Source organism: Mobula hypostoma, chromosome 4, assembly GCF_963921235.1.
Source record: "Mobula hypostoma chromosome 4, sMobHyp1.1, whole genome shotgun sequence".
Classification (NCBI taxonomy): domain Eukaryota; kingdom Metazoa; phylum Chordata; class Chondrichthyes; order Myliobatiformes; family Myliobatidae; genus Mobula; species Mobula hypostoma.
This window is the reverse complement of record NC_086100.1, coordinates 140,292,241-140,364,329: the sequence shown is the minus strand read 5'-3', so window position 1 is coordinate 140,364,329 and position 72,089 is coordinate 140,292,241.

The window sequence follows — 72,089 nt, the reverse complement described above, 5'->3', positions numbered from 1 at the left end:
AGGGGAAGACGAGGGAACACAAACCAATCCTTGGAGGGATTAGAAGTGGAAAGAGTGAGCAGTTTCAAGTTCCTGGGTGTCAAAATGAACCTGGCCCCAACATATCAAGGCAAGAGAGGGCCTACATTTCATTAGGAGTTTGGAGAGATTTGATTTGTTACCTAAAACACTCAAAAACCTCTATAGATGAACCTCAGAGAGCATTCTGAGGGGCTGCATCACTCTCTGGTATGGGTGGGGGGAGGGGACTACTGCACAGGACCAAAAGAAGCTACAGAAAGTTGTAAAATTAGTCAGCTCCTTTTGGGTTATAGCCTCTGTAGTATCCAAGACATCTTCAAGGAACAGTGCCACAGAAAAGCAGTGTCCATTATTAAGGACCCTCTTCTCCCAGCATATGGCCTCTTCTCATTGTTACCATCAGGAAGGAGGTACAGAAGCCTGAAGGCACACATTCAGCGATTCAAGAACAGCTTCATCCCCTTTGCCATCCGATTCCGAAATGGACTTTGAACCCATGAACACTAACTTTGTTTTAATGTATATTATTTCTGGTTTTGCACTATTGTAATCTAACATACATATATATACTTGCTGTAATTGATCTACTTATTTTTTCTTTTTATATCATGTATTGCACTGTACTGCTGCTAAGTTAAAAAAATTTCACGACACATGCCAGTGATAATAAACCTGATTCTGATGTGACAATTCTGTATTGAGTTTAATTCATATTTTACTTAACTTTCTGCAGTTTCACAAGTAAGATATTATTAGAAGCCCTGAAGGAAGCTTCCATCTTGGGTGAATTTTGTGAAGGTGTTTGACTCACTGTATTTTTTTGTATATATACACTGCGAGTAGTAGGCTATCACCAAAGACTTTTTTTTAAACTAAATTTTTTTTTAAAAGAGAGCTTGGCTTCTTCCAGCGACATTGAGTCATAGTAGTTGTATTTTGAGCAATTAGTGAAATAATGTTATGATCAGCAGGAACTATGCAGACCACCATTTGTGCTGCTATAAAGATGCTTTTGCAACCATGTTAGCACAGAATTGTTCTGCTCAGTGGGTATAAACCAATGATTGTTTTATACAAATCCATGGTGGTGGAGAATCATGTCTGTCATAGATAGAACAACAGGAGTTTCCTTCTACTGATTATAACTTAACATTTTATTTAATGGATCATCATATTACCCAGCTTCCAAAATTAAGAAACTCCTCCAATCCAGAGACAGGAGGAAGAGTTAGGGTGGACGGGGAAATTAACACTGCAAAGTGTTTAAAAGGCAACAAAATGTGCTGAAAAGGTAAGCATGTAGGGGTTATGAGGCATTTATACTGGCTGACTCCAAGAATATGAGACTGAAGAAGCTTTGTACATGACTATGTTTAAATTTTGATAAGGTTTCCTTCACGTTTCAAGAACATAGAGCATAACATGTCAATAATGCAACTGCAGATTTTTCAACGCAATCCCTGTAATTGAAGCAGCCCTGCATCACAGATCTAATTGCAAGTCATTTTTTTTGTAAATAATAAATGGCACATATTAGAGTGTTATAATTATTGCATTTCACAGTTTGCTGCAAATGATCACAAATTCATTGGCAACTGACAAGCCACCATCTATCTGCCAAAACATTACAAACTGGGGCCAGAAGAATAAAGCAAGGCAATATACCCAAGAACGCCTCAGGAGTGACAGCACTTCATGGAGTGTGAAGGAAACTAACTCTTTGCCTTTTTGATGATTTATTTAGACTTCATAATTGACTACACTTCTGGAGAGAAACTGTCAGAGGAGGTGGTGGAAGTAGATGCATTCATGAAAACAGACACTTGAATAGGCATAATATAGAAGACGACTGACCTAATGCAGGCAAATGGGGTTAGTACAGATAGATATAATAGTCCACATGGATGTGGTGTGTGAAGGGTATACTCCTCTGCTTGAAAAGTTAAAGAGTGAATGATTCTTCCTTGAGAATCATGCTACGTCCATTAGACATAAAATTACCAATATGAAGAAATCGCAGATGCTGGAAATCCGAAACAATACACACTCAAAATGCTGGAGGAATTCAGCAGGCCAGGCAGCATCTATGGAAGAGTAAACAGTCAATGGTTTGGGCTGAGACCCTTCATTAGCATTTGTGTGTGTTGCATCCTTCCAATGAGATGAGAAACAATATAAAAGTGTATGAGATTATAGGAAAATTTAGGGGAATGCAGTATTCTGTTCACCCAGCCCTTTATTGCACATTAAGGTAGTAATTGAGCTGTTGACTAATCATAGCAAACAATTACCAGTAAATGGTTTACAGTGGGGGCAGACACATAATAAAACATCCAGCGATGGAGTGCTGTAGCTACTATTTATTTTTTTTCCTTCCAGCCAGGCTACACTTATCACATTATACTTATGTCATAACCAAAAGTTAATATCTGAAAGCAATAATTCAAATCTGCGTTTAAATCTATCAGCATAGCTTTGCCTCCACAATTTAATTGGTTTCCAATGCTAACGGAAAGTTTCCAGTGATAAGGGACTTCAGATATGTGGAGACGCTGAAGAAGCAAAAGACTGGCCTCCTTAGAATACCAAAAGGTTAAGGTTTAATGTAAGTAAGGTATTCAGCATTTGATGAAGTACAGTAAGTACGGAGAATCTGTTCCACAAAGCTGGTTCAATAACCAAAGGTCACAGATTTAAAATAATTTGCAAAAGAACTTTAGGGAAATGGGGATGCTCTTTCCACACAGTACTTTTACAGTTGGAAGAGAATGTCAGATGTGAGCATAGGAACTTAAAGAAAGTAGCTGGGCTTTGTAGTGTCTGTGGGCTCTTTTGTTTTGCTGATTTCAAAGGCAACTAGCAGAAAAGCTATCAACAGAAAATCTCTTATTGAAGGCAATAACTCTCGACAAACCCGAGGTGTCTGCTACCACAATTTATCAAAGTCATGCTTGTGAGCTAAACTTATTTCAGTTAAAAGATGCTGTTAAACACACAACAGACATTTATTTGAAGACTAACCTTCAGAGTCATGGAGAGTAAACTAAGATTAAATGGAACAGCTCCTTCAAAAATCCACATGTGACCCATTTCTGTACTGTAAACCTCGATTATTCTATAAACAGAATTAAGGACGTCAAAACCAGCACAGAATCCAGCTGACAAAAAGTTTCTAAAATCTTGCAGGAGCAATTCACTGAGACATCATAATTTCACAGCTCTCTTTCTGGGCCTTCAAAACTATGACTGAAACATTAATCACACTATCAACAGTTTCTTTATGATATGAATAACCAGCCTTAAATGGTAGCAGCGAGATTAATTTGCATTAATGGTATACATCAAGCAATCTCACAATATCCATTTCATTTCAGTGGGAGGCTTCTGCTGAAGTTGCATTTTCTAAAAAAATTTTGCCGCAATAATGGTACACCCAATTATTGAATAATTGTAACCCATCAAAATTCATAACACATTTCTTTGCCATAAGCAAATGGCCTATTTACAATCTAATTTTAATAAGTGCTATTAACTCACTATTATTTCTCCTACAGTTTTTTTCCACTCAGTGATGATGCTTTTGAAACATGATCAGCATCGTCATCATCAAGCACCCATAACCAACTAAATATAAGTGCCAGAGAGAGACGTTAATATTACTGAAAGGCCTCCTCTATCAATTAACACAGAATGTTTCAGAATCTTACCCAGATTAGTCTTTCCTTCAATCCCCATTTCACCAAGCTGTCTTCAATTTGCACCATTTTAGCTCTGCCACAGTCCAAGACATAAATTTCTTGCTGGATCTCATTCAGTTAAGAGCTCTTTTATAGTGTCATTATAAGAGTAACTTCTCTCAAAATCTGTGCCAAGAATTTGCACAGAATGAGCTTCAGATAAAAATATTGCTTTGGCTATTGAGATTTCAAAGCTTGTCTCATTAACTCCCAGATGACAGGCTATTTGACAATTTCCAACTATTTTCAACTGCAACTAAAATTAAACAACTTCTGTGCTTCTGTCCAGCCCCTGGAATTAACATTGAGTTTTCCCAGATACACAAGATACTGAAGAGAGGCTGGAGTCTGAAGCAACTGACAAGATGCTGGAGGAACTCGAGAGGTCAGGTAGTATATGTGGATGGAAGATGGACAGCCAACAACTTGGGTCAAGACCATTTGTCTGAACTAAAAGCTAGGGGGGAGATAGCCAGTATAAAGAGGTGAAGAAAAGGGGAGCAAGAGTTAGCAAGCAATAGGTGGATCCAGGTGAGGTAGGGGTGATAGGCAGATGGAGGAGGGAATAATGGGAAAAGCAACAGAAGCTGGGAGGTGATAGGTGAAGATGACAAAGGATGGCAGATAATGAAATCTGAGAGGAGAGGACACTGAAGAGTGGAACTGAATAAGGAAGGTGGAATGGGCAAATGGGGAAAGTGGACCCAGTGAAAGCTTATTGCTCATTGAATTTTCCTACTTCAGGTATCTTGCTCTTTTGATGTTTTCCATTAACATAGATATGTCCCTTTATTTATTTTTCCGTAGCAAGTCTCCCTATCAGGCAATTCATTTACTCCTATCACCTACTCTGTCTTAACTAATCTCCACACAGTCTTGTCTTACACCTTACTCACAACCTCTGCGCTGTTTTGAAAACTGTAACCCTTCCACGCTTCCCCCAGTTCTGAGGAAGGATCCCTCACCCAAAACACTTCTCTTTCCACAGATGCTGCTTGACTGGCTGAGCTGTTTCACCACTTCTGTTTTTGTTTTATATTCCAGCCTCTGTAGTTTTGTTTGTTTTCCAGGTCCCATGATAGACACTTCACTAGCTTTTCCACTCTATTGATGAAGGTGAGAACTGTCTCCGTATCTTCAGTACTAATTCGTAACTGGTTCATGGCTACAGTGATATATTCTGTACCAACTCATGTTGTCTGATATGGTGAAGTTCAATCATTATCAGCTAACAACTGTGGCTGATGTGTCTATTTCATGTTATGTAATCTTCTGCCAACTAGTTTTGTGAAGGGTCTGAACTGATGTGACAAGTCTCCAGTCTTTGGTCCCATTTGAGGTTTGCCCTACAGCTGCTGGTTGTTTTGGGTTGTCAGATTACATTATCTCCAAATCATCCAAGTTGTCCTCCTATTTGCCTCAACATACATATTGAATTTATTTTCATGACATGCTTGCTTTTGTGAACGGTAAATGACATACTAGAAGATAACCGAATCAGGATCCTACAGACCAGTCTCCATTCTCCAAAAGAAATACAGGGATATTGTGATTTACATAATCCTTATAAATACAACCTAGGATAACTTTGCAGGATGTCCGAAGAGAGTATATTGTTAATGTGTAAATGTGAAGACACACATACATTTGATATGTGTGTGCTTGTTAACTGTTGTATTGATTTAAAATATCTGTCAACTGATGCTCCAAATTGCTTAAAACAATTGTTTTATTCCTTCAAGCTATATTCATGAATGGCTTTTCAGTTTTAGTTTTAAAATTATATATCATACGACTGCGCAATGAAGAGGAAGGAGGAAGTTGCAAAGTCCAAATCAATCCTACAACTGTAAGTCTACAGATTCAGGTCTCACAAAGAACATTTCAGGCTATGTAGTCAGTCACATCTTTAGCTTTCACAACTCAATTATGTTGATGCAAATTACCAGTTCAGCAGGAGAGCACTTTCTTTTCACCTCCATTTCCGATAAGATTAAACTGAGCAAGACAAATTCCAACATTTTTATTACTGTGACATGTATCACTGTTTTAGTATCACAATATAGAACTTCAACACAAAAGAAAGTGCTTGGCTAAATAAATCATTCATCCTGTTATCTGCCTGCTTATTCCTCTCCCCTTTATACTGGCCATCTGCCATCCACTTTTTCAATCCAATCTGAAATGTTGACTGCCCATTTCTTTATTCTGATGTTGGCTGACCCACTGACTTCCTCCATCAGATCTTGTTAGAATTGTACTCCAGATTCCAGCATCTGCATCCTCTTATGCCCCCAAATCGTTCACCTTATTGTCTCACACTGTTTGCTGGCCAAGATATACTTCAAGAATGTAAAAGCTTTCAAGATGACACATAAAAGATTTACCAAAATAATTCCAGGGATGACAGACTTCACTTATATGGACAGACCATTGTAACTGTACAATCTGGAAGAATTGATCTCTTTGGATTGAGGACATCCCAACCATCTCACATGGGATTCTTATCCAGTTTAACCTGCTAATGTCCTCATTCTACAATGAAGTCAGAGAATTTAATAAAGATATACAAAGTCAATACTCAACAAAGTTAATACATACACAGAAAGATTGGCTTACATGGTTCCTGCTTTCAAGTCTCTTGGAGCATGACCTTTGTTCATATGTTGCAGCATTCTGCTAACTTTAGTCTGTCTTCCTTCTCTACATTTAGGATTTCCTGCATTCCTCTCTTTAACCCAATTTTAGGAGGTCAGAGTCCTGCCATACAAAATCTGAATGGCTGAAAATGATTAGCAAGTAGCTGGATGTGTTATTTTGAAAGACAGGTAATATACTGATATATCTGACCCGAGGCCTCCGTCCATCAGAGTTGACCATGGACATTGCGTCCTAGCTGTATAATACACAAGCCTGGGCAGTATGATATGGAGAGCAAGCTGTTGCCCAGGTAGCAAGCTTCCCCTCTCCAATCCTCTCTGAACCCAAAGGAATGGCAGAAACTGATACAGTTTGGTATCAGCAGCACCACAGGAATTGCCAGTCAACATTGAACTCAATGTAGGACTGCCACAGGGACTCCAGCTCTGGATTTTTCCCTTGAGGTTTACTCTCCTAAGTAGATAGAGCCACAAGACAGTGAAGGTTTGAGATCAGAGTTTTCCTTCTCCTAGACGAGCTGCCAACCACAGATGACTAGCCCCATCTGTGAATATAGTATATAATAGAAGAGGATGTGCTGAACGTTCAGGAAGCTGCAGGTAAGCAAAGAAAGAGGCCTTTTAAATTAGCATATCAATATACAGGCCACTTCAAGTGAATTTCAAATTAGCATATCCATACATTGACCATTTTAGTGAAACTTTTCCATTAGGCCTTGCATCTAGTTTGAATTTTAACATAATTTGTAAGAACACAAACAACATATCTGAATTTAATTGAAGAAGTTGGGATTGTTCTGTTTCGAACAGAAGAAACTGCATTGGAATGCAACAGAGGTATCAAAATATTAAAAATAGCACTGGCAGAGCAGACAGAAAGGAACAGTCCATTGGTGAAGTAGTCAAGAGCAAAGGGACATAGAATGAAGAAAAATGGCAAAAGAACCAAAGGCAATAGAGGGGTTTTTGATTTCGTCTGGGAGTGGTTAGGGACTCAAATGCATTGCCAGTAGTGGTAGTGGAGGATAATTGAAAAGGCAGCAGGATAAGTATTTGAAAGGGTAAAAAGTTGCAGGACTATTGAACAAGGGCAGAGTATAACAATATTTGTATTCCTCTTACATAAGCTCAAAGGGCTGAATGTTCCCCTTCCATCTTGTAATCATTCCATGATTTTATATTTATACCAAAATTTAATTCCACTATTCAGCACAATACATATTCCCCTTCAAAAGAAGAAAAAGCACAGCAACTCACTAATCAGCCACCTTTGCTGATAAAGCAGATTAGTATTTTGCCAGCATGCTAAAGATATTTTCACATATATATTTACATTAACAGTGCAAAAGGAATCAAGCACCCATAGCTAAAAGAACAACTACACATTGAAACTGGCAAAATAACAAATATGAACAGACCATATGTACACATATAATTTGTTTATTTCCATGTACCTCATCTCAATTTTTTTCAGACATATAGAAATGCCAACAAATGATAATACCTTCATTGTCTCTTACATCAATGTAAAATATTAAAGTCTTCGGTTATTGAACTATATTATCACAATCCCTTCACTCTGGATTCTGCAGTATCAGCTGGGAAATCTGGCAGAGAGCCTACATTTTCATCAGGCATTTACATCTTCTTAAAGCTGCCTTAGTACTAGTATCACTTCTCCAACTATGACTGAAAGTAGTTCCAAAATCACCTGTGTTGATAACATTACTAACCACTGCTGTGAATACATTCAGATTTATAAATGACTTATTATTTGGGTTTGGGTGTCAGATACAGCATCCTCCTGTCCTCAGTATTCTGGAGTACATCAGTCCTCGAGTGATAGTGGGACAGAGAGGTCATAGAAACACTTGCTTTCTATATTAATTAAATGGCAATTTACATTTTTGCAATTAATTTTCTTCTCCACAAAAACTGGACTTGAAAGTCAAGCAGATGAATAGAAAAATATCAATTAAATTTTTTCAATGTTACATTCACATTTCTCAAAAAATATTTTATCTTCATACTTTCTTCACTTAGCATTGCATAAGTGATTTTCCTCAAATGCTGAAAAATAATTATTTAGAGATTCACTGCATGGGAAAAGGTGATTGATTGATGAATTGCTATGTACTCGTTTCTTTTGAAGAGATTTGTTAATTCACTGAACAAATGAATTGTGTTTTTATAAACATATTTGACTTGTAAACATTCACGTGACAAGACAGATAAATGATCAGCCCAGAACAAGAATTTTGCTTTTTCATCTTTTGTCTGCAGATTACCATGAGATAAAGTGAACTGCCACATTACATGCGTTATAATCCTTTGATAAGATCTCTCCCTGAGGACCATATCCAGTCAGTGACCGTCTCCCAACTCAAAAACTTCAGGACAATTTTCAGAAAAATGTTTTTGAAATTCATATCCAGTGGGTTGGGACTGATATTGAAGAAAAGCTAAAACAAAGGTTGGGTTTCCTGAACATTTCTAAATACAGTGTTAATCACTGACAGTGGCAAAGTTGCCTTTTTGCATATCCACTCTACCTGCGGTATCTGAACTTGTCTGTCTATGCCTACCCTGCATTAATGTGCAAAAATATATTTGTTTCAATGAGACCAATACCCAATACACATAAATTTGCCTTAGGTTGTTGCATGCGACATGCTGATCTTAGCTATGAGCTGCTCCCCAGCATTAAAGCAGAATCAGACTCAGGTTTATTATCACTGTCTTTTTATGATGTGAAATTTGTTATTCTGCAGCAGTAGTACAATGCACAACAAATTAAACATTCAACAGACAAAATGTTTAGTATTGCTCTTAGTACTTGAACCAAGGTGAAAGAGAACACCTGGTTAACAGCAAAGTGTATTGTGATGGATCTGTAGTGACAAGAACTGCATCATGAAGGGTTTAAATCAGAGGCAGACTTATGAAAATGCGAATGGATTGCACAGGACCTTGACAAAAGGGGTTAAAGGCACTTGGGCTTCATTCACTTGTCTGTCCTATCAATCTCAGGAAACTTGCTAGACCCTCCACTCTCAACACTGCCAGATCCTGGCAAGCACCATTGATACAGCGCAAATCCTACAATCTTCTCCCAGTAACAGTAATTCTTAGGCTTTAACCAATAATGCCAGATTTCCTCTCAACAGCATTGTTCTCCTACTGCTCCCAGACCTCAGGATCCCATGAAAATACCAGTGGGCCCATGACACCTCATCCCACTTCCTCTAGATGTCAGGTCAATATGGCAATGATCGAAGATAGAAGGTCAGACCTTGAAACTGAATGACAAGAGATATTTAATGAAGTTGATCAATTATTTTCTTGATCTCTTCCAACCGGAGCATTTCTTCTCATGCACTGTGAATATTGAAAAGCTACTTCACCCCATTAGCATTTTCCTCCATTTCATATTTTGTGTTCTATTGCTGGATAGTTTAATTTGAAAATTATTTAGGTATAAATAGAAAATCATATTTTCATAAAGGAAACTATTCCCAGATTGCATGTGTCAAACTACTTCTAAATTAAAAAATAAAGACTAATAATAAAAAATCAAAAACTGCATATTGTTTATATTAACTGGGAAAATCAATGTCCAGACCTTAAGGTTCATTTCACCATATGCCTGAGAGATGCCAGATTTCATTGGAATTACAACAGTGCCATCTAGTGGACATAATAAATTGATAAATTCCTAGGAAACAAGCAACACACAAAATGCTGGAGGAACTCAGTGGGTCAGGCAGTATCTATGGGAAGGAACAAACAGTCGACACTTTTGGACAAGACCCTTCATAAAGACAGGTCTCATCCCAAACTATTGACTGGTTACTCCTTCCCATACAAGACAAATCATGCGATCTTCTCCCAGTCACGCTTATTCTTGGATCAATAATGCCAATAATTCCTTCCTGCAATATTGTCTACAAATACCTGAGGAAACTTTGGCAGCAAAGTCCCATAGACATTACCAAGACCAATCTTATGTCACAGCTGTTTCTCTTCAAGGTATTTCTGTGATCACCACAAGGATTCTTCATCCTTTGCGTTAGCATGGTCAATGTCAAACTTGGACCCAATAAATTGAGATCATGTTATTGTTAATGATGAAGCACCCTTTTCTTTCCAAGTAAGAAATATTCAAGAATTGCTGTGGTTTGGTTATCTGTAAATATAAAATTAGACAGCCCCTACAAGAACTACCTCCTTTCTTTCTTCCAATAAATTACTCTTGTGTCTCCATTCCTCACCGGAACTCTCATTCTCTCTCAGGAGTAACATCACTATTCTGTCTTCTCACCTCAGAATGCTCAACAGAAGGAAAAGACGAGAAGAACAAAGGCCCCAACACTGAGTAAATGTGTGTTCTGAGAGAGATAACTATTGTTTCTTTAAAAAAGTCTGTCAAAATGTCTGTTTTCAATTTGCATTTGTCATACGGGGGGGGGGTGCAGGGAGCAGACCCAAATGCAAGACACAGACACTGAAGTACTAGGAACAGGACTTGACTAGAGAGCTGGGATAAGAACACAGACTTGGGCTAGGACACTGGCTAGGCAAACGGGACCAGGACAAGGAACTGGGAACTAGGAGCCTGGGCTTGGACTCCGAGCCAGAGACTGGGCAAGGACCCAGAACCTAGGTCTTGACTCTGGCTCGGACCCCGGTACTAGGCGAGGACATGATGTGGCTACAGGACTGGAAATGGCTTGGGTTCTTTGAGGGGAGGACATGAGGAGGCTTGGGTTCTTCGAGGCGAAGACATGACAAGGCTTGAGTTCTGACTCCAAGCCAGAGACTGAACAAAGACCCAGAACCTGGATCTTGACTCAGGCTCGGACTCCGGAACTAGGCAAAGACATGACGTGGTCTTGGGAGACAGGTCTAGGCGAGGCTACAGGACAAAACGAGAGACTCCTGGGCAAGACAAGGGAACTCCAGCCCAGGATGAGGAATCTCCAGCACTGGGCTGGGCGAGGCACATGGACAGGATGAGAACAGGAACACAGAGCCTTGGTCAAGGGAGAACAGGAACACAGACATGGAACATGGAGCCGGGACCCCTGCTTGGGAACAGGACTTGGGGCTGGGGCTCTACACAGAGTCAGGACCCCTCCTAGGGAGTAGGACGTAGGGCCGGGAATCATACACAGAACACAGAGAGACAGTTCTCAACACTAGGTAGCAGCAAACAGCCAGACCTACCTAGCGAAGGCATGACACAGAGATAGTTCAAAACAACAATAGATAGTTCCTTATCTTGCCTCGGCAGCTGAACTTGACAGCAATGCAGGCGAGGCTGCAGGAGGAAGGGGTAGAAAAGGGATTCAGACAGGGGGTATGGACAGGAACAATCCAGCAACTGAAGCGTCTTCTTCTATTTCCGGCAGTTTAGACGCATCTAGGCATATTACTGCCCTCCGCAGGATGTATAATTAATTATAATTTCACTTGCAAATGCTGTATGTGCTCATTAAATAGCAATGCCACAGATTGTTTTCCTTCTCAAATTTTGTCACGTGGTCTCCAAATAATTGCATTGCCTCAAATTACATTAATTTCATTTGAATCACTTGTAAAACTAAAAGCTTCTTGCTTGAGAATATTCATTATCACATGCTTAATATTTAAAATTGTTGTTTTCCAAGTCTATCTGCTATTTCCAAGTTTTCCTTTTATTGAATAAAAGCCTGTAGTTGTTTATTGAGATCTTGAAATTCTTCCTCAGTTGTTTCCATGTTCTCATTTTATCATCTGAATGTAGATAATTCACTTTGCAACAAATTCCTTTTTCTTTTTGTAACTTTGGAATAAGTTCCTCCATTTTTAATCTGTTTTCCATGTCACTGAATTTTTGATAACAAGCATCTTTTTCAGAAACCGTCTCCTTTAAATGCAGTACCATTTCGTCCAATCTCATTCCAACTCACAGTTGTTCTTATTGAGTACTTCTATTTATTGATGGAGTTCTGCACATTTACCCTGGGTTTCAACCATGTTTCTTGTAACATAAAATCTGAGGTTTTTTCCCTTAAATTCTGGTATATATTTCGTAAATTCTTGATCATTTGTGATAAGACTCCTTGCATTCCTTTGAGAGACATACCGTTTGTATATATACAGCCATTAATTTCCCACCTCTCCTGTTTGTGGACGGTTTGATCCTCCATTCACCGTATCTTTGACTGCTTCCCACCCAAGCCCTGCAATACCAAGATAGTTTTCTGCAGACTTGACTATAATTTTAATTTTTTTTCGGTTCTTTTGTCTGTTTGCGCTGAACAGTTAATTACATCTACCATAAACAGTACGAAATCCTTCTTATTCATAATTAGTGTATCCTTATTTATCATATTACAACCCTCATAGTTCACTGGTTTATTCCCCGTATTTGTTTGCTTGATAGCCTTCTCCTTTCCAGCAAATGCTTTCACTGCCTCTACGTAACTGATCCCTTGAGTTACTTTTACATATTGTATCTCAGCTTCTTTCTTGCTAATAATGCACCCTTGATAAGCTGCACTGTGTTCCTCACAACAATTGCAGCATTTCAGCCTAGCTCCCGCCTCTCATTTCCCATATTCATGTTCTCCAGCACATCTTTGTTTCCCTCTGCAGACTACCGCAATATGCTAGAATTTCTGACATTTAAAGCACCTTAAAGGCAGTGGTATATATATTCTGACCTCATAACACATATACCCTAAATAAACTTTAGTCGGCAATCTCTCTTCATCAAAGTTGATCATAACCGATAAACTATCACACTTTTTCCCGTTTCTTGTAACTTTCAGACGTTTGGCAATAATTTTTGCTCCCTTTATATTCTGTTTAATCTCATCCATAGTAACTTCTGTTGGCATCCCCAAAATAACACCTCTAGTCCACTTTCTATTGTTGGGTATTGAGCACTGTACTTTTTTGCATCTGAGCACTATCCCGACAAATCACTAATAGCGATCCATTTCATAAAATCTTTGCTGTTTTGACTTCATCTATAAGGTTGTTGATTACCTTCGTCAAATGAATTGGGTTCCATTCCCCAAAAGATGCTCCGTCTTCGCTCGGTGTTGTAATTGCTTTAATCTCATCTTCTTTCCGTTGTTTTGCTATCCTATTTTGTTTGTCCCCTGACTCCTTAGAGTTTGACATCTCATACCTCTGTTTCCATTCCTCACTCTCTTCACTCCATTCCTCCATCTCAAACTCACTTTCACTATCCATCAACCTGTTCATCCTACAGGATACTTTCTTCATTAACTCAGCAGTTGCAGCCTCCATGCTCTTTTCCAACTCTACAGTTCCTTCAGCAGCGTTAACCATCTTGTTGCTCGGCCCCTGGCAGGGACCTGCAAGGCACCTTGGGAATCATAGTCTCTAGCACACTTCATCTCAACACAATCCAACTCCAGCCAACTCAACTTAGGAATCAGCCTTCATTTGTCCCATACAAATAAGTCACCTTCATTATACTCAGGCACCAGCAACTGAAGCTGTCTGTCTATATCTTGTTTTACGGCGGTTGGCATCCAGCTTAATGGTGCATTATCGCCACCCTCTGCTCCAGAATGTGCACTAGACATACATTCTAAATCCCTTCACCCAATCATGCGCGCACACGCACACATATATACAAACCTACACTTCACCCTCCCATCTTTGACAATCCTAGTATCCTATTCCTGTTTATTCATCATATTCTATAAAAAAACCCCTGTACCCCTTAAAAACGCTAAAAATACCCGGACTTATGCTCTCACCCATGCCCAGCAACCCTTTTAATGTGAATTCCTGCATCCCTAACTCCCTTAATTTATTTCTCATCATCTCTCTCTGTATCCCATACTTCCTGCAACACAAAACTACATGTTCTACTGACTCCTCTTCCTGACATTCCTCACACAATCCTGTCTGGTGTTTCCCTATCATTTTCAATGTTTTGTTTAATGCACAATGCCCCAGCCTTAACCTAGTCCACATAATTTCCTCTCTTCTGTTTCCATTACCTACCCTAGTAACTGCAACACTCTTTTGTATTTGATACAAATGTCTCCCTTTCCCCTCCCTGTCCCATCTTTCTTGCCACATTCGGTTGACTTTTTCCCAGATTACACACTTAACCTCTGCTTTACTGATACTAATGTGCATTTCCACATTTTCTTTCTTTAACGCCCTCTTTGCCAACTCATCCACCCTCTCATTCCCCTTCACCCCTACATGTGCTGGAACCCATAGAAATTTTACCTGACCTCCCTGATTTGCAATTCTTGTAAGTAACTGAAGGACTTCATAAAGTACATCTTGCCGACTGTTTGTGTGAAAAGACCTTAAACTTGCTAGAACTGAGGATGAATCTGAACATATCAATGCTTTGGCTTGTCTGGCTTTCTGCACCCATTGCAACGCAACCAACACTGCCAGCATCTCCACTGTAAACACCCCTAACTTATTAGATGTTCTTCTGCTGATTCCAATTTCTTTTGCTGGTATTACCACCCCAAACCCTGTCACTCCTGTTTCAGGTTCCTTCGCACCATCCGTATAAATGTGAGTATAATCTCTATACTTTTCCATCACATGACAGTTAAATGCATTTACCAAATCTGTTTTATATCTTTCTTTCCTTTTTACCTCTAACAAATGCCAGTCTATGTCAGGCCATACAAGCTTCCATGGAGCTACAACTGGATAAACTACTGAAGGACTTATCCTCAGATCAAATACTCCACATTCTTTCCCAATATCATTCCCTACCCGACTAAAGGTATCCCTCTGAAACCCATTTTCCCAACACTCCTGCAACACTCCTTTAGTAGGGTGAGAATCATTATGCCCCTGCGAATTAGCCCAGTAGTTTGCCATTAGTTGCATCCTTCTTAGTTCCAAAGGCATTATTCCCATTTCTACCTGTAGGGCTGACACTGGTGACGTTTTAAAAGCTCCACTGCACACTCTCAAGGCCTGAGCCTGAATCACATCCAGTTTCCTTATAAGAGACCTAGCTGCTGATCCATATACTATATTTCCATAATCCAATACAGATCTTACTAAAGCCACATACATTCTCTTCAAAGCTGAACAACTTGCTCCCCATTCCCTACCAGTCAAACATCTCATCACATTTATTACTTTTTTTACATTTCTCCTCAACTTTCCTGATATGGTCTGCCCATGTTAATCGTGAATCAAATACAACTCCCAGAAATTTAAATGATGCAACCCTTTCTAATTCAACCCCATACATCCTTAACCTCTTCCCTACCTCAACCTTTTTCCTGGTAAAAAAATACAGTTTGAGTTTTATCTACTGAAGATCTACATCCCCAATCATAACCCCACTCCACCACTTCATCAATTGCTTCTTGTAGTTTCCTGATTATATGGTCCATGTTCCTGCCTCTTTTCCACAAGGCCCCATCATCCGCAAACAGTGACCTACCCATATCCACTGGTACCTTTGTGAAGACATCATTGATCATAATGATGAAAAGTAACGGGCTAATCACACCACCTTCAGGTGTGCCATTTTCCACTATGTACTGTTTTGATAATTCTGATCCAATCCAAACTTGAATTTTTCTACCAAACAAAAAATCTTTAATCCAATTAAAAACTCTCCCACCAACCCTCATCTTGTGCAGTTTAATTAATAATCCTTCCTTCCACATCATATCATAGGCTTTTTCAATGTCAAAGAACACTGCCACTACTGACTCTCTATTTGCCTGGGCCTTCCTTATATCAGTCTCTAACATAATCACTGAGTCCATGGAATTCCTTCCCTTTCTAAAACCACTCTGATAACTTGCCAGCATTCCCCTTTTCTCAAGCTCATATGATAACCTTTCTGTTATCATCCTTTCCATTATCTTACATATACTTGATGTTAATGCAATTGGTCTATAGCTAGTGGGTTTTGACAGATCCTTGCCAGGCTTCCTTATTGGAATTACCACTGCTTCTTTCCATGCACTTGGTAATCTTCCCTCCTCCCACACTATGTTATAAAAATGCAGCAACTTCAAGAGCGCTCCTTCTCCTAGATTTTTTAGCATCACAGAGCATATCAGATCTTTCCCTGGGGAGGTTGGTCTCGATCTCTTTATTGCTCTCACCATTTCTGCTAATGTAAATGGATCATCAATTATATCATCTGTTTCTTCCCTCCTGCTTAACACACCTGGGTGTTGGCTCATTATTCTTTCCCTTCTTCTTCTCCCTTCTTCAGACAAATTTTCTGAACTGTGTATCAGTACAAATGACTTGGCCATGACCTCAGCCTTATCCCTACTGGAAACTGCAGTTTTCTCCTCAGATATCATTACTGGATATTCCCATTCCCTTCTATCTCCTCCCATCCTCTTAATCATTCCCCATATCTCTCCCACAGGTGTTGTTCTTCCTACCTTGTCGCAAAAACTCCTCCAACTTGCCCTTTTAGCTTGACGTATAGTTCTTCTCGCCACTGCCTGTGCTTTCTTATATTGAACCAAATGTTGCATATTATGGGTTCTTTTAACTAGCCTGAATGCTCTATTTCTGTTTTTTTTACAGCCTGACAACATTCCTCTGTCCACCATGGTACTAGTTTTCTATTCATCCTATTTTTACTCCAAGGTACAGATCCTTCTGCTGCCATGATAATTGCTGAAGTCACCTGACTGTTTAATTCATCTACATTTCCAGAAATATCAATCTTTGTCCACCCTTCTGGAACTTACCCCAATCAGCTTTTTCAAACACCCACTTTGGGGTTCCGCCACCTGGTCTTACTTCAACTCTTTCACCCACTGAACACAAAACTGGGTAGTGATCACTGCCTACTGTGAAGCAGTCCAAACTCCCCAGTTACTAATGCCAGCCAAGGTATTAGACACTAACGTAATATCTAACACTGACTCAGTTCCTGTTGTTATATCTATCCTTGTGCCGCTACCATCATTCATACACATCAAATCCCTTTCTTCCATCAAATCTTCAATTACCTTTCCATTTGGATCTGTAATCTGATCCCCCCATATTGTGCTATGAGCATTGAAATCTGCACACCACACTACTTTATGTCTGTTTTGTCCTTGTATCTTTAATAGGCTGTCCAAATCCAACCTTTTACATGGATTGTAGTAGATAATTATAACTACTCCCTCCCCTCTCTCCCACACTTCCACCACTATGTATTCCTGATCATCTCCTTTTTCCAGTACCCTATATGGTATACCTTGCTTGATTAACATAGCACAACCCACTCCTCCCCCTAGATTTCTATCTTTCCTTATCATTGTATACCAATATACCACAAAGTCTAAAGTTGGTTTCAACCAAGTTTCCTGAATACACACTACATCCGGTTTTACAACCATTTCTTTAATAAAGTGCTTGAATTCCTGGCTATTGGCCAGTAAACTCCTCGCATTCCGTTGTAAAAGAATCACCATAATTAGTATTAACCAACACATGACACTTCCTGGCTTGACTGATTACTGAGGTTCTCCCTCACTTCCTCCCATGTCAGTCCTACTAACCCTAAATGGTTTACTGCTGCTTTTACCACCAGCTGAATTTTGTCACTTTTTGACTTTACCTCAGCAGTACTATTAATCACTCCTGCAATGAATGTTACTAGAGCCTTTTTGTCTACATAAATCCTGTCATTTGTTCTTTGTTGCATCTCTCATATCCCTATTGCTCCCTGTTCATTAGGAGCATTATTCTGTTCTCTTGACATTCTTACAGCTTCTGCATAAGTGATCTTTCTTTTCACTCTTATTTCTTGAATTTTAGTCTCCCATCTCACAACCTCACACCCACTATATGCAACATTATGAGCTCCTCCACAATTGCAGCATTTTGGTTGAACTCCTGTTCCGCACTTTCCATATTCATGATCACCCCCACATCTAGCACATCTCCTCTGCCTTTTACAGTTTTTAGCCACGTGTCCAAACCTTTGACAATTATAGCACCTCAATGGCTTTGGCACATACACCCTTACTGGGTAACTCATGAAACCCAGGAACACCTTCCTTGGCACTCCTTCTTCTTCAAATTCAATCAATACAGATTCACTTTCCTTTTTCACTCCCTCCTTTGTTGTTTTCAGTCTTTGAACATTCATTACTTTCCCTCCTTTGATATTCCTCTTTATCTCCTCCATATTTATACTCATTGGTATCCCTGTGATCACTCCTTTACAACCAGTTTTGTGCTCCCACCCTCCCAGTGTATTCCACCTTGCATTTTCCTATCTCTTTTAGCTTGAGTGCTTTCTCAAGTTGTTCCTCATTCACACATCTTACCAATAAGTTGCCATCATTAAGGACTTTTGCAAATACTATTTCCCCTATCTTATTTGTCAGAGTTGTTGTTAGCACAAAAGGGTTAATTTTCTTCATATGTCCCTGAGCCTTCTCATTAAACCTAATTATGACAACACCTCCTCTCTGAGCTTGTTCATCTTCCTCACTTTCAGAGCTTTCTCCACTATCATTTCTTATTCTTTTATTCCCTTTGTCTTGGATTTTATTCATCCAACCACTCACTACCTCCTCATTCCCTTTATTTCTCCCTTCACAATAATCCACCTCTCCCCAGCTGCCTACCTCTGGTCCCAAGTCTCTATCCCTCTCCTTCTCCACTTTCTTTCCCTCAACCCCCCCTCTTATATTGTCCACCATTACCAGACCCACACAACCCCCTCCCAGCAATTTCCATTCCTTCCCCACTCTCTTTCCCTCAACAGGTTCCAAACCACATTCACACATCAAGCAAAACACAGCCCACCAGACACCAAAGCCCTGGCCAGCCACAACTGCAGCTGAACCAAGGAGCTATTTATGTAGCCAGCCCAAAATGTGAATCAGCTGCCTCAATTAGAGCACCCAACAGAAAAGGGAAAACCAGAAAACCTGGAATAAGGAACGATGGACCGGACTGTGAACCAGAATCCAGATTTCACGGACTGGACCATGACAGCATTTTTACTTCCACGTTTCTCGATTCCAAAGAGTACATGCATGATCAGTATCTGCCTAACACAATGTCTGCTTAATGATTTTAAGGAACAATGCAAAAAAAATAGAAGTACATGGAAGCTTGAGGATTTGTTCAATACTGGGATCTAGTACTATTAATCACAATTGCTGAATTACTTACTTTCTCTCCTATACAACTGCTCAGCACACTCACCCAAACTTATTCCATTACATTGAACCACAAACTCACTCAAGTTCCAGTAGTAAAATCCTTTCACTTCGCTTCTACTCCCTCAACATTTCAATTACACTTCCACTATTGCCACTCAGCTCAGTCTCCCTAAATGTGATGCAACTGTCGTATATGCACATCACTGAATCAACTCAATCTATCAGGTGAATGAGAGACATTCATTCACCTGATAGATTGGATAACTCAGGTCGGAAAAGTTCAAGAAAATAAATTATTAACCTCATTAATTGTATCTCTCGTCATTCAGTTTTCTCAGGTCTTTTCTTTTGCTGGTTCTGAAAAGGGCATGCAAGGGTTAAAGAAGACAGAGTAGACAAGAGAAATTCAATAAAAGGTAAAGACAACATGTTTAAGGAACCCTGGTTTTCAAGAGATATATAGAAAAAGGAGGTGCATAGCGGGTATAAAGAAGAAACAAGTGAGGTACTTATGGAGTATAAGCAATGCAAGAAAACACTTAAAAATCGGGAGGGCTAAAAGAAGGCATGAGGTTTCCCTAGCAGACAAGGTGAAGAAGAATCTTCAGGAATCTACAGATATGTTAGGAGCAAAAGGATTGCAAGAGACAAAAATGGTCCTCTTGAAGACCTAAATGGTAATCTATGTGTGGAGCCAGAAGAAATGGGAGAGATCTTAAATGAATTTTTTGCATCTGAATTTACCTGGGAGACAGATACAGAGTCTATAAAAGTGAGGCAAAGCAGCAGTGAGGTCGTGGACCTGATACAGATTACAGAGGAAAAGCTGTTTGCTGTCTTGAGGCAAATTAAGGCGGATAAACCTACAGGGCCAGACAAGGTGTTCCCTCGGACCTGGTGAGAGGCAAGTGCAGAAATCGCCGGAGCCCTAGCAAAGATATTTAAATCATCCTTAGTGACAGGTGAGGTACCAGACGATTGGAGGATAGCTAATGTTGTTCCACTGTTTAAGAAAGGCTCTAAAGTAAACCAGGAAATTATAGGCCAGCAAGCCTGACACCAGTAGTGGGAAAGTTATTGGAAGGTATTCTAAGAGACCAGATATATAAGTATTTGGATAGACAATAGCTAGTTAGGGGTAGTTTGTGCATGGTAAGTTATATCTAACCAATCCTATTGAGTTTTTCAAGGAAGTTACCAGGAAAGTTAATGAATAGCTAGTTAGGGGTAGTTTGTGCATGGTAAGTTATATCTAACCAATCCTATTGAGTTTTTCGAGGAAGTTACCAGGAAAGTTGATGAAGGGAAGTCAGTGGATGTAATCTACATGGACTTTAAGAAGGCATTTGACAGGGTCCCGCATGGGAGGTTGGTCAGGAAGGTTCAGTCACTTGCCATTCAAGATGAGGTAGTGTATTGGATAGATAATGGCTTTGTGAGAGAAGCTAAAGATTGGTAGTTGATAATTGCCTCTCTGACGAGAGGCCTGTGATCAGTGGAGTGCCGCAGGGATCTTTGGTGAGGCCTAATTTGTATACCTCTAATTTGGAGTAGTGCATATAGTTTTGGTCACCTACTAACAAGAAAGATGTAAATATTGAAAGAGTACAGAGAAAATTTACAAGGATGATGCCAGGATTGGAGGACTAGAGTTATAAGGAAAGACTGAATATGTTATTCCTTGGAATGTAGAAGATTAAGGGAGGTTTGATAGAGGTATACAAAATTATGAGGGGCATAGCTCGAGTAAGCACAACAGGGTTTTTCCACTGAAGTTGTGTGTGACTACACCTTGAAGTCATGGGTTAAGGGTGAAAGGTGAAAAGTTTAAGGGGAACATTACGGAACCTTCTTCACTCAGAGGGCAGTGAGAGTGTGGAATGAGCTGCCAGCACAAGTGGTGCATGCAAGCTCGATTTCAACATTTAAGAGAATTTTGGATAGGTACATGGATCGTAGGGGTATGGAGGGCTATGATCCGGGTGCAGGTGGATGGGACTAGGCAGTTTAAATGGTTCAGCATGAACTAAATGGGCCAAAGGGCCTGTTTCTGTGCTGTACCCTCTGACTCTGACCATGTACTATATTTTGAAGCTATAGAGGAGGAAGCCATGTGGAAAGAGTGATACATTTGAGAATCCAGTCTGGAGATTCTATTAAGACTCTAGTGTCTAAAACATGCCGCTTGCAAATATAGCTGTCCTTTCAAAAAAATTAATAACTCATCTTTTATGTCAATGTGCAGTTGAATGGAAAATCCTTGAAATATCTCTGGTGATGCATATAGGAAAGATCCAAAGTCAAACAAAAACAAAAACAGTGGTGATTTTCATTACTCCAATGCCTGGCCATCAGGTCCAACAGGAAATGTTCTTGGAAGACACTAAGGATGTTTGCATTATTCGGAAACTCTTGAATATTAACCACTGTCTAGAGACCCTCTTATGAGGCAGTGCTTGCTATGATCAATGTCCCTGAATTCTCCTCTCTGCCCTTTTAATAATGGTGTCTACCCTATTCTTCGAATCTACATTGCCCAGGGTGGTGTTGTTCTTTACTTTCCGTTGTCTAGACCTCCTGCATCATTTTATTTAGCACCTCTTCTTCTCTCTAGATATCATAATATTCAAAGTCACTGATGTGCTGAAGAATTTTCTTCTTTATCTGCTTCCTTTCTACATATTGCCATCCTACTGTGGTCTATCTGAAGCCCTAAACATGTTATATCATCACAATTCAAAGCAAGATATTTACCAGAAGGATCTGAGAAATTGGTTGTGAGCACTGAAACTTGCATCAGCACTTTAAGTTCAGGTCTTTAATGTATCGCGCAAGTCACACAAATGCAACTAAGCAGTGTCCCACGAAATAATTAGCTGTATAGGGGTTGAGAGGGGCCAGATTGGACAATGTCTCCATTTTTGCTTTACTACCGTAGTAGTAAAAATTCCTCTAATTAAATTCCTGCAATTAAAACTCCTCCCATTGTATGTCAAAAATAGAGCAAAATTTGTAAAATGCCACAACAGATTAAAATAAAAATCATCAGCAATCTAATTCACATTTCATTTATTTATATTTCAGCAAACCAAGAGCTAATAGAACATAGCACAGAAACAGATCACTCAGCTCACAATGTTGTACTATTAATGACACCTAATTCCTTCCACCTGCACATGGTTCATTCTCTGCAGAAACATCGTGCCTCTCTCAGAGTCTCTTAAACATAGCTACCTCCAGGAGCGTTCCTGGAAATGCATTCCAGGCACCTACAGCTCTGTTAAAGAGCTACCTCTGCACCATCTCTGAATTCTTCCCCTTTTCGCCTTAAATGTATGCCCTCAAAAAGATTTACAATTGTTTAATGTCATTTCTAGTATCCAAGTGTAAAGGAGAATGAAATAATTGTTACTCCAGATCTGATGCAGTGCACACAGAAACACAATTAAATAAAGAACACAATAACAAAAAACATACATATATAGATTGATTGTATATCCACAAAGTGACACCAGGCACAGGGGTGTCTCTACTTAAGGCAGCTCTGACAGGAAAAAATAAAGTAGAGGGGAAGTGTTGAGGGGTGGATTAGTGGTGGAGGTGTTGATCAGCCTTACTGCTTGGGGAAAGTGTTTTTGAGTCTGGTGCTTTATAGCCTCCTCCTTGATGGGAATGGGACAAACAGTCCATGAGCAGGATGGGTGGGATCCTTCACGATGTCACTGGTGGTTTTGTGTCACCTTTCTATACATATGTCTTTAATTGCAAGTATTAGTATTAAACATTTTGACCAGGGAAAAAGATACAACTATCAAATTATATGAACCTCTACCAAGTCTCCCTCAGAGCCTTTGGTGCTTCAGAGAATACAAGCCTTGTTTGTCCAATCTCTTCTTATAGCACATACCCTCTGATACAAGCAGAATCCTGGTAAACCTCTTCTGCACCCTCTCCATAGACACCACATCCCATAATAGGGTGACTAGGGCTATATTCTGCTACTCAAGCTAAAACTGATGTTTCCTGTGTTTTTCTTTAACCTCTTCTCCTGCTCTGTAAAAATAGAAGCAGAATATCTAAGTAATATAGTGATTTTTACTGATTAAATTTATTTGTGTGTGAGGAAACAGGACTACAAAACAAACATTATGTGATGACAATAATTACTGTATACCCCTGTCAATGGGTCTTACGGCTTTCAAATCCAAATGACACTGCTGCATTGAAAATACTATCTCTTTGCTTATGGAAGGTATGAGACATTCAACTTCCTCTGCCTGTGTCAAATTCACCACCAATCTATTAGTCTTAGGTTATCATGGGACTAGAATACAAGAGTGGAATGAGATGATTAACAAGTATCAATAATTAATGTTCTTCTTTTATGAGATGATTTGGCATCACACAAACATGGAAATATTAAGTAATTTCAGTTATAAACTATTTGGATTGCTTACATATCAGTACAAATATTAGATCCATTTAGAGAGTTTTAATTGCCTGCATGTTTATTTGGCAGCTCTATGAATTTTTGCAAAAACAAGTTTTTAATTATCCATTTTGTTATGTACTGAAGAGTATCTCTCAATCACCCTTCATCAAGCCAACTGAACCCAACAGAATAGGGTAGATAGAGCACAGAAGCCTGGAAATCTATAATGCTGGAGATTCCTAATGGGTTAGGAAGACTCAACGGAAACAGTAACAGAACTAAAAGGAATAACAGCACAGAGACCCAGGTTCATTATTTCTGTGTAGAATTTGCATACCCCCTCTCTTTCAGGAATTGATATTTAAACCAGTGCCATTACAACTGTTTTACTTGGTAAATGAATGCATTTGTTTGACCCCTTAAGGTTGAGGTAGATAAATTCTTGATAAGCAAAGGAATGCTTGGGTAGTTAAACACATGAATTGAATTGCAATAGTATTGATCCTGTCAAAAGACAGAGCAGGCTTTGTGGGTTCAGTGGGCTTGATCCTAATGTACATACAGTATATATGTTAGAAACACTATCACTGATGTCAGTCTCTGAATGCTCTGTAGGCATTACACACACAGCATTCATTTATTACCCTCACTGGGTTGCACAGAAATAGCCTGCTAGCTTGCGTTAGAGGACACTCAAGAATCAATCACTTTAGTGTGGATTGCAGGGTAAACATAGAAACTCAGAAGGCCTACAGCACAATACAGGCCCTTCAGCCCACAAAGCTGTACCGAACATGCCTTTACCTTAGAAATTACCTAGGGTTACCCATAGCCCTCTATTTTTCTAAGCTCCATGTACCTATCCAGGAGTCTCTTAAAAGGCCCTATTGTATCCATCTCCATCACCGCCGCTGGCAGCCCATTCCACGCACTCACCACTGTCTTCATAAAAAACTTACCCCTGACATCTCCTCTGTATCTATTTCCAAGCACCTTAAAACTATGCCCTCTCATGCTAGCCATTTCAGCCCTGGGGAAAAGCCTCTGACTATTCACACAATCCATGCCTCTCATCATCTTGTGCACCTCTGTCAGGTCATCTCTCATCCTCCATTGCTCCAAGGAGAAAAGGCCAAGTTCACTCAACCTATTCTCATAAGGCATGCTCCTCAATCCAGGCAACATCCTTGTAAATCTCTTCTGCACCCTTTCTATGGTTTCCACATCCTTCCTGTAGTGAGGCAACCAGAATTGAGCACAGTACTCCAAGTGGGGTCTGACCGGAGTCCTACATACTGCAACAGTACCTCTTGGCTCCTAAACTCAATCCCATGAATGATGACGGCCAATACACTGTATGCCTTCTTAACCACAGAGTCAACCTGCGCAGCAACTTTGAGTGTCCTATGGACTCGGACCCCAAGATCCTTCTGATCCTCCACACTGCCAAGAATCTTACCATTCGTTCTATGTTCTGCCATCATATTTGACCTACTAAAATGAACCACCTCACACTTATCTGGGTTGAACTCCATCTGCCACTTCTCAACCCAGTCTTGTATCCTATCAATGTCCCGCTGTAACCTCTGACAGCCCTCCACACTATCTGCAACACCCCCAACCTTTGTGTCATGAGCAAATTTACTAACCCATCCCTCCACTTCCTCATCCAAGTCATTTATAAAAATCACAACGAGTAGGGGTCCCAGAACTGATCCCTGAGGCACATCACTGGTCACCGACCTCCATGCAGAATATGACCCGGCTACAACCACTCTTTGCCTTCTGTGGGCAAGCCAGTTCTGGATCCACAAAGCAATATCCCATTGGATCCCATGCCTCCTTACTTTTTCAATAAGCCTTGCGTGGGGTACCTTATCAAATGCCTTGCTGAAATTCATATACACTACATCTACTACTCTACCTTCATCAATGTGTTTAGTCACATCCTCAAAAAATTCAATCAGGCTTGTAAGGCACGACCTGCCTTTCACAAAGCCATGCTGACTACTCCTGATCATATTATACCTCTCCAAATGTTCATACATCCCGCCTCTCAGGGTCTTCTCCATCAACTTACTAACCACTGAAGTAAGACTCACCGGTCTATAATTTCCTGGCTTATCTCTACTCCCTTTCTTGAATAAAGGAACAACATCCACAGCCCTCCAATCCTCTGGAACCTTTTCTGTCGCCATTGATGATGCAAAGATCATTGCCAGAGGCTCAGCAATCTCCTCCCTCACTTCCCACAGTAGCCTGGGGTACATCTCATCCGGTCCCGGCGACTTATCCAACTTGATGCTTTCCAAAAGCTCCAGCACATGCTCTTCCTTAATATCTACATGCTCAAGCTTTTCAGTCCACTGCAAGTCATCCCTACAATCGCCGAGATCCTTTTCCATAGTGAGTACTGAAGCAAAGTATTCATTAAGTACCACTGCTATCTCCTCCGGTTCCATACACACTTTTCCACTGTCACACTTGATTGATCCTATTCTCTCACATCTTATCCTCTTGCTCTTCACATACTTGTAGAATGCCTTGGGGTTTTGCTTAATCCTGTCCGCCAAGGCCTTCTCATGGCGGCTTCTAGCTGTCATAATTTCATTCTTAAGCTCCTTCCTGCTAGCCTTATAATCTTCTAGATCTCTATCATTCCCTTGATTTTTGAACCTTTTGTAAGCTCTTCTTTTCTTCTTGACTAGATTTACAACAGCCTTTGTACACCATGGTTCCTGTACCTTACCATCCTTTCCCTGTCTTATTGGAACGTACCTACACATTTCCCAATACCAGATCAAGTACAGCCTCCCCTCTTGTAAGCGTATCTACATATTATGTCAAGAAACCTTCCTGAACACTCCACCCTATCTAAACCCCTCATTCTCAGGAGATACCAATCAACATTTGGGAAATTAAAATCTCCCACTACAACAACCCTGTTATTATTATTCCTTTCCAGAATCTGTCTCCCTATTTGCTCCTTGATGTCCCTGTTACTATTGGGTGGTCTTCCAAAAACACCCAGTAGAGTTATTGACCCCTTCCTATTCCTAACTTCCATCCACAGAGACTCCGTAGACAATCCCTCCATGATTTCCTCCTTTTCTGCAGCCACAACACTATCTCTGATCAACAGTGCCACACCCCCACCTCTTTTGCCTCCCTCCCTGTGCTTTCTGAAACATCTAAAGCCTGGCACTTGAAGTAGCCATTCCTGCCCCTGCACCATCCAAGTCTCTGTAATGGCCACACACATCATAGCTCCAAGTACCGATCCATGCTCTAAGCTCATCCGCTTTGTTCATAATACTCCTTGCATTAAAATAGACACACCTCAAACCATTGGTCTGAGCGCGTCCCTTCTCTATCACCTGCTTATCCTCCCTCTCACATTGTCTTCAAGCTTTCTCGATTTGTGAGCCAACTGCCCTTTCCTCCAACCCTTCAGTTCGGTTCCCACCTCCCAGCAATTCTAGTTCAAGCTCCCCCAATAGCATTTGCAAACCTCTCCACCAAGATATTGGTCCCCCTGTGATTCAAGTGCAACCCATCCTTTTTGTACAGGTCACTCCTGCCCCAAAAGAGGTCCCAATGATCCATAAATCTGAATTCCTGCCCCCTGCTCCAATCCTTCAGCCACGCATTTATCCTCCACCTCATTCTATTCCTATACTCAGCGAGATTACTACCTTCGAAGTCCAGCTTCTCAACTCCCTTCCTAACTCTCCTTATTCTGCTTTCAGGACCTCCTCCCTTTTCCTACCTCTAACATCTGCCTCTTGCCCTTCCCTCTTCTGACTGTTACCCACTTACCTGTCTCCCGAGGCCCCAGAGTGACTACCTGCCCACAGCTCCTCTCCATCACCTCCTCTCCCTCCCTTCCCTAATGCAGTCCCTAAGGAGATGCAGCTTGACACACCTGGTGCAGAAGAGGCTGTCCAGGAGGCTGGGAGCCTCCAGGACCTCCCATATCTGACGCCAAGCACAGAAAACCGGCCTCACACACATACTTCCTGTCTGTATTCTACACAAGTAATGTACCTCTCCTTGACCCGTTATTGCCGAAGCCCCGTTGGGCCAAAGCCTTCCTACTCTGTCTCTTTCTACTCTGACGCCTGCTCTGTAAAGCTATCTTCTTTTTAAACTCTTCTCACTGTTCTCACTGGCTGATGTCCACGCACTTGTGCAGTTGTGCCCCGATCAAACCGCTGAAGAAATAACCATCTCCTTTTAAACTCTTCTCACTGTTTTCACTGCCTGACAACCACGTGCTCGCATAGTCGTACCCCAATCAAACCACTGAAGAAATAACATCTGCGGTTTTTTTTCTTCCTTGAAGATATTAGTGAATCAGTTCATATCTTACAATAATTCTATGGCAACTTTAGAACAGGCATAGCTCCATAAGTCTCTCAAGGCTGTTTCAACACTTTATTAGATGTGGTCGACACTTTATCGTAACTGGAATCACCTTATTTCTGTAACCATTAACAACACTGTATATCAGTTATCAAATTTTCCATTGAGCTACCTTTAAGAAATTGTTTGATTCCAGCTGCTCTTTGGGTGATGAAGAGCATTCCGATGTTAACTTGCTTCTCAATGTAAGGCTGTTCTGAACTCTTCTACTAGGGTAAACTGTTTATCTCCATCAATTCCCTTAAGCATCAAAACACCCCAATTAGCATCCCATCACCCTTGTTAATCTGGTATGTTACTTCCAAATAGCTTTTCTTAATTGAATTTAAATTCTTAGACTACCAGAGTGGAAGGTATTTGAATTTGTCTTCTCTGGATTATTAATCTCTAGAGTGTGAAACAGTAACATATTTGTGATGCCAACATCTCATGCTTTAAAAAAAATGACATACTGTATATGCAGGTAATATTATAAGGAATTCAAAATTGTGTATAATATTTACAGGGATGTCTTTAGCAGTGCTGGAAATTGCCTAAATTTTAAACTAGTAAAGTCAAAAAAAGAGGAGCAAAAGCTCATATACCCTGTTGTTCCTGAGAAACTCCAGATACACTACACTATTAATACATTTCATGAGTCTATAACTTTTGTTAATTTATGAAGTTTCCCACCGGTACTAATTACATGTAATTTGAAAATGGTCCTTTGACATTTTAAGTGAAGTATTTCCATTACATCAGCGCATTACATTTTATATTTTTGTTTTCCCACCATGCTTGTAGTATTATAATTAGAAACAAAACTTCACCTTACATTTTTCAAAAGCTTAACCTTCTGTAAGTATGAAGCAGAAAGGATAAAGAAAACGGCTTGCTTGGAAACAGCTGGGTTGTCTTTTGCCCGAGCAATTGCTGGATAAAACTAAATACTACATTTTGCCGACCCTCAAACAAATCCTCAAATTAATTGTGATGTGTGACAAGAGGATCTGAGTCTAAACAACTTTCAATCCTCAGCCAAGCATACAGCCCCTCGAGCTGCATCTCACTGGAGAATGCAAGTTGTTGGTAGAAGCTTTAGAATGTGCATCATATGCACTCCTTAACCCAGACTTAATTTACATGTTCCAATTCTACATAGTTGGAAATTCCCTAAAGATCACTTTCCGGTTCATCATTTTTCCAAAAATAACAACAGTGCTGAATATATAATGCTTGGCAGTCCATTGCATTCTTTATGGAATCAAATTTATTTTATATCTCATTTCCATATGGCATTGAAAGGGACCATATGGTCTGTCATGTATATGCCAGTTCGGAGAGCAATCCCATCAATCGTACTCTTATTTCGCTGTAACCTAATCCGTCTCACTTGCCCATCAACTCCTGACCCAACATACCAGGAATAGTTCATAGTAGCCAATTAACCTCCCAACTGGCATGTCTTTGATATACAGGAAGACACCAGAGCACCAGGGGAAACCTATATGGTCACAGAAAGAATATGCAACTCCTCCCAGCTAGCAGCCGAGGATGGAAACCAGTCACCGGAGTTTTGATAAAGCACTGCTACCTGCTGCTCTGTTTTGTCATTCGCCCTCTGACTGTGGCTTGCACAAAGAGGCAGCTAAAGAGAGAATCAGGCTATAATTCATATTATACTTGTCCTGATCAATTTTGTACTCAAGTAAAAGTTTATGATCAGATTGTTTATCTTTTATTTATTAAAGATTTTTGTGGGGAAAAAGATTTTGACACTATCTTCATGGAAGTCTCACTGATTACAGCTCTATGACATAGAATCACAGGGAAATTTTCTTACTCGATCTTTCAGAAATGTAAAAGTCACTAAATCATCAAAGCCCTTAAGTGAACAAACTCGTATTTGTATTGTACTTTTCATGACCTTCGGATGCCTCAGAGCTGTTCACATGAAAATTTATTGAATTGTGGTCACTGTTGCAATGTAGGCAAACACACTCAAAGCTGCATACAGCAGGTCCCCACATAGAGCCATGAGATAAATGAACACCTGAAGCAAAAGACTGCAGAGGTGGAAATTTGAAACCACAGGAAATACAGAGAACATTCAGTTAGACATTGGTGGAGAAGAGTTCATGTTTTAGATTGAGGACCTTATGTCAGAACTGGAAAGGAAAGGAGGCAAATCACTTTTAATCTGCTTGGAGAGTAAGGGTGGAAGGAACAGAGAGAATGACAGTGGTAGTTTGGAGACAGAGGTTGGTCAAGGCAACATATTAATAATCAAAGAGAAAAAAGAACAAATTGAAAAGGAAGGGTGTAACTAAAATGCAGAGAGGAAAATAAAGAGTGGTTGTCCAAAATTGTTAACTTCAACATTAAATCCAGCAGGTTGCAGTAAGACCATAAGACACAGGAGCAGAATTAGTCCATTCAGCCCTTCGAGTCTGCTCCACCTTTCCATCATCGCTGATTTATTTTCCCTCTCAACCCCATTCTCCTGCCTTCTCCCTAATATCCTTGACACCCTTACTAATCAAGAAACTATCAATCTCCACTTTAAATATATCCAATGTCTTCAACCTCTACAGCCAACTGTGGCAATGAATTCAACAGACTCACTACCCTCTGGCTAAAAATATTCCTCCTCATCTATGTTCTAAAGGTATGTCCTTCTATTCTGAGGCTGTGACTGCTGGTCCTAAGCGCTCCCACTATTGGAAACACCCTCTCCACGTCCACTCTATCTAGGCCTTTCAATATTTATTAGGTTTCAGTGATATCACCCTTCATTCTTCTAAATTCCAATTAGTACATACTGGCCTGGAGCCACCAAATGTTCCTCATACACTAGCCTTTTCATTACTGGGATAATCCTAGGGAACCTCCTCTGGGCCAGCATATTCTTTTTTAGATACAGGACCCAAAACTAGTATACCCAGTGGAAAATGAAGTGCTGTTCTTTGAGCTTATAGAGAGCATTGATGGAGTCACACAGACAGATTAGAATGGGAGTAGGACTGAGAATTAAAATGATGGTTGATTGGAAGTTCAGTGCCTCCCTTGGAGACTGAACAGAGGTACACAGCAAAGCAGTCACTCAATCTGCTTAAGATTTCTTCGACGTGGTGGAGACTGCATTGAGAGTACCAAGTGCAGCACATTGTAAAGGAAGATGTGCAAGTGTGCTGCTGCTTCACCTAGAAGGACTAATTAGAATATGGGTTGAGTATAGAAGTAATCTTGTAGATGGTGGTGTTCCAATTTGCCTGATGTCATTGTCTTGTGGTGGAAATTGTGGACTTGCAAGCTGCTGTGAAGAAGCCAAGTGAGAAACCACAACACGTTTTGTCAATGATCCACACTGTGAGGGCATGAATGTTCAGGATAATTGATGAGATGTCAATCAAAAGCCCAGCTTTGTCTCAGATCGTCATCTTGAAAGATGTTGACATGACAGTATTGCATAACAATTCTGGCTTGCGCTTTATGGATGAAGGAAAGGTTCTGAGGTGTCAGGAAGTGAGTTACTCACCACAGGATGCCAAGATTCTGATCTGCTCTTCCAACCACATTTTTGCGACTGATCCAGTTTAAATTCTGCCCAGTGCTAACTTGCAGAATAATGATCGTGGACTCTTGGTGATGATAATATCTTTGGATATCCAGGAATGCAGGTATAGCAATTGGACTCTTTCTTTTTGGAGATGGAAATTTCCAAGCACTTTTATGGTGTGAATATTACCATAAAAGGAAGCCTATATCTGAATATTGTCTATGTCTTACTATATGCCAGCACTGGCAGCTTCATTACTAAGGAGTTGCGAATGAAACTGAATAATGCACAATGATCAGTTAAAATCCCTACTATTGACTTCGTGACGGAAGGAAGTGTGTTATTATGTGTGTACGTAATAAAGAACTTCAGTTCCCAGTGTGTAATGTAGGCGGTTCATCTGGAACCAGAAATGGCGTTGGTGAATGGGACACACACGCTCTTGGTGGGCTGAAGGTCCCGAGTGAAATGTGGTTGAGTTGAAGCCATTCGGTAAATCTATAAACAATATAGTTCTAGCATTTTTACCCACGAAAGTTTGTCTAAGTTAAAGAATAATCATAACAAGAAGGTCATTGATGAAGAAGCTGATGATGGGCTAGGACCCTACCTGAGTAACTCCTGTAGTGGAAACTTTCGCTGGGGTAATAGCCCTCAACAACTATCAGCCTTTGTACAGGTATGACTCCAAAGTGTTATCACATGAGTGGCCATAGACTTCAGTTTTACACTTGATCGAATGCTGCCTTGATGTCAAGATAATACCATCTCGTGTCTGAAATTCAGTTCTTTGATCTATGGTTAGACCAATGCTGCACTGAGCAGTCCTGACAAATTTCAAAATGGATATTGATGACATGTTATAGGCAAGTAAGTACTACCGGATCACATTGTCAAAGGCAACATACATCACATTGCTGATCACTGAGAGTAGAATAATAGGGTGGAAGTTAGCCAGACTAGATTTGTTCTGCTTTTTGTGAATGGAATATATCTAGGCAATTTTCTTCATTGCCAGATAGATGCCAATATTGAAATTTTGTTGGAACAGTTTAACAAAAGACACATCAAGTTTTTGGAACACAGATTTTCAGTAGTACAGCTTGGAGTTGCCTAGTCCATGACTTTTTGCTATATTCATTGTACTCAGCCATTCCTAATGGCACATGGAGCGAATAATATTGGTTTCTGTGATGACAAGGATCTTAAAGGGAAACTAAGATGAATCATCTATTTAATACTTGGCTGAACAAAGCTGTGAATAGTTCTGTCTTATTTGGGACTCACTATCATCAGGAATAAGGCTTCCTCCCCCTGTTAACTGTTTAATTGCCCACACCAGATCACAATTAGCTCTGCCAAGGCTACAGGTCTTTGATGTGATCAAGTGGTTGTAAGATCATTTGTGAGATCAGGTATCTGATGCAGGCTGCCTTTGCTGTTTGCCATGCATGTTGAAGCTTTATTAGGTTGGCACCTCTTTATTTTGAGCACGCTTGGTGCAGTTCCTGGCATGCTGCTCTCCTGAATTTCTATTACTAGTACAATGAAAGATATGCTGGGCTATGAAGTTACAGATTTGGCAGTGTACATTCTCTTCTTCTGCCCATGGCTCACTGTACTTCATGAAATGCCAGATCTATTTCTTCTTATGTTATTTGTTAATATTGATGGCTTTGTGTCCAAGTTTGCAGATAATATGAAGATAGGAGGAGGGGCAGGTGGTATTGAGGAAGCAGAAAGGCTACAGAAGAACTTAGACAGACTAGGAGAATGAGTAAGGAAGTGGCAGATAGAATACAGGGCCGGGAAATGTATGGTCATGAACTTTGTTAGAAGAAATAAAAGCAGAGACTATTTTCTAAAAATCTGAGGTGCAAGGGGACTTAGGAGTCCTTGTGCAGAATTTCCTAAAAGTAAATTTGCAGATTGGGTCAATGGTGGGGAAGGCAAATGCAATGTTAGCATTCATTTCAAGAATGCTAGAATATGAAAGCAAAGATGTAATGTTGAAACTTTATAAGGCACTAGCGAGGCCTCACTGGGAATATTGTAAGCAGTTTCAGCTCCCTTATCTAAAAAAGGATGTGCTGACATTGGAAAGGGCGCAAAGGAATCTCACCAAAATGATTCTGTGAGTGAGGGGTTTATCATATGAGGAGCATTTAATGGATCTGGGCCTGTACTCGATGGCATTCAGAAGAATGAGGGCAAATCTAATTGAAACCTATCAAATGTTGAAAGGCCTCGATAGAGTGGATGTGAAAAGGATGTTTCCTGTGGTGGGGGAATCTAACGCCAGAGGACACAGCCTCAGAATAGAGGGGTGTCCATTTAGAAAGGAGATGAGGAAGAATTTTTTTAGCCAAAGGCTGGTGAATCTGTGGAATCTGTTGCCACAGGAGGCTGTGGAGGTCAAGTCTCTGGGTATACTTAAGATAACTTTGATAGATTCTTGATTAATTAGGGCACAAAGGGATACAGGGAGGTGGCAGGAAATTGGGGCTGAGAGGGAAATGAATTAGCCAAGATGAAATGGCAGAGCAGACTCGATGGTCCAAATGGCCTAATTCTGCTCCTATATCTTATGATCTTACGTTCTGAGTTTGTCCCATTGTCATGACACACAACACAATGGGAGGTTTATGAGTTGTGAAGTTAGGTCTTAGGCTCAAGAAATAGATCTGGCATCTGGAAGTACAGTGAGCCATGGGCAGAAGAAGAGAATGTACACTGCCAAATCTGTAACTTCATAGCCCAGCATATCTTTCATTGTACTATTAATAGAAATTCAGGACAGCAGCATGCCAGGAACTGCACCAAGCGTGCTCAAAAATAAAAAGGTGCCAACCTAATAAAGCTACAACATGCATGGCAAACAGCAAAGACAGCCTGCATCAGATACCTGATCTCACAAATGATCTTACAACCGCCTGATCACATCAAAGACCTGTAGCCTTGGCAGAGCTAATTGTGATCTGGTGTGGGCAATTAAACCATGGTCACATCTAACAATAAGATCATTGGCTGATGCAATTACCAGAAGTAGTTTAGTGATTAGAGTGAGGGGAAGTAAGTTTATCACACATATTTGTTAATTCACAACCTGCTGAAGACCTAGGCTGGTCTCGACAGTATGTTCTCTACATTTTGTTCAGTGCATCATGCTGGTGGGTGTTGAAGTCACCCCACCCAGAGTACATTTCCCCCACCCCTGCTACCCTCACTGCTTCTTTCAAGTGCTATTCAACATGGATGAAAACATATGCTTATCAGAATAAATGCTTGCTTAATCTTACACTGACAAGTTCAATAAAAGAAATAATCTTTAATCGGTCCACCTGTCCTTTAAGTATCAAGTATGTATAACCAGTCTGGCAAGAACAGCTGGAAATAAACTTGAAGACAATCAGATTTTATATCCATATTCCTCTGGCATTTTACCCGATGCTGGTCCAAAACCTAGAGAAATAATTAGGACAATTTTACCTCATTTATTAACAAGGATCATTAGCCTCATTAAGAGTTGCCAATGTGGGTCACATGACACAGAGAAGGGGTGCATATCTCCTGGGAAAGAATGGGGAATAAGGTTTGAGATATTTCCCGCCAGAGCCCGTAATGCAAAAAATTTTTGATTAGTTCTGGGAAATTAAGTTGTTAATTTTTTTTACTGCTGCAGGCTGATAAATAAAAGTATTTCTTTCCTGATGCTGTACTTACATAAATAAAGGCACTTTGGTTTGCTCTCCATCTGTTGAGAGATAGGTCAAATAAAGATTACAGCAATCTTCATTTCTTTCTTTATCAAATATCTCTGCATTAGTCCCTGTTGATGGAAAAATAGAGCTAAACATTTAAATTCACTTTTATTTAGATGCTCTTTAGAAAAAAAAATTAATGATACAGTCATCTAGTCACTGTTTCTACTGAGAATTCAGTAGAATAACTTCAGACACATTAAATTAAAAAAGTGCAGCTGTTGTCTCTATTAACAAAACATTAAGCAGAATCTTGTGTGGTTTATAATGGTTTGGCTAACAGGATTCGGTATTATTATGGAGTAAATCAGGCAGCAACTTCTGCTGTCCCACATATGGAGTCAAACATGAAAATCCAGATGTCCTTGCCAAGAAACTCAATACCAAAATCAATGCTAAGGTATAGCATTGCAGTATTTGCCCATGAGGTTCCTATCAGACATAATGGAATATGTTAGAGCAGGTGTCTTCCATATTCTCCATCCCACTCCAAATCTGACATACTGTATGTCTATGCCCTGGTGCCCCATTACAACAAGGAACAATACCTTATTTTTGCCTGGGAACCTTGTTATATTTTGGACTCAATATCAAATTCTTCAACTATAGGTAACTCACTCTTTTGCTGTGTCTGTATCACAACCATCAATTTCTGTCATTTAGCTTTGATTTTGGCTCAGTTTTCCCCTCTCCATTAATATGGCCTAATCTCCCAGCACAATCACTAACCATGTTACTAGGAACAAATTACACACAGAATGAAGCATTATCTACTTCTAACTGCACATTAATTCTTTGATCTCATCCTATCACAGATATTCCCTTTGTTCTGTCCAATTCTTCCCCACTTTCTCTGCAAATAAAAACTGAATTTATTTTTTTCAAACAGAATTTTAAGAATGCAGACGCTGTAAATCTGAAATACAGCAGAAAATTCTGGAAAAACCATCCTGTTAATTGTCGTCTATGGTTCTGAAGAATAGTCGCATACCAGAAGCTTCAACTCTATTTTTCTTTCAAAAGGTTTTGCCTAACCTGCTGAGCAATTCCCATGTTTTATTTCAAATGTCCATATTCTGCATATCTTCTTTTTATTTTCAAGTAGTAATTATTCCACTCCACTCTCTCATAACCCCCGATCCTGAGGTTTTTCTTTCATTTTAGAAGCTCAGTCTCAATCATTCAGAAGATAAATAGCATTGTAGATATTTCAAAGCATTTAAAAGTTAAAATAATTTCTTTCTGATGTTTATAGTGTTTATCTCTAACCTGTCTTTCATAAGCTCTTCTATATTTGCAAATCACTGTGATTTATACATAATTCAAATCTAATATATACTTAATGTTTCATACTTCATGCTTCTAAGCTCTGCAGAATAGAGATCAGTGTGCAACGAAGTATCCACTACAATATTTCCAAGATCTCGTTCTGAACTTTAGAAGCGAAGTGTAAGGCAGAACCATTATTTTATTGTGCAGTTTTGTCATTTGCCTTGCAAGTACTATAGAGAGGGTTGTATCACATGAAATAACTGAGTAGAATAATTTTCTGCTCAAAGCCTGAAAAATTATTGTGGGAACCAGTCAGCATGATGAGAACCCAGTGCTGTTGCTTTGTCACTGAGCAGAAGAAATAGGACATCATAAAATATAAAGACTAAGGCCCAGAGATCCCATCAATCAACTTCCACTGCACCAGAGTAATTTCACCAGCGTCATTATAGAACACCCATTTTATACATTTACATGTACATAAGGCATCTGTCACTCACGTTGTGGAAGATACAACAGCACATTGGGAATACTGTAGCTCTAAGGAACTTCTTGGTCTAACACTTGTATTTCATATTTTTGACATATGAAGTGGCCATTTGCATCATGGAATTCAGACATGATCACAGAGCAATCCCATTCTTATGCTTATTTTCCTGTAATCCAGTCTCTCTCACCTGTACATCAACTGCACACTGACTGCTTTATAGTAATCAGATAAACTTTTAACATAGATTGCTTTGAAATGTGGAACAAAACCCAAGAGTCATGGAGGGATTCCACTCAGACATAGCACAAATAGAACATGGCCAGGGTTATATCTGGGTCAACTTGCTGCATGACTATGCCATCTCTCAAATCCCGTAGCTGTCATGGTCTGGATTGGGGTCCCTTTAAATTTACTTTGTTTATGTTATGATCTGGACCATTGACTCCCTGTTTCTCTTTGGTTCCCTGTTTTCCCGTGTCCCTCGGGCTTGGTGATTGGAGGCAATTTACGCTCGGCTGAACCAGCAGTTTATAATTCTCTGGCTTTCAGCTGTTCGGTGCGAGAGTGTTAACATAGTCACCGAAGGTACTGCAAGCCAATGTCATCTGGCCGGAGCAAGCCTAGTCTCCTCCCAAAGCAAGTGCCAGCAAGCCACCTTCCCTTATCAGTATGGGTCAGTCAAAGTTAACCAGCTCGGGGTGAGTCAAGAACTCGCCAGGGATTGGAACGTACTTGAGCCCAGTTATAGTTCTGTCCATTGTTGTTTGGTTTCCGTATCCATGTCGTGTGTCTAAAAGGGGTCTCGGCCCTGTACTCTGGAAGGGTTCTGACCCTGTGTCAAGAAGAGTCCCGACTCCATCCTGTGTCTAAGGAGGATTCCCGGCTCAGTGTTTTATGTCCTGTGTCTGAGTCTGTCCCGTGAATAAGAAGAGTTCCTGGCCCCGGAGGCTCCAAGTATCAAGTTCTGGCCCCGGAGGCTCCAAGTCTCAAGTCCTGGCTCCGGAGGCTCCAAGTATCAAGTCCTGGCCCTGGCGGCTCCAAGTCTTGAGTCCTGCCTGGCGGTCCGTGATTCCGAGTCCTAGCCCAGACCCTTAGTCCCAGCCTAGTCCAAGGCCTGAGTCCTTGTCTAGTACGCTATTCCTGCTTCTGCTTTGCTCTCCTTGTAACGAGCAATAAATTTAATTTAAGTTAACCTCACAAGAGGTGCTTGTGTCTTGCATTTGGGTCCACCCTTGCTCCCAGCACCCCGCATTGTGACAGTAGCCACTTGTTGGTCCACTGGGAGAAATGAGAAAACTCAAACTCAATTCCGGAGTCTAAATGTTCTTTTTCAGATTTCTCTCCTACCTCTAAATAACATCACATTAACAAGTGTTCATGCTACACATCAGCTTTTACCCACCATGCTTCACCTCACCTCATCATCACAGAAAATATATTATGGCTATTTGGTTCAATTAATCTAAATGATAGCAAATTACGTGGTTTCTGTAAGTCCCAGAAGAATGATTTTGTCGTGAATTCTATATCAAATTATTAGTGACATTGTTTTATTTATGGAATCTCATTTTGCACTTCCCATGCATGGAAATATTAAGAGAGGAACGTCCTCAGCTGTATATTTTATAGGCATGACTTAATAAGAAACATGCATTTAGCAGATCTGGTATCATCCTTCTAATTTTTTTGTGTTTTTTAATAAATCCACTTTCATAATATGGAAACCACAAGTGTTCATAACTGTCTTAGTATGAACCAGGCAAAAATATGAATAAAATTAACATAACTCCAGTGCATTGCAGCCTTGCTTTATAGCATTGTTAACACATTTTACTACTATGAATGATTTGTGACCCCCTTTGCAGCTCTGCCTCATTTAGACATTTATTTTCTAAGGAATAGAATGCCCCACTTTTTTTTCTGCTGACAAGATGTGTCACCGTACTCTGAGCTGTATTGAAATTAATTTCCATTTACACCCCCACTCTGTATGTCTCCAAACATCTTGTCACAGCTATACACAATGCTATTAATACCTGTCCAAATTGAATTATCTGTACATTTTGACATTGAGCTTAAAAGAAATCCAAAACATTTAGGTAAATAATGAGCTACATTGGCCCAGGCACCAAACCTGATGAAATGTCATTTCCTGTCTTCCATTAAAAGAAGTAATAGCCACTATCCCCCATTTTCTACTTAAAAGAGTACTTGGTATCCATTCTGCTAATGGTCCCCTGACTACACATGCTCTCACCTTAGTCAAGTAGCTAATATGTTGCATTTTATCAAAGCCCTTTTGAAATTTCAAGATGAAATACAGACCCAGTATTATTCTTATCTGTATTTTCAGCTGCTATTTCAAAGAATTTGACAGGATTGGTCCAACAGCGAGTGTTTGGGATGTGGGAAGAAAACGCAGCACCTTCCTTTTCAAATCCACGTCATCTGTACTTCCTCGCATTTTCCGTTGCTGGATGTTTTTCTGTTGTGTCTTTTTGAGTAGACATTCTAAAGTCTTTCCTACCACCAAGGTTAAAACTAAGTGGTTCATAGTTCCCTGGATTTGTTATCTATTGTTTTTTTAAATACAGGAATAATATTAGTTATATGCCAACCCTCGGGCATTTCTATTTCTCTACTGAAATGCCAGATATCTAATAATTCTTCTATTATCTTTCCTGCAAGCAGTCTTTCCTGGCCCTCTTTTCAGTCCTCTAGTTTATATATTTTGTTTTTTTTCTACTAGAATTGCTTTTTCAAAAACAAGTTGAAGCATTATCAAAATACAGTTTGTTTAATTAAAATCTCTCTCATACTCACTGTCCCAAGTGAAATTTATCATTCAGGGACAGTTTTCACATATATCTTCCAACCTGAAGCATTGAAAAAGAGCACAGAGGAAAAGAAATGTTCTGTCAGTCATCAATATTGTCCATTTTCAAGTATTTTCTACAAAACAATTCCTCCAGATAGTTACAGGAAAACAGAACTTGTGCGAGTGTGGAGAAAACTCAGCAAGGCTAGGGAAGCAGAGGTCCTGTCAAATGCGTATATATAAAAATGTTTTTTTTTCCAACAGTTCTCACTCTGCAGTCATTCAAATTGATAAGCAGATTGGACAAAACAAAACTCTGTATGTTCTGAGGCTGCAGGCAACAACTTTAGGAGTAGCAAGCTGGATTTCCAGAGGGAATGTCGCTGACATTGTTGGGGTAAGGGAGAAGCCATAGGCAGCAGAGGGACGCTGAAAGCCTCAATTGAGTTATGCTGAGCCAGCAACTCTCAGCTCCTCATTCTTGTGCTCCCCAACATTTGAAAAATCCCAGTCCAACAAGATATTTCTACTGTAGGGGGTTTCTCAATGCCCACAAGGATAATAAAATGTTGGGGATTGGTTCTTCTATTTTAAGATTTAAGTCACACTATCCCCATCAAACTGTCATAACATCTCTCTCCAACTTGCTTCCTATTTCCTTTGTTGAAAATGATATCTAGCTACAAAGGGAAAGGGGCTTAGAATGTCTTTATTGACTGTTCTAATAGAGTTCTAGAGCTCCAATCCCCTTAACCCTGACATGTTTCTGCAGAATGTTTTTAAGCCCTCAGGGGATGTGCTCCAGGGTGCAACGTCCCATTGATCCTTAGACAAGATCAATGATTAAGGTGATCGACAGACACAATCCTTGTGTGGCACTTGGTTCAACTTCAGTTTTTTTGTCATTCAATCGAACACCAAATGAAACAGTGTTCCTCTGGACCAAGGTGCACAATACAATACATATACTGTAACTCACACAACTAACACAAAGTAATATTATCACAAATAAATTAACAAATAGTAAGGTGCATATATGATACAAGTTTAAAAAATAGACAGCATAACACTACTGGCACTTCATACATGATAAGGTCTGGGTGATGACAGGGTGTTCAGTAGTACTCCCATCCAACAGTTCTTGTCCTAATGCCTAATGATAGGGGTCAAAGAGATTGTTGGACGGATGAGAAGGATCAATTCGGTTTGAACTGGATCTAGCAATGCAGTCATACCTCAGCAGCATGAACAGCAGTGAGATGAGCACACAGCCCTTGGGAGCTCTGATGCTCACTGTGATGGAGGAAGGGATGCCTCTGTCATCACCGACTGACTGTGGTCTACCTGCCAAGAAGTCCTTGATCCTGTTACAGAGAGAGGTGCTGAGTTCTGTCTTTTTAATATTTCAGTAATATTTGAGTAATCTTGCATATATATTGTTTGATTAAGCATTCTCATTCATTTAAATAATTAATTGCAGGTCATATGTAAAAATACATGAATTGCATATGCCACCATTGTGATATGTGCACGCACCCCTTCATTTCGGACTCCTATGAATTCCTTTGAATTTTCTTAATGTTTTGAAGTTACAAAACGTAACAGTGGTGATGAGGTATGTTTAAAATGAACCTGAGATGGCTACTGACCTGTTGAAGTGCAACAAGATGTTCAGATTTTAAAAAACGCTACGATAAATGGTGATTAAAAAGACAGCGCAGCACAGCGTGTGCAGAGGCAGGCAAGTTTAAAAGACAGAAGAGCAGAGTGCATTCTTCAGAAGGGAAGACATGACTAAGTTTAAAAAAAGGCAGAAAATTGATGAATTCATAGGTGCATGGACAGTGAGTACCAGGTGATAATAAAAGCAGAAATGGCTAGCTACATCGGAAAGATTGACACATTTGATTGCTCAATGGGTAACAGGTTAATGCATACTGAGCTAATTGAACAGTATTTTGAAGCAAATTAAATGGCCAATTTTGCAGAGTGCATTGGGTTTAAAGGCATACCGTCTGCTTCGAAGTTTGACTGCTCCAACCAAACCAGCAGAGATGAACTTTGCTGTTATTGGAAAAGTAATGCAGGAGCATTTAGAACCAAAGCTATTGCTGATTGCAGAATGTTTTAGGTTTCATAAGCAGAATCAAAAGGAAGGGGAGCCCATCTCAGTTTATGTGACTGAATTGGAGAAGTTGTCTGAGCATTGTCAGTTCAGTAATAGCTTAAAAATGCACTGAGAGATTGCTTAGATTGTGGAATCTTACATGAAATCATTTAAGAATGCCTCCTCACTGAAGCACAACTTACTTTTAAAAAAGCAGTTGAAATCACTGTTTCAATGGAAACCACAGAGATGCAATTGAGTTGCAGTCAGGAATGAAAATGAACATGAATAAAATTGCAACATCAAATTGAAACCAGTCTGGCTGAACAAATTATGATACCATTGTGGCAGAGACGCACATACACCAGATCAATAGAGATTTAAAGCTGAAACTTGCAGAAAATGCAGCAAAGTAGGACACATACAAAGAGCATGCAAAAATAAATAGATTGCTTAGAGAAGAGAAAAGTCAAGTTACAGTTTCAAAGTGCACTAATCTGCAAGCTGTTAATGAAAAATCTGATAATGTTGAGAGTGACTCAGGACTATAAGTCTTGTTATTTACAATATGAAAATTATAAACAGACAAGCAATATAGCTCACACCAGAAGTGATTGGAAAATTAATTAAAATGCATTTGGATATTGGCTCAGCTGTTTCAGTCATTCCACAATATGAGGTTGAATGGCATTTCAAAGATACCAAACTAAAGTCTGCAGATATCTGGAGGAACAATAACTCTTGTGGGAATAACATTTGTAACTCTGAAACACAACAACCAACAAGCCACATTGAGCTTGTATGTAGTAAAGGCAAAAGGATCAAAATTGTGAAGGCATAACTGGCTGAGACAACTACAACTCGATTGAAGATCCCTTCACCAATTGCATGCCACATCCCCTGCAATGAAGCCAACCAAATGCGAATAAAGAAAGGTACTGGATGATGCCACAATGGTGTTCAAGGGTGGCATTGGAAAACTTAAAACACCAAGGGTAAAATAGTGTTAAATGCAAATGTCACACACAAGTTTTGCAAAGCCTGCCCAGTTCCTTACACTATCCATGATAATTAGCCAGTTAGCTAGATCATATGGAGGCTGAAGGATCATAAGACAGAGAATCAGAATTAGGCCATCTGGCCCATTGAGTCTGCTCCACCATTTCATCATGGCTGATCCAATCTTAATCTTTGCCACAATTTCCTACCCCCCATATGCCTTCATGCTTGACCAATTAAGGATCTATCAACCTTTGCCTTAAATATACATAGAACCTGGCCTCCACAGCTGTCTGTGGCAAAGAACTCCACAGATTCACCACTCTCTGGATAAAGAAATTCCTCCTTATCTCCATTCTAAAAGGACATCCCTCTATTCTGAGGGTGTGTTCTCTGGTCTTAGACTCTCCCACCATAGGAAACATCCCTTCCGCATCTACCCTATCAAGGCCTTTCACCATTTGATAGGTTTCATCTCGGTTACCCTTTATTCTTCTGACTTCTCGTCAAAACAGGCCCAGAGCCATCAAACACTCTTCATAAGCAGGCCATTCAATCCTGGAATCATTTTCGTCAACCTCCTTTGAACCCTCTCCAGTTTCAGCACATCCTTTCCACGATAAGGGGTTCAAAACTGCTCACAATACTCAAAGTGAGCCCGCACCAGTGCCTTATTAAATCTCAACATTACATCCTTGCTTTTATATTATGAAATGAATGCTAACATTGCATTTGCCTTCTTTACCACGGATTCAACCTACAAATTAACCTTTAGGGAATCCTGCACAAGGACTCCCTTTGGGCCTCAGTTTTTTTTGTATTTTCTTTCCATATAGAAAATAGGCAACACTTTCATTTCTTCTATCTAAATGTATGACCATACACTTCCCAACACTGCATTCCATCTGCCATCTCTTTGCCTGTTCTTCTAATCTGTCTAAGTCCTTCTGTAGCCCCTCTAATTCCTCAAAACTACCTGCCTCTCCACCTATCTTCAAAACTTTGCAACAAAGCTATCAATTCCACCATCCAAATCATTGACATATAATTCTTTCCAAGGTTGAGTGGAGCCCACTGGCTACTGCGCTCCACCCTTGAACTGATTCTTACAGATTGGGAAGAAATGGCAATAGGCAAGAAAGTGTGATGTGGCTTTCAAAAAGATAAAAGAAATGGTGACATCAGACTGTACTCATACATTATGATTCGCATTGTCAAGTAAAGCTTTTGCACCGCCTTTTGGTATAGGTGCAATCATGTCACATGTTATGAGTGATGGATGTGAACACCTCATAGCCTTTGCATCACATTCCCATACCACTGCAAAGAAAAACTACGCACAGATTGACAGATATGCCTGGAGTCTGGTAAAATATTTTAACCAGTACTACTATGGGAGAGAGTTTCTCCCTGTTACTAATCATCCACCACGAGTGTCCATTTTCAATCCAGGGAAGGATGTTACACTAACCACAGCAGTATGAATGCAGAGATGGGCTCTGTTTCTTGGAAGACACAATTACTAGATTGAATTCAAGAGGGTGACTAATCATGGAAATGCTAATCGATTGTCCTGTTTAGCCTTGGAAAAGGAAAGGCTGGAAAAATTTACAAACTAAGACACTCTTCTTGACGTATTCACCCTAACACAAATCCAAAGTCTCCTTTTTACGCAGAGATGATCGAAAAGGAAACCAGAAAAGACCCTGAACTCTCTCAGGTCTACTCGGCCACCCAAAATGGCTGGAATATTCCTCTATTTTTGTCAGCACCAAGATGAACTTGCCCTTGACAGAGGTTGCCATGTGTGGGAATGGAGAGTTGTTGTACAATCCAAGCTGAGAGCTAAAGTGTTGGAGGAGATACATGCCAGTTCTTGTACCTGTACAATTACTTATCAATTAAAATAATAGCATGCACGTGGAAGATGGCTTTAACTGCTGTCTTCACATTGCAGCGAGAGAGGGAGAGCAATGCACATGCATAGACAACAGATCAATACACATAGGTAAGTTATCAGTCCATACAGAGTGCTAAGGGGAGTCATTGCTCTAAAAAAATAGACCGATACATTACACTTGCTCCCCCTTTAGATGAATGTAACATAAAACTGTGTATGTAAAAAAATTAAAGTTCTCTTTAAATAAACATGCTTCACAGTAGCAATCCATAGCTAACTTCACTTTACTAAAGATTCAATCTTTTGGGTGGCAGTCTGTTTCTTTCAGGATAACATGTTTGAACCTGTGGAGTGGCATCAGGTTTGATAGGTGTTTTATCAAGGACAACTTCCTCTGTTCCAGGTGTCCCGTTGTTGTCAATGATATGAACATCACTGAGAGGTAATCCCAGTGGCTGCAATGTGTCTGTCTTCTTGGATGTAGTCAGCTCAGGTGTGTTCTTTGGCTGAGCAGCCAGCATCTAGTCCACATGACTTCTCATGTATCATCTTCAACACCCACTGTGTATATCAGTGATCCAGTACTTGGAGCTATCCTACCAGATGTCTGTTTGCCTTCTCAATAATCATGCACTAAGACTTCCTGTCCGACCTCAAAACACCTTGCTAATTCACGTAGCAACTGGCTGAACTGTTTATTCTGCACTTCCCTCTGCAGATCTTGTTTCAGAAGGTCTGTGCTAGATCTCAGATTCCTGCTCGTGAACAGCGTTGCAAGTGTTTAATTTGTTATCACGTGAACAGAGTTTCAATACACAAAAAGGAAGTTATCCACCTTGTGCTGTAGAGAAATGTCCTCCTTGTCCATTGCATTCAATGGACCTTGAAAACTAGGAAAAACCTTTCAGCTAATCCATTCGTTGCTGGGTGACGAGGAACTGACTTAAATTTTTGATGCCATTTTTCTTCACGAATAGTTTGAGCAATTTGTTCTGGTAAGCCATTTCTGGTGAAGATAGTCCTCAGAGCAAAAAGTCTTTTCTGAGGTTGTTGACTTCATTGGAATGACTTCAGGCTACTTTGAATGAGCATCCACAGCAATCAGAAACATGGAGTCAATGAATGGCCCAGTGAGGTCAATATGCACTCCTTAACACGGCGAAGACAGCCACTCCCAGCGGTATAATGGTACCTATGGAGGTGTATTTTGAACTTTTTGGCAACCCAAACAGCTTTTGGTCAAGTCTTCAATCTGTCTATCCATTCCTGGCCACCACACATAGTTCCGGGCACAATTCTTCATCTTGACTCTACCCAGGTGTCCTTCATGCAGATTCTCTAACACTCTAGTGTGCAGTTTTGAGGAAACCACAACACAAGATTCAAACATCAATGTTCTTTGACCTACAGACAGTTGGTCTTGTCTCACTGAGAACTCTGGAAACAGGGAATTTCCATGATCTAGCCATCCTTGCATAGTGATGTCATAACTATTGACAATGTCGGGTCACTCCTCGTTTCTCTTTGCATTTTAGAATTCGTTACTGGCCGATGGTCCATCAATGCTGCATGGAATATCTCTGCTGGGTCACAGAATTAACACTTTTCTTCTTCAGTTGCCAACAATGGAAGACGTGACAAGCTGTCAGTGTTGCTGTGTGTTGTTTGCTACCCTTGAACTCTATGTCATAAGAGTGGGGTCCTTGGAAAGTGCCCAAGGTTGTAACCAAGTAGCAGTCATCACTGGGATTTCCTTCCTGGCATTGAAAGTGGACACAAGGGGCTGGTGGTCTGTCACTTGAGTAAGCTTTCGCCTGTAGAGGTAGTGGTGGAACTTCTTTATATCTCATACTAGACTAAGGGCCTCTCAGTAGATCAGTGCGTAGTTGCATTCTACACTCATCAGTGATCTTGAAGCAAATGCAATCGTTCGTTCAGATCCATCCTTCATAATGTGTGAAAAAACGACTCCAGTGCCATAAGGGGACAAATAATATGGTAGTCTAATGGGCAGGGATGGGTGAGTAGTTCATCAGATGTTACTAGACTCTTTGTTTCATTGAATGCTCTTTCACAACTTTCTGACCATTCTCACTTTGATCCTGTCTGCTACAGGGCATTCAATGGATGCAACACCTTTGGAATGTTTGGGAGAAATTGGTGGTAGTAGTTTACAAGGCCCAAGTATGACCTGAGTTGTGACACATTTTCCGTTTGGTGCCTGCAGCACTCCTTCAATCTTCTCTTGTTACTTATGTAAGCCCGGCTTGCCAGTTCAATTCTGGCCTTCATGCCTTTGAGTTTACCAGTACCCTTCTCAAACACCTTCTTATTAGCATTAAGCAGTCTCTGGTTAGCGCTACCATTTGGTCTGCAGGTGCCTGTTGATGACACATTGAGAGCTTTGATTGTGTGCCAGTCTAGTTGGATTTTTCTTAACCATTCACGTCTGAAAATTGGTGGCCCTCCACTTTTCAACACATAAAACTCTAACTGCTGTGTTTTGCCTCCATATATCACATTTACTTTCGGTTTGCCTTTGGGAGACACTTGCTCTCTGTGTAGGTCTTTAGCATTACTGAGGTCTTCTATAATGATAGCTTAGAAACAGTCTGTTGTAGTCAGCCTCTAAAATTATAGAAGAAGCTGACCCAGAATCCAGCTCCACATTCACTTGTACACCAGACATATCTATTGTGATCCCAATGATTTTGTGATCTGCTTCAGAAATGTTATGCAGTTCTAGGCATGACAGGTCACCTTTGTCAGACTCTTTGTTGTCTGATTCAGTTGCACATTGAGTCACCTTATACATTTGTATGGTTTTGTGTTTGAAGCTTTTTACTCTGTGTGGTGTTTCTCTTTGGTTGTGCTTTTTATTTGACTTGCACATTTTCTCTATTTAGCCTTGTCTGTGACACTTTCTGCAAATGTTTTCTTTGAACCAACAGTCATTTGTATCATGGGAAAATTTGACCTATCAATAACATTTTTGGTTTTTTGCATTTCAAAGACATTTTGTGTGTTTCACATTCTAAACTCTTTTGCTGTAGTTCTGCTGCATCTTTTGCTGCAGTCTCTAACAATATTGCAATAGTCAATGCCCCTTCTAAGGTTAGGTCTCTTTCTACCAGTAGCCTCTTTTGAGAGTTTTGACTATGCATGCCACATTTACTGTAAGCCTGTCCCTTAATGCATCAGAACGTCCATCTCTAAAGTCACAGTAATTGGGAATATTGGCACAGTTCTTAATGTATTGAACAATGCTTTCATCCTTTGATTGGTTCCTTTTGTAAGATCTAAATCTTTGAGCTATTACCAGCTCAAGTGATTTCATAAAATTGTAACAATTTCGTCAAACATCTTGCTTGCTGGTTTTCCAAGAGTTGCAAAGTTGCATAAAAGCTTTCACGTTTTAGCACTCATTAAGCTTTCTTTTCATCATCCACATTACCGGCATTACAATACAGTTCTACCCTCTCGATATACAATTTCCAGTCCTCATTAGTGCTATAAAATTTGTCAACTTTACCAACTAAGGCCATCATCACACTATTTTCACTTTAACCTCGCTAGCTGTGCATCTTCCACTGTGTTCTATGCAGTTATTCACACATCCATTTGTTTGCATCCATAACAGCTTTCTCCGTACTGTTTAACTCTTTCCTCTCACTAATTCTCTCCTTCTGAAGTCTGTTATCCCATTACTGTCGGTTCCATTGGTGATATTTGCTGGCGTTCAGGTTCATACTCATCGCCACTTTGTTGTGTCTGTGCAACTACATATCAATTAAAATATAAGACGCACACAGGAGATGGCTTTATTTGCAGCGCGAGAGAGAGAGAGGAAGCAATGCGCATGCGTAGACAAGAAATCAGTGCACATAGGTGAATTTGCAGTCCATTCGTGGTGCTAAGGAGAATCATTGCTCTTAATGAAATAAGTCCATACATTACACCAGTCAGCTGGGTGTGGTTAAAATGAATGTGTTGGCTCAAAGCTTTGTCTGGTGGCCTGGGATAGATCAGCAGATCGAGCAGCTTGCCATGCACCGTACAGAACGCCAACACGTCCAGAAGATGCCAAGAGCAGCAACTCTCCAGTAGAGTATTCATATGAATTTTTCCAGACCATCCTTGGGCATAAATTTCTTGGTAGTAGTGGATGCAATACAGGTTTCCCCCGTCACCTGAAGGTAGAGCGTTCCTATGAAATGGTTCGTAAGCCAGAAGGTCATAAAATAAAGAAGCAATTACCATTTATTTATATGAGAAAAATTTGTGAGCATTAGCAGCCCTAAAAAATAACCTACCAAATCATACCAAATAACACATAAAACCTGAAATAACAGTAACATATAGTAAAAGCAGGAATGATATGATAAATACACAGCCTATATAAAGTAGAAATACTTTTCTACAATCATTCCTGCACTGTTCTCCGTAGTGAAAATCACACGCAAGCGCTCTCGGCAGAAACACTCTCTCCAGTAACCTTTAAGCTATGAAGCTGCCAAATCATACCAAATAACACATAAAAATACACAGCCTATATAAAGTAGAAATAATGTGTGTACAGTGTAGTATCACTTACCAGGATCGAGAAGTCAGCGCAGAGCGCACTGATGATGGTGTGTTAGGCTAAGTCGTCGGAGGTTGGGGTGGTGCAGTGGTTCCCAACCTCCAGGCCGCCGACCGATACCGATCTGCGAAGCATGCAGGGGTACAGCGGTAGCCAGGACGCACCCAGCACATCTTTAAGAAAAAAAGCTGAAATAAACAAGCTAATTAATTAAGTGCCGCCTGGCACATAAATGTCGACCTAGATCAGAGGCGACGCAATCAGCTAACCTCGCGCATTTTTCTATCATACAGTTCCTTCTAAGCACTCAAACCATCTTGCAAATATGCCCTAAACCTACGTAACCTTTCAAAATTAAAGTCGTACTTTTCTGCAATCATTGTTGTCAATTGCAGCGAACATCTCTCGCAGTTGCTTCACGTTCAGTTCCTGGATGACTTCACTTTCGGTCCGTTCGCTACTGCATTTGGTTTCGATTGTTATCCTTTCCTCTTCCAATTGCATCAGCTCTTCATCTATCAGTTCTTGGTCATGGAATGCCAAAACCTCTTCAACATCATCTTCGTCAGCTTCCACAAGCCAAGCTCACTTTGTCCTTACTTCGTTCACCACAATCGAAATCTTAATTATGTCTAGTTTTACGCCAAGTGTAACACCCTTACAAGCTCTTTTAGGCTTTTCCGAAGCCTTAGAACTCTTCTTGCTAACGGCTGCTCACAGACACGTGTTTAAGCAATGCCGGCGAGAATGCAGTTCCGGGGGAGGAGCTTGGCTGCTCGGGGTGCACGCTGCCTTTTTTCGTAACAGTGAAAACACCTTCTGTTAGCAAAAACAGGTAACTAATGTAGGTCTTTCGTAACAGCGAGGTTTCGTAAAGCGAACGTTCGAAAAGCGGGAGACACCTGTAGCTTCCACTACAGCCTCACTACACTGTTGATGTATTGAGAAGCTTTTTCTCAAGGACTGGTGTACTAGAACATTTAGTGACAATGGACCACTGTTTGTGGGTGACAGTTTCAGAAATTCCTAAAAATGAATGGAATAAGACATATTACCTCTGCACCATAGCTCCCAGATACAAATGACGTGGTGGAAAGGTTTGTCCAGAGTCACGGTGAGCAATGTCAGTGGAACGCATCTCACTGGCACGGAATCAGAAGATCGCCAATTTCCTGCTCACATATTGCAATGCAGCCCACTCCACAACCAACAGCTCGTCAGTTATGCTGTTCCTGGGTCGTCCCTTCGATCTCCTCCAACCCCAGTCTCAGAAGGAGGATGCAGGACACACAGCTGAGACAAACTGAAGGCTCCTCGCACAAGGAGGTTTGATATTTTACCCCAGACAAGCGGTGCTGGCAAGAGACTACAGAGGTGATCAGAAGTGGGTACTCAGAAAGATTAAGGACAGAACTGGACCACTCTCTTATACAGTCTAATATCTGGAGATGACACATCAATCAGCTGAGGAGAGCTGAGTCAATTGTCAGAACCACTTCCTGCAGTCCCAGAGTCATCTTCTACCACATCAGCGGAGGACGGCCCAGAACCTGAGATTGTTTCATAGCCACAAGTCTCACCTGCTGAATGATCCCCCTTGTCAGGAAAGTCGTTATCCCACAAGAGTAAGAAGGCCTCCACAGCAATTAAACTTTTAGACCTGAATGGGACTACTTAAAAGTTACTATGCTGTGGATGTCTGTATAGTAGTTGTATTATTGTGTATATAGTTGAGGTGCATTCTATATTGAGTTGGAGTTTATAGTTAAGAGGAAGGCATGGTGTATATGTAGTATTTCAGTAAAATCTGAGTAACCTTGCATATATATTAAGGTCAATAATTACCATCCTGGCATATGAGGCACCACTTTCCAAATGGGACAGGATGAAGTGGAGTGCAGTGGCTAATCCTCTCTTGGTGATATTAAATGCGATCCCCCATCCAGAGTATCAAATTATTCCTATATCTACTGACAGCTCTGAGTGCTAACTCAGGTATTTGCAGGAATAAAATCATTAAAGGAAAACTGTGTATTGGTTCAATGGGATGGGCATAATTAAATATAACTTCTACAAGGAATTGACAACAACCCAGTCCATTTCTGAAGAGCCTTAAAGGATGTTTCAATCAATTAGGTACCCTTGTCAAAAGACACAGACTATGATATGGCAAACAAGATGAGGTGAGAGGAACCAAAATGCATAGGAATGTCTTGGCAGAGAAAAAGCATCAATGGTGTGCATTTTACCTCCTCGATAATGGTTACTCTGTTATTCTGACGGCTTTCTCTAGGCATCAGCATTGTAAACTGTCCAGTTAAACTCCTCATTGCTGCTGAATCGTGAAGTCTGGGTGGATGCTTGATTGCCTGTCATTGACTCATCCCCCTTCACCTTGACTTTCCCTGGTCTAGCTTCATTTACTTCAGTAATCAGCCTAGTAGATTCCATTTTGTGGTTCAGAGCTTCAGATTTTACCTTAGTCAGTGCAATTGTTCATGATCACCTAATAAGACCATTCAAAGAAGTTGCATGATACTTCCACAAAATGCATGAACTTCCTTTGCTGTCTGGTTAGTTGACTAACAGGCTAATTGAGAATGTTGCAAAAATAGAGATACTGGAGATATTCAGCAGGTCACTCAGCATCTCCAGTGGGAAATGGATGGTTGACATATTGAGTTAAGACCCTTCATCTGGACTGAAAGAGAAGAGAAGAGGTGGCTAGTGTAAAGAGGTTGGGGGAGGAGTAAACAACTGGCAAGCGATTGATAGATCCAGATGAGGATTGGTAATTTGTAATTGAGACTGATCATGCAGGTGATTCCTAATCCATCCAAGATTGAATAAAGCAAATCTGTTGGGAATTTTCTTGCTTACAGTTCTGCTTAATGTTAGGCATAACTGCAGCAGATTGCCAATGGGAATTATTAAAACATACACAAAGAGGATTTCCATTGATTTTCCACAAAAATTACTGGAGTCAGTTGGGAGGACATCTGGTGAAATTTAGATAGGAAGAACAAATTTAAGCCACCACTTTGTTCATTAAGAAAATAGAGCATTAGTCCCATTCAATGAAATGCCCATGTACCAAAAATAACTTAACACTCAGAAGCTTATTGAACATTCTGCTAGTTCAATACATACAGCACAGGCTGAGTCAGAGATGAGATTACCACCGCTAAATTAGAAAGTTCAATGCCAATGCCAAAGATTTAATTAAATCATCTTGGTTGATGGACTCAAGTTGGACTGTTGGAGTTGTCTTCCTTTAGATAAGATTAGAAACCAAAGTCCCATCTGCCCTGTCATGTCAGTGTAAAATATTCCACATTCTGTTGCAGAAAAAAGAGAGTACAGGAGTTCTTCCACTCCCTAGCTGATTGCAGTCCTCAAGCATCACCACTAAAAGCAGTTCATCTGGTCATTAACTTGTTGCTGTTTATGAAATCTTGCTGAGCACAATTTGGCAGCTGCATTTCTCTGCATCATAAAAGTGACCAACATAAAGGACTTTGGGCTATACAGAGGCCATAAAAATCATTACATATGTTCAAGATTTTTTCTTTTGTTCCTTTATGCTTATAGCCAAGTCTTCAATCTGCTTTATATTTATTTTCACCTTCCCATCATTGCCACCTCCTCTCAGTCTTCTGTCTCTTTCACACTCTTAAGTACTTCATTATTCATCCTGGTTCACACAGCATATATTTTGCTTCCTAGCTCATTTTTCCATCCTCTCCTGTATAAACACCCTCTGTTCTGTCACACGGTTCACTTTATCTTTTGTTTTTCGGTTATGTAGGAAGAGTATAATTTTTCTGAGCTCGCATGTTTCAATCTGATATTTTAGCTCCATGCTTGATGTTATTTTACAGTTTTTGGGCTGTTGTCCAGAAGTCAGTAGTTTTAACTGAGACAATATCTTGACCTTCACAGTCATACAAAGCAAAGTAACTAAAAACTAACAACATTAGGTAGCCCACTAGCCTAAATGCTTGAGTGTGTAATGCCCAAGGAGAAGGTTATAAGGTTTAATCCCAAAATGATAGCATGCTCAAATTTAGCTGCATCAGTTGGGTGATCTTTGTTCATTCATGGTTGAGTTGGTAGTTAGAGCACCAGTAACCATGGTATTCTGCCTTTGGCAAAAATAAAATCCTTGACCTTTCCAGGACCTATATAAATAATTGACATTTGACTCTTACTGAATAATAATATTTATTTATTTAGCGATACTGTGAAGAATAGACTCTTCCAGCCCTTCGAGACACGCCGCCCAGAAACTCCTGATTTAACCCTAGCCGAATCACAGGACGTGGCGCGTGGCCAAGTGGTTAAGGTGTCGGTCTAATGATCTGTAGGTCACTAGTCAAGACTCAGCTGAGGCTGCATATTGTGTCCTTGAGCAAGGCACTTAACCACACATTGCTCTGCAACAATACCAGTGCCAGGCTGTATCAGCCCTAGTGCCCTTCCCTTGGACAACATCGGAGGCGTGGAGAGGGAAGACTTGCAGCAAGGGCAACTGCTGATCTTCCATACAACCTTGCCCAAGCCTGCGCCTTGGAAGCCTTCCAAGGCGCAAATCTGTCGTCTCACAAGCCTACTAACAGATGCCTAAAAAAAAAACCACAGGACAATTTACAATGACCAATTAACCAACTAACCGCTACATCTTTGGACTGTGGGAGAAAACCCATGCATTCAAAGGTAGGACATACAAACTCCATGCAGAGGATGCCAGGATTTAGCTCTGAACTCTGGTGCCCTGAGCTGTAATAGAGTCACGTTAACGGTTATACTACCATGTCATCCAAAACGATCTTCCCTAACCAGTAGTCCAACTCGGCTCGCAGCACTGAAGGTGCCAAATCCTAACCACTAGACCATTACGGAACCTGGGTGTTGTATAGCAAATTCACCGGAAGTTGGAATTCTGGTCTTATCTTTCTGCAAATGAAAATTCACCATGAATTCATTGTGAAGTGAAAGTTGTTTCTGAAATTAATTTCTTTAAAAGTAACAGAATGCTTGCTCTTTCCTATCTAAAACCAGAATTACTGCACACCACAGTCAACAGCATCCTGCCTCACAGCGATGAGAATATACCCTCGAGGTAGATGGTTTAATCAAGACATAGTCAGCTTTAATGAACAACAGCATTAGTCCATACTTATCCAGCATGTGAAGATTCCATTTTACTCCCAAACTAAATGTTTGACCTTGTTGTGTAGATGTTATGTTATTTAATTCCATTTTAATGTTCTATTCATTCTTTAATTCCAGAGGATATCAGTAGGCTCTCTGACAGCAGAGTGCATCACCACCAAGCAACTTTTTATACCTGACCATTTAGATCATCCTCCTCACCAGGGTTCATCAGGTAACGGTCAGGAGCAAGAATCCTGAAAAATGACACTTGTTTAAAAATAAATCTGTAACTAAAGCATGAATAGCAAGAATCACCTGAAGGTCGGGCTGTATCTTTTCAGACAATAGATGTTAGATATTGTGGTTACAGAAACTCTGCCAAAAGTACAGATAATCAGCACCCAAAAGAATTTCTTCCCTTTTTCTAGCTCATGCGTGATTTAAACTCTCTATCTTTATTACACCAGATAAAATGAGTTAACTCAATGTAGGTTGTCCTGATTTTTGTTGAAATATAAAACACATGATTTCATATCTGCCAAGCCATTAGATATTCCACTGAAGCACTTCCTATTGTCGTTTCATCTTCTTCTTAAGCCCATCAGCCCTACTGGGACATAGTCTGCCAATAGATCCCTTTTTCTTTCTCTGTTCTTCTTCTATGTTATACAATTTCCACATAAAATGCAAATAAGAATTCAGATGCAAGATATCTGAAGAGAAAGCATGGCTCAGATTTCTGCTCTACTTTCATTTGAATAATGACAGCCATAAACCAGTGCAATGGGGCAATGTTTTACATATTGATGACCGTATGAGCTTAGAGCATGTATCAGTACTTGGAGCTATGATGTTGTGGCCAATTGCAGAGACTTGGATGGCTCAGGGGCAGGAATGGCTACTTCGAGTACCAGGCTTTAGATGTTTCAGAAAGGACAGGGAGGGAAACAAAAGAGGTGGGGGTGTGGCACTGTTGATCAGATATAATGTCACGGCTGCAGGAAAGGAGGAAGTTACGGAGGGATTGTCTATGGAGTCTCTGTGGGTGAAAGTTAGGAACAGGAAGGGGTCAATAACTCGAATGGGTTATTGATGAAGGTAGAGCAGTAGATGTAGTGTATATGGATTCAGCAACGCATTTGATAAGGTACCTCATGCAAGGCTTATTGAGAAAGTAAGGAGGCATGGGATCCAAGGGGACATTGCTTTGTGTTTCCAGAACTGGCTTTCCCACAGAAGGCAAAGTGTGGTTGTAGATGGGTCATATTCTACATGGAGGTCAGTCACCAGTGGTGTGCCTCAGGGATCTGTTCTGGGACCCCTACTCTTTGTGATTTTTATAAATGACCTGGATGAGAAAGTGGAGGGATGGGTTAGTAAATTTGCTGATGACAGTAAGGTTGGGGGTGTTGTGGATAGTGTGGAGGGCTGTCAGAGGTTACAGTGGGACATTGATAGGATGCAAAACTGGGCTGAGAAGTGGCAGATGGAGTTCAACCCAGATAAGTGTGAGGTGGTTTATTTTGGTAGGTCAAATATGATGGCAGAATATAGTATTAATGGTAAGACTCTTGGCAGTGTGGAGGATCAGAGGGATCTTGGGGTCCAAGTCCATAGGACACTTAAAGCTGCTGTGCAGGTTGACTCTGTGGTTAAGAAGGTATATGATGTATTGGCCTTCATCGATCGTGGGATTGAGTTTAGGAGCTGAAAGCTATATAGGACCCTGGTCAGACCCCACTTGGAGTACTGTGCTCAGTTCTGGTTGCCTCACTAGAGTAAGGATGTGGAAACTATAGAAAGTGTGCAAAGGAGATTTATCAAGGATGTTGCCTGGATTGGGGAGCATACCTTGTGAGAATAGGTTGAGTGAACTCGGCCTTTTCTCCTTGGAGCAACGGAGGCTGAGAGGTGACCTGATCGAGGTGTACAAGATGATGAGAGGAATCGATTGTGCGGATAGTCAGAGGCTTTTTCCAGGGGCTGAAATGTTTATGGTGCTTGGAAGCAGGTACAGAGGAGAAGTGAGGGGTACGTTTTTTACGTAGGGAGTGGTGAGAGCGTGGAACGGGCTGCCGGCGACAGTGGTAGAGCCGGAAACGATAGGGTCTTTTAAGAGACTCCTGGATAGATACATGGAGCTTAGAAAAATAGAGGGCTATGGGTAACCCTAGGTAACTTCTAAGGTAAGGACATGTTCGGCACAGCTGTATTGTGCTGTAGATTTTCTATGTTTCTATGTTTCTATATTGTTGTTTATATTTTCTCTTCTGTTTAAAATTTTCCCTGATATATTTAAAAGTAATGGAGATAATGCTGCTAATGCAACTGAAAATAAGTTCAACAAAAGATAAGCACTTTTAATTGTACTGAATTGTCCAACATTTATGTATGACCCAATTTTAGAATACTTTAAAATATCTGTGTAGAATTGATTTCATTAATGTATACCACTCATTTCAAGCAAATACATATTTTATTATTTAATAATCTTTTAGATCCATAAAAAAAAGCTCACAACTAATCACAAAAGCCTTGCTCTATGAAAACCTTCAGAACCCCAGAAAATGGGCAGTTAGTGAAAGCTTGCCAAAATTCCACAAACTAGCGGCATAATTTCTCAACACGCAGACTTTTTTTTATTCTCAAACTGACTGATTGATCTTGTTGAGGAGATGTTGTTAGGGGCAATAATGAATCAGCAGAAATCAGTAAAGGTCTTTGCAAAGACTCACACCATTCTAGGTTTTAATTTTCAGCAATCATCTCCTCTGAACATACCCCTGTTAAAGTCATTTAAATCAATCCTCATTAGTGAAGGAAAAAATTCTAAAGAACAATATTAATTTGATTGCTCCCCTATCCTTCAGCCAATTTTTCAGCACTTCTGTGAATTCCCCAACAAAACAGACACACGAGGATTTTAGGGAATGGGCATTGGTTTAACATTGGTTTAGACCAGTCTGTATGACATTTTGAGGGAGCATCCTCAGGCTATTTCAGAACCTTTACCATTTTGCTTGCTTTGCTGTCTATTTAATTGGATCATTATTAGGCTACTGCCATTTCTTGCTGCAAACTATTCTTTTATAAATTTAGTGGTTAAGTCAGATTGCAGTAAAGGATTCTGTCCCCATCTGCAAATCCCATCACAGCCACAACTGCAGTCAAAGAAGTAAAAGTTCTATGTGAGAAATGAAACAGCGCCTCGAGAGGTTTTGTGATGCCACACTGCTAATGAGATAGATATGCAACATGGATGAATCTGGCCTTTGGCACCAGGTCAGTATTGTTAAAATCTGGGAAGTTCAATTTCACACCTTGGAAAAATTCAAGGCTGTCATTACAGGTAGCAACAAACACAGCAAATTAACTAATACAAGGGACCAATGTTCATTTGCTGAGGCAAACAATCATATTATTTCTATTGAAGCTATAAACTTGAAGAGGTTTTGCAGAATAGTAAATAAATAATTGCCCAAGGAGTTAGAGATTGTCCACTCATGATCACAGTACTTCACTGCTAATCAATTACTTCTTCTCCCCCATATTCTGATCACTACCACCTGGCATAATCTCCAGCACACTGTAGCCACTAATACTCTCCACAAACTGTCCAGTTGTTCCCTTCTACTGCAGATAGTTGTTTGCACACTTTATTCGTTTAAAAGTTGTGTATCATGTACATCTTTACTAACCCTGCGACATCCTCCCTATAGAGCTCCTCACTGTTTTTTTTTCATCCAATGTGAAGGATCATGCAGATGGCTAGCTATAGGCTTCTGGTCATGGTGAGTCCAATGTTATTGAGTATTTGCCCCTCAGTTTTACACGGGCAACAACTGGCATATCTAACACAAACACCATCGGTTTCAATGAGCTCACCAACCTTCACTAAAGAGTCAACTTCATGGGATTTGTTTTCTTCCTACAAACGAGAACATCTGCAGATGCTGGAAATCTGAGCAACACACACAAAATGCTGGTGGAACTCACCAGGCCAGGCAGGCAGCTCTGCCAAAGGGTTTCAGCCCAAAACATCAACTGTACGTTTTTTTGTAGATGCTGCCTGGCCTGCTGAGTTCCTCCAGCGTTTCACGTGTGTTGCTTGTTTTCTTCTTCATTATTTTTATGTTTCCAATGAACTAAAACAAGCTGGGTGTGTTTTAAAATAAACAATTTTATTGGATAATTCCCAAAAAGCTGATTTTTGATTACTTAAACATATTTCTAATATTTCTAAGTATCTTTCTTATCATGAACTTTCAGATGGAAAGTACAGAGAAACAGCTTCAGTCTGCGCTGCCTGTGGATTACAACACCTCTCCGAATGACCACAGTAATGATGCCCCCAAGACATTGGGAGCCGAGTGGCCACAAAGATTAGTGTCAAATGGAGACATCCTACTGCAGACGGAGGTGAAACTCCTCTGAGAAAGAGCGCCCCTCTCACAGTGGTGGGGCATTGGGAGCAAGGGTGGACCCAAATGCAAGACACATCTTGTGAGGTTAATTAAATTTAGTTTATTGTTCGACATCTGGACAGCTAGGCAGGAGCAGGAGTAGTGAACTGGACAAGGACTCAGGACTACGACTGGGCTGGGACCAAGGGTCTGGGCTTGGACTCGGAACCGGCTCCCAGAACTAGAGGAGACATGAAGAGGCTAGGGTATGGACTCCGAGCCAGAGACTGGGCAAGGACCCAGTACCTGGGTCTTGCCTTGGGCTCGGACCCCAGAACCAGGCATGGACATGACATGGGCTAGGGAGAGGAGGAACATGGGAACAGAGAGCCTCGGTCTCGGGAAAGCAGGTACATGGAACCATGGACACATACACAGAACACAGAGTTGGGACCCCTCCTTGGGTACAGGATATAGGGCCGGGACTCACACACAGAACAGAGAGCCGGGACCTCTCCTTGGGTACAGGACATAGGGCCGGGACTTATGACCCTCCGCGGGGCAACGGCAAGACAGTCTGACCTACCCCACGGAGGCGAGGACAAGACAAGACATGACTCCCCACGGGGCAACGGCAAGACGGCCAGACTTACCCCCATGGAGGCGAGGACCAGACAAGAAAAAAACATGACCCCCCGCGGAGCAATGGCAAGACAGCCTGACTTACCCCATGGAGGCGAGGACAAGACAAGACAAGACCAGCATGAATGAACACTGGACAGTACCTATCTAGCTCCAGCGATGGAACTAGACCGAAGTGCAGGCGGGGGCTGCAGACGAGGGCTAGAGGCGAGAGAGGCAGAGAAGGGATTCAGACAAGGGGGTAGGACAGGAATCACAGACCGCCATGGCCAGGACTTGACTCAGAACTGGGAAGCCGCCAGGGTCAGGACTTGACTTGGTGCTTGAATGCCACCAGGGCCAGGACTCGACTTGGAGCCTCCGGGTAGTGGCGAGCTCTCGACTCGGCCCGGGAACATTAGACAGTGGTTCTTGATTCCCTCCAGCGGATTAACTGATGGATCCACCTCGGTAAGGAAACTTTGCAGGCTCGCTTTGGCAAGGTAACTTGACAGGGTTGCTCCAGTGAGGAAAGGCGAATTACCGGCACTCGCTTCGGGTGGAGACTAGGCTTGCTCTGGCCAGATGACATTGGCGTGCCATACGTTTGGTGACTTTGCAGATGCTCCCACGCCGAACGGCTGAAAGCCGGAGACTATAAACTACCGGTTTAGCCAAGTGTTAATTGCCTCTAATCACCATAGCCGAGGGACACGAGAAAACAGGGAATCAACGGTCCGGATCGTAACATAACCAAGGTAAATTTAAAGGAACCCCGATCTGGACCATGACAACCCCCTTACTTATGAATGAGCCAAAGTGTTCAATATCACACTCTTTATGCCTGTCCAAACAATCCACATTCATAACAAGGGAAACCAGAGCCATTTATTATCCAAATAATATTTTCTTCAAAAACCTCACTTTGTGAATTCTAATTTCCTCTTGACAAGCACTTGCTCAAAGATCATATATAAAAAGCATTTATATATGCTTTTCCATTTGAATTCAAATTATGGATTCTCGTAGTTAGGCAACAAATGGCATTGGAGTAAGTAGCTGAGCGTTACAGTCATAGAGCAATACAGCACAGATATAGGCTCTTCAGCCCATCGAGTCCATCCCAGCTATGATGCCCACTGCTCTAGTTCCAATTTCCTGCATTCACCCCATATACCTTGAAATGCCACCTCTGCACGTACCTATCCAAGTGCTTCTTAAATGATACAATTGAATCTGCCTTCAGCCTCTTTCTTTGGCAGTTTGTTCCATATTCCCACCATCCTCTGCATGAAAAAGTTGCCTTCAAGCCCCTTTAAAATATTTCGCCTCTCTTTCAAATTCTATGCTCCCTAATTTTGGACTCCTCTACCCTGAGGAAAAGACTGCTACCATCCACCTTATCTACTGTTTACTGCTCATGATATCTCTGTAGGGTCACCCTTCATTCTCCAATACTCCAAGGAATAAAGGCCTAGCCTGGCTAACTTCTCCCTATAACTCAGGCCTTCGAGATCTTCATAAATCTGTTCTGCACTCTTTTCAGTTAACCTCATATTTCCTATAACAGAGTGTCCTAAACCGTACACAATACTCCAAGTGTATACTCACCAATGACTTATGGAACTGCAGTATAATGTTCCAGCTCTTATACTCAGTGCCCTGACTGATGAAGGCCTCTGTGCTAATTGCCATCCACCCCCACCTTCCGAATGCTGCATTCAGAAAACTAGGCATTTGTACTCTTCAGTCCTTCAATTCCATTCACTCCCTAATGCTCTACTGTTCATTGAATAAGCTTGACTTTTCTTAAAAACATCACCTCACACTGTTTGCATTGATATCCATTTGCCACTCCTTGGTCCACTTCCCTACCTGATCAAAATCCCCCTATAATCTATGAGAACCTTCTTCACTATCAACTCCTCCTAATTCTGTGTCACCCACAAACTTATTGATCAAGTTTTGTGCATTTGTATCCAAATCACGTAAATAAATATCAAATAACAAAGGTCCCAACGCCAACCTCAGCAGCGGATCACTAGTCACCAGACTTCATTCTGAGAAACAACATCCTACCAGTATCCTCTGCTTCCTACCACCTAAATCCATCTAAGGAGCTCATCTTGGATTCCATGGGACCGAACCTTGCAGACTAGCCTATCATGAGTTGTCTTGTTGAAGTCCAAACATACCATCTACTGCCCTACCCTCATCTATCTTTTAGGTTACCTCTTCAAAAATCTCTGAAAGGTTGATCAAGCATGACTTTCCATGCACAAAGCCATGTTGACTTCTCCTCATCATATTCTGTCTATCCAAATGCTGGTAGATTCTGTCCCTCAAAATTCCCTCCAGCAAATTCCCCACTCCTGATGTAAGGCTAATTGGCCTGTAGTCATTGGCTTGTTCTTACTTCACTTCTTGAACAACGGAACAACATTATCCACCTTTCAATCTTCAGGACCTTCACCAGTAGCTAACTGGTGCAAATCTAAAGCAAATATCTCTTCAAGAGGGCCACCACAATTTGTCCTCAGACTTCCCACAAAGTCTGAGGGTGCATTCACTCAGGCTTGTAGATTTATCCACCTTAATGCACTGTAAGGCTGAAAATACCTTCCTCCTTGTAACACAAATGTCTTCAAAAACATTTCCCCTTGTTTCCCTTATCTCTTGATTTTCTCCTCAGTAAACACTGTGGAGAAATACTTGTTAAAAATCCTGCCCATCTCTTGCAGCTGAAGATACAGACAGACCTGCTGATCTCTAAGGGGACCTATTCTCTCCCTGGACACCCTTTTACTCTTAATATAGCAATAGAACCTTTAGGGATTTTCCTTAACCTTACCTGCAGATCCATCTCATGCCTTCACTTTGCCCCCCTGATTATTCTCTTGACAGTATTATTTATCTTTTTACAGTTATCAAGGGAGTTATTTGTCCTTGATTTCCTAAATGCAATGCAAGAGCCCTACTTTTTGTTGAAGAGAAACTCAACATCCCTCATCAGTCAAGGCTCCCTAACTTGCCAGGTTTTTCCTTCACCCTAACAAGAACAAGTTCCTCCTGGACTCTTGATACTGCTCTTAAAACCTCCCGTTTGTTCCTTTCCCTTCAAGCAGGTTCACCAAATAGACATCTACGAGATCCTGCTTAATTCCCCCAAAATTAACCATGCTCCTGTTTAGTACACTCACCTGTGGACTTTTATCAACCCTATCTTAAAACTAGTAAAATTATGATCACAGTGGAAAGTTGCTCCCTGACTGCCACTTCAGTTTCCTGCTTGTCCCATTCCCTAAGAGGAGATCCAGTATTGCACCTTCCTGAGTTGGGTCCTCTGTATAGTGATTCAGAAATCTTTCCTGAACACACTTTAGAAATTCCATCCATCACACCCTTAACACACTGGGCAGTCCAGTCATAACAGGTAAATTAAAATCAACCCTATCTTTCTTACAACTATGAGCAATTTCTCTACACATTGCTGCTCCTAAAGTTCCTAACTAATGAGGGGTTGGCATTCTATAATACCACACCACTCGAGAGACCCTCCCCTGTTTTCTAAGTTCTATCCATATAGCCTCACTGGATGATCCCCCAAGAATGTATTGTTATTATGTCCTCCTTTATCAAAAGATAACTTCCCTCCTGGTTACCTATACCTGTTACTCATGTGGCATCTGTATTCTAGAATATTGTGCTTCCAGTCCTGCCCCTTCCTCAGCCATGTTTCTGTTATGTCATCCCATTTCTCAGAACCAATCCATGATCTGAATCCATCAACCATACCTGTTTGACCTTGTGTATTGCAATAAATGTAGTTTGACTGAATATTCTTTTCCACGCCTTTATAGTACCCCTACTATCCTAAAGAGCTATTACTAAGTTTGCTCTTTCTGGCTACTGCTTACCACATGATCATGCTTAGAGTTCCACCCCCTCCTATCTAGGTTAAACCATTCAGTGTAGCACCATCAAATTTCTTTGCAATGATATTGGACCCACTCTGGCTCAAGTGCAACTCGTCCCTCCTGGGCAGCTTGCCTCTATGCTCAGAGAGATAGCAAAGGTCCAAGAACTCGAATCGCAATGCACTGCATCAGCTTCCACACAACAGATTCATATGGTCTATCCTTCTATCACTTTCATGTGGCACTGGAAATAATCTGGAGATCACCATCCCCTTCCTTTCCAAATCTGATGAAGGGTCTTAGCCCAAAATGTCAACTGTTGATTCCTCTCAATATTTATTGCTGTTCCATGACTGACCTTGAGAGGTGATGCAGAGAAGTCTTCCGGAAGTGTTGTTGTCACTGTTCTCTCTAAGCTGTGGGGGTGCACAGCCACAGAGTAACTGAAATAGTCTCACGCACATAGCCTTTGTTGCCGCGCAGCTAGAATTTTCTTTCATAAAATGTTTATGTAATTTTAAGTTATGTTAATATAATTGCAAAATACCTTGTAATTATGTGTTTATGAATATAATTCATAAATTTTCTAAATAATAAACATATTACAACCTTTTCTTTGAAACATTTTAGAGCTTCAATGTTTTTACATTTCCAGTGTTTCAAGTTACAACACTGTTATAAATTTTAACAATAAACATGGAATGGAATGTTAATAAACAGCCGGCCCGCTGAACACAGACACCGCCTAAGTTTAAAAGCTATGAAATGCGAAAGATTTTCTTTGTTTTATTGTATTTTGTTATACCTTTCAATTAATAAAATCAAAAGTATGTGTTTTTTTCAATTTTCATTCTAAGTATTCATAATACGCATATTACAAAAAAAAACTTTCAAGTGCCACGCGTTTTTCAGGCCATGTAAAAATTTCCTGGTCAGAGCAATATTGGTCCACACAGCTATAAATAAAATTAAAGGAAATGTTGGTTGTTGTCCTGTTTCAAGATATTCCATCATGCTCCTGACTAGGAAGATCAAGGATTGGATTTAGCAGCAAAGATGAAATAGCAAGTTGTATGTGAAATGGTTGAGATGTTTCATCAACCTACTGCTCTTATCATTCTTGTTTGTAGAAGTCATGGGCCTAGAGGTAGCTTAGAGCGGCAAAGATATTAATTACTATACAACTTGAAGCCACATGCTCCAATGATGGGAAGAAATGAATATGTAGAATGGCGATTAGAATCCCTCCAAAACAGTTTTTATTTAAATACTGAATGGCATCAAGTTTGTTTCATGTAAGTACAGCTACGCTCATCCAGGTAACTGGAAACTATTCGAACACACTTCTGGTTATTCTCTGTGGGTGGTGGAAAAGTTTCGGGTACCAGGAGTGAGCCACACCTTAGAGGATATCCAGCCTATCACCTACTCATGCACCCAAGGTATCTATGCAGTTGGTCCAGCTGAGTTTTTGCATGATTGTGTCTCCCATCATCAGATTAACCTCATGTCTATTTATTTATTGAGATACAGTGCAAAATAGGCCCTTCCAGCCCTTCAAGCTGCACCGCCCAGCAATCCCTGACTTAACTGTAGCCTAGTCACGGGACAATTCACAATGACCAATTAACCCACCAACTGGTATGTTTTTGGACCATGGGAGGAAGCCCATGCAGTCATGGGGAGATCGTACAATCCCATTACGGGTAGCGGTGGGAATTGAACCCAGATTTCTGGGGCTGTAAAGTGTTGTGCTAACCACTATGCTACCAGGATACTCTGTTCTCTTTTATTTTAGATGATAAATGCCTCTCATTTCCATGACACAAATGGTACTTGCCACATACTAGCCCATGCCTGAAAGCTCTCTTGGTCTCACTGCACGCGGGTATATGCTGCACATTTGCAGAGGGATTGCATGGGCAATAAAATAATTTAACATAACTGGGTTTAGGACATGCCCTGCAGCCATGCCCTGGGAGCTGCGATTATTGACTTCCAATGATCACAACCTTTTTGTGTGAGGTATGACTAAAGTCATTAGACTTTGATATTCTTTTGTTTCAGTTTTATCAGAGTTCTTTAATGCTATACTGGGTCAAATATTTCTATGATGAATAAGGAAGTCACTCTCATCTCACCTCTGGAGTTCTTCAACTCTTTTAGTTCTAACTGATGAAGCAATTCTGTGTCCATACCTTATTAATAGATGTAATAGTTCAGCCCCATAAATCTCCGAGTCGTGGATTCACAACTCATGCACAAGTCCAGGGTTTGTTTCATTCAGGTGGCTGGGTGCTGGCATTTCCCTTTGAAATGACTATCTACAAGAGGAAGATTCAGCCTTATTTAATGTCTGTTATACTTCTGAGTGTAAATGCTATATTTTTCTTCCTTAAATTAGTGTGTTCCACACTGTAGTAAATAAAAATACAATTGTATCTTATAACGCATTTCATAAAGTAATACTTGTTCAATTTCTGATAATTAGATGTGATGCAAATGATTATCAGACCATTTCCACTTTCAAGCTTTTATAATTTTATTTGTCATGGTGGATGTTTCACAAAGTTCAAAACAACTAGGCCATGGATGTACAATGTTCAGAATGGGCCATAAATTACATATATAGATTATTGTACAAATATTTGATGCAGTCATGTGATATTACCTCATTCACTAACCTAAACAGAACAATTAATCCTACTGGATGCAGGGGATGCAGTATATATTAAGGGTAATTTGGAAATTATGGGGTAGTGAATGGTATTGGCCCATACTACCCATTACAATGGAACTGAAAATGGGCAGAGATTTAGAATGGGCTGTTGATCCAATATTATTTAATTTACACTGCCATAAGAGGACAACAATATTTACAGTGTGTGAAGGGAATTGTTGCTTGTGCCATGAACTGACAACTCTAGTAATTTAGCAGGCAGAGGTGCTGTCCACGCTATGATACGATATCACTTACAAGATGCCAATGAGTGTAATGGAGAAAAGGCTGTGAAACTGTGAACCCACTGAATGTTATGAAGTGGTGGCTGTATTTAGCGTGATGGTGTTGTGACATTGGCTGTGTTGGAGAAATGACTTTGAATTTGAAATATTGGACTGATCTTGTGTGTGTGGCAAAGTGCAACCTCTGATTGTGTGATAGTGGGGCATTACTTACATGCCACAAAATTAGCTACACGAAAGAAAGGCAGCATCTATCATTTGATGCATTGACTTCTGGAGAGATACGACTGACTATTTAATATAGATGAACTGCAGAAAAAGACATGCACTGGTTGTGTACAATAGAGGTGCTACACTTCGTTAACATTTATCAATAGCACATTTTGTTTTGTTCATGTTTAACATTAATCTCATTCAGCTGGTTAACTAATCAATTTTTTCACATTTGTCATTTGCGCTGCCTTCTGAGTGGATTGTGATAAACCCTGAACAATAGTTTGTAATACAGGATAACTTTGCATTTATTACTTCCATTGAATTATCTTAGAAAAATGAGGGAAGAGTTCATTGACTATCAAATATTGAAAGGACTAGACAGAGTGGACATCGGGAAGATGTTTCCTGTAGTAGGGGAGTCTAGAACCAGAGGACAGTCATCCCTTTAGAACAGAAATGAGGAGAAATTTCCTTAGCCAGGCAATGATGAATCTGTGGAATTCATTGACACAGACAGCTGTGGAGGCCAAGTTATTGGATTTATTTTAAGCAGAGGTTGATTGGTTTTTGATTAGTAAGGGTGTCAAAGATGATGGGGTGAAGGCAGGAGAACGGGTTTGAGAGGGATAATAAATCAACCATGATGGAATGATGGTGCAGCCTCAATGGGCCAAATGACCTAATTCTGTTCCTGTGCCTTGTGATATTATGGTCTTATCTCATAGATGTGTTACATCCAAAGCATTTCTAGTAACACACAATGGCTTGGAACCCTTCTTAATAAAGTGAACATACATCAATTCCTCACATCTACTCATACCCCATAATTACCCCTCCCTAAAACGTTAGCCCCTCTCCTGTCCTTTGTCATCACCAAAATTCAAATCAAACCGGTCCCCAATACACCCAAAGACATTTGTCATTGAATCATCAGGGAAACAGATATCATGCTGATGACACGACCTTGCATTCATCCTATCTATATTAGAAAAATGGCTGGCGTATTGCCCACCATTAAAAGTGCACAGCCACTCTGACTTTCCATTGCTCTGCTGGCTGCACGCAAGGCTCAGGCAACGGTGTGACAGTCCTTGGAAATATATCTCCTCACAATAGGTGTACAGATATCAATCACCAGCACACATTTTCAGTAATCAGACCTTGACTACAAGACAAGACGCATTAGAAAAGTTTGTAACATGGAGACAGAAGAGACTACAGATACTGGGATCTGAAACAAAAGAAAACAGAACACTCAGTGAATCCAGCAGAATCGTTGGAAGTAAAAGGTGAAGTTAATGTTATGGATTGTCAATGTACATTGCATTTTTATATTGAATGATTGTTCTGTGGTAACTAAAATTAATAAATTCAATCAAATGATAAGCTATATGGAAAATAAGTCAGGTGGGATCTAAATTTCTGTAAAATAAAGGCACCTATGCCAATCCAATTTATCTGTGCTAAGGGTAGTTCTGATGGAAAAGAAGTTCTGATGCTTGAATAGCAGACTGAAGAATGAGGGCCACAAACAAAGGCTGTGCCACTATGACATTGCTAACGGTAATGCCAAAACATTAACAAGGCTAAAACAAGATAAGGAAGAAAACTAGACCCTCCAGATGTCTGATCTTATGCTCCAATAAAGTATAAAAATATCATGGGAACTTTTTGCTGCATGCTGATTACTAGAAAAACAAAACAGCAGAATGATTTGCATTAATGTAGTGCATGTAATGTCCTCCCTCAACTTACACTTAAAATCACATAAATGGCTGCAGCACAATTCTATTAACTCTCTACATAATAGCAATCCAGCCAGACTTACTCCCCCATTCTCTCCCCTTGACCCTGCAATTTTTCACTCCAAAGCCTGCTTCCTCTAGAATTTTATAATAGATCTGCCTCCATGTCAAACCCTGGCAAAGCACTCTGGACCTTAACCACTTGCCATTTAAAAATGTTTTCCTTTGGTTTTTGACCACACTACCAATGGCAGAGTTAGGAACCAGGGAACATAAATTGAAGAAGATTTGGCAATAGAACGGATTATCTATCCACTTCATCTTTAGCCTTGATGATTTTAAAGGTATCCATCAGATACCCTGCAACCTCTACTACACCATGGAATGCAATGCCAGTTTTCCAATCATTGCTAATTCCCTTGTCTCAGAAATCACTTTCGTAGATCTCTCTGTCCTCTCTGTACAGCATAGTGTCAAGAAATGGCAAAGTAATCTGGTTGCGATGAAGCTTGTGCTTTGAAAGAGTTCATTCAACATGAGGTTTTTGCTTTTCACTTTTGAAGTAATAAAGATCCTGTATACTTTATTAAACATTGTCTCAACTTGCTCTGCAACTTTCAACAAAATATATATTCCCCAGATCCTCCTGTTCTGCTTTACCTTTTAGAAATATACCTTCTAATTTCATTAGCCATCTTCATTCTACCTACCAAAATGTAACACTCTGCATTTCTCAGCAATAAAGTTCATCTGCCTATCCCATCTGCCAGCCAATATCTCCACCAAACCTGTCACATCTTTATCATTTCACTAGATCTCCGGGTTTTGTGTGAGGTGATTGGATGCACAGGGTATGATTAATATATATTATTAAAAGCTGTGACCCTGGGGAACTTCACTGTACTTTCAACACACACTAAATGCTGGGGTAACTCAGCAAATCAGGCAACATCCATGCAGGGAAATAAGCAGTCGAAGTTTTGGGCTGAGACGCTTCATCAGATTTTACAATAAATTTCCTGACACATGCCAGTGATATTAAACATGATTCTGATCAGAACTGGAAAGGAAGAAGCCAGAATAAAAAGCTAGGGGAGGGGAAGGAGCACAAGCTAGTAGGTGATAGATGAGAGAGGGAGGTAAGTGTTTGAAAGGAAATAATGTGCAAAGCTAGGAGTTGATAGGTGGAAGAGGTAAAGGACTAAAGAAGAAGGAATCTGATAGTAGAAGGCATTAGACCATGCAACAAAGGGAAGAGATGAGATGGACAGGTTGTGAGGGTGGGGAGGGGAAGAGAAGTGATGAGGGAATTACGGGAATGAGGGAAAACAACTACTCCCTTTCATCCCCCTCCCCCAGTCATCTACCTTCCCCCTCCGATATGGACTCACCTATTACCTGTCGTAGAAACATAGACATAGAAAATAGGTGTAGGAGTAGGCCATTCGGCCCTTCGAGCCTGCACCGCCATTCAGTATGATCATGGCTGATCATCCAACTCAGAACCCTGTACCTGCCTTCCCCCCATACCCCCGATCCCTTTAGCCACAAGGGCCATATCTAACTCCCTCTTAAATATAGCCAATGAACTGGCCTCAACTGTTTCCTGTGGCAGAGAATTCCACAGATTCACCACTCTTTGTGTGAAGAAGTTTTTCCTCATCTCGGTCCTAAAAGGCTTCCCCTTTATCCTCAAACTGTGACCCCTCGTTCTGGACTTCCCCAATATCAGGAACAATCTTCCTGCATCTAGCCTGTCCAATCCCTTTAGGATTTTATACGTTTCAGTAAGATCCCCCCCCAATCTTCTAAATTCCAACGAGTATAAGCCTAGGCGATCCAGTCTTTCATCATATGAAAGTCCTGCCATCCCAGAAATCAATCTGGTGAACCTTCTTTGTACTCCCTCTATGGCAAGAATGTCTTTCCTCAGATTAGGGGACCAAAACTGCACACAATACTCCAGGTGTGGTCTCACCAAGGCCTTGTACAACTGCAGTAGTACTTCCCTGCTCCTGTACTCGAATCCTCGTGCTATGAATGCCAGCATACCATTCGCCTTTTTCACCGCCTGCTGTACCTGCATGCCCACTTTCAATGACTGGTGTATAATGACACCCAGGTCTTGTTGCACCTCCCCTTTTCCTAATCGGCCACCATTCAGATAATAATCCATTTTCCTGTTTTTGCCACCAAAGTGGATAACCTCACATTTATCCACATTAAATTGCATCTGCCATGAATTTGCCCACTCACTTAACCTATCCAAGTCACCCTGCATCCTCTTAGCATCCTCCTCACAGCTAACACTGCCGCCCAGCTTCGTGTCATCCGCAAACTTGGAGATGCTGCATTTAATTCCGTCGTCTAAGTTATTAACATATATTAATGACTGTCAGCTTGTGCTATTCCCCCTTCCCTTTATCTTTTTGTTCTGACTCTGCCCCCTTCCTTTCCAGTCCTAATGAAGGGTCTTGGCCTGAAATATCTTTTTTTTCCACAAATGTTGCCTGACCTGTTGAGTCTCCCCCTGCAATTAATGTGAATTGCTCAAGATTCCATCATCTGCAGAATCTCTTGTGTCTCCGCAGTACTTCCCTTCAGTCTGATAAATAATCTCGTCCTTACTTAGCTAATATTTTATCCCTGTTGCTTCAGTCTCAATACTTCCATGGCTTTAATCTTGGAATACTAATATGAAGAAATGCTGAAGTGGAGTTACCGTTATAATGCAGGAAATGCAGGAAACAATTGAGTTTGTCCATTCCGGGAAAATCACGAGGTCAATTAGATACTATCACATCTAATATGTTTATGGACCACTCCAGACTTATGAGAAGTTGTCCTTCCAAATGTTAAAGCTTAACTTTATAATTTATTCAGTTGTAAGAACCAGAGCTGAGGAAGGCTATTTTAACCTTAAAGTGGGTACAATGTGGATAAATTGTGAAAACATGTTTGTGTCCCCTGTGTTTAGAAAACTATTATGGAATTTAATCAAGGTTTTCAAATATTATGCTGTAAATATAAACAATACATTTCCTCTGCGGCCATCAGTAACAACAAGATGTAATCTCAAAATTAGAGTTACATTTATTGGAATGAAACCATAAAACATTCTTGCACACAAATAGAGGTGGAAATTCTTTTTTCCTAAAGAT